Below are 72089 nucleotides of genomic sequence, written 5' to 3' on the forward strand. Positions count from 1 at the left end.
TTAGGCTTATGACTTGTAAATAAAGTACCTGGATTGTGTGTCTTTTACTTGGACTAGTTAGAGTGTTTAATTCCTTTTATTGGTGCTTTGACCCAGAGATTAAGTCTCATGGTCTACTGAAATGAAGTTAGATATTGAACTGTGTATTTCTGGTGATGCAATAACTTTGTTGATTTTCTTAGAGCATTGAGGTGTTTCAATATGTTTGAAAAAGAGGCACTGAATAGTATTTTTAACTATGTGCTACTGCAGTGTACACAGAACAGCCATGTTTGAAATTAGCTAAAGTGATAGGTTTGGGTCTTGCTTTACTAACAGTGTTGTTTGTAGCAGAAAAAGTTCTATAGAAGCACACTTCATGCTTAACCTAATAGTATTATCCAGAGATAATGACCAATTTCTTTAATATACTTATCCACTATTAATGGAATTCTTTATGGTTCAGGTGCGGGCACATTTATACATCTGGGTGAGATTGCAAATTTGACTTGGATATTACAAATGATGGTAAGCTGTTTTTCTATCGAAACTGGAATTATGTTCTGTAAAGCAGTTACTACTGACTAAAATTGAGCTCAGGATTTTTTTGGTCGAAGGTGCACTTGTTTCATGACAGGTAGAAAATAATGCTGTTAGACCGTTTTTACCTGTGTGTAAAAGAAAAATTTTAATGTTTAAGTTAAAGTGTCATTATATTATATAAAACTATTTATATAATGTGCATATATATGTGTGTGTATGTGTGTGTGTGTCTGTGTCTGTGTGTACGTGTGTGTGTGTGGTGTGTGTGCGTGTGTTCACGCAGGCGTGCATGTATGGATGGATGTAGTGTATACAGATCATCTAGTTACACTGACTTAGTTTCTGGATATGGGAAACAGGAATCCAAACTTTCACAAAATGATTAGTAAGTTTTTGTTTAATCAAATGGCTGGCAGAAACTTGAAATTTCTTTAATATATTAGTTTAAGTTCTATAGGAAGTTCTTTAAGGAAATAAAAAGTAACCATTCCAAGAAACTTCTTTTCTGTTTTTCCTATTATAGTGAGCTGCATAGTTCTCCTAAGCAAGGAGGTGGACTTCATCCTCCTTACCACTTTCACCCTTGCCTACCCCAGGGACTGTTGACAAGGTAACAGAATGGTTTACATTTATTAAAACATGATACCATGTGTTTATTGTGACGCGTTTTTGTCTGAACACTGCTGAAGAATAAAAAAAGAATTTTACTAGTTTTTCTACTAAGTATAGAATTAATGGCCATTCATGCAGGTGTTTGGAACCTAAATATTTGCACCTGAAAATAATAGAAACCATATTTCCTTAATAAAATTTAAGGAAAACATATTTTAAAATAATGAATAAATCTTATTTTAATGCAGACCTAATATCAGATTATCAGTGAGTAAGAATCCCGATTCTACGCAAAGAAATTGAATTGGTTCTGTTTTTTTCAAGAGATGAAATTGCTTCTTGTGGTTATGAAGGCAGGTATGGAGAACCTAAGTGAGTTCTATTTCTTAATGGGTTGATTTCTTTTATATATTTTTAGAAAGATTAATCCTCGCAAGTCAGTTCTACAATTTCCACATATGAAATATATATTACAAAAGGAAATATTTTAGTCTGAGTCTTTCATCTATACTACCATGTAAAGAATTTTAAATAACATAATAGTCCCTAGTGATCCTCCAGTGAAAACCAAAATAATAATAATAATGATATTAATAATAATAATAATAGGCATTGTCAAGTTTATCTTCCTTCAGGTATAAAATGGTAAGAAATTGAAAGCTACATTTTTATTTTTATTTTTATTTTTTTTATTTGAATGGCATTGGTGGGGCCTTATTTGTCAGTCTTTACAAATAAGAAAAACTCGCCTCACAACTCTTCATAACTGCAGTTCTGGGCAGTCCGTCTCTTCACGGACACAGTCACATACATTCAAGAAAACACACAGAAAATTAAGCTGAAATTCGATTTCCTTCTAAATTAAAAGTAAACCATTTTCTACCATTGCTGATGACCAATATTGGCATCTGTGTGGTGGGAAAATGAGGCAGGCAGCCGTTGGGGGTCAGTGCTTAAAGCTATTGATGAGGGTGGATCCACACACCTATGGGGATGCTGCCACAAGCAGCCAGCGACTAGAGATGTGACTCAACAGACAGTTTTCTGAGGGAGCAAAGCTTAAGTTACTGGGGGGTTGGCACTCTCTATGATCAGCGAAAAACCTATGAACTCTTAACTCCTTGGGGTCAGTGAGAAACACCAGGAAGAGAGAAAATTCACACACACACACACACACACACACACACACACACACACACATACACACAGAGTTGATGGTAGAAGGAACAGTGTTCCAGCCCATCATACACAAGCCTTAACAGATACACATAGTTGATGGATGCCCTAACCCTTGTGCTTTATTCTTTGTTCCATCACTTACATGTCCCAGCCAAATCTTTCAAGCAGCATTAAAATACAATGTAATTGTTTTAGTTTTCTTCTAGACAAAGACAGGAGCAATTATTTCATTATTTATCCTTAAAAAATATTCTTAAAAGAATTTGTAATTACATCCTTGATTTATATGAAAACAAGTCACTATACCATTTATTTCGCTTCTTAGTGTGTTTTTATTGAATTTCACCAGGTATATTAATGAACATAAGAGGAACGACCATGGAAAGGAGTATATCTCTTACATATTCACAGAAGATTATGATAAGCAGGAATACTGCGTATAAGACCTAGATTTCATTTGAAGAACCTGACTGAGGAAGTGAAAAGGAAAGGATGGGAAATAGGAAAACATTTGAAAATAAGACTGTTGACAGCCTGGAGAGGAAGGAGGAGATTGAAAATTTAAATTGTGCTACCTGAAAAAATGTATTTTCATGGATACAAATATGTCTTTGCCTATTTAAAAAAGTACTAGTTATTATGAGGTAGGATTTATCCATGTCAGTTATGGTACAATATGCTTCAGGAATTTAATTCCTGGGGACTTAAATTGAAAGTTAGTGGTATGGTTATTTAAAAACTCATTAAAAACAATTTAAAAAGAGATAATTTCTCACTGTGATTGTGTACTTTTCTCCATATCCATTGTTTATATAAATACTTATTACTTCTTACCATCTTGTAAATGATGTTTAGTTACTTATAATAGTTTTTCTTTATGTGAGCATAGTTATAAACACACATGATAGTATAAAATAAAACAAAGAATAGTGTACTCTATCTTACTTATCTGTATGTAAATACTCATTTGTTTTTGGGTGTGTGTGTGTGTGTGTGTGTGTGAATATATGTGTGTGTGTGTGTGTTTGTACTTTTAATGTGAGTGAGGCATATGCCTTGAGAGTGTGGTGGTTGCCGTGGCAACAGAAGCAAGCAGGTCTTTGTTACCTAAGGATGATGTCATTGCTGGATACAGAGGCTAGCTGTAAACCACTTCTGATGATAACATACCTCCCCCTTTCTTATCATAGAGAGAAGAAAAAAGGGAAAAAGGGGAAGCCGATGCTAAAAGGTAAATAGGGGCTTTAGACCTCTTAAACTGCTCCCTGCTGTCTAGGAGCATTATCAGTTTTGGGATGTAGCTGATTTTCACCATCCGGGCCCACTTGATAGTTGTGTAAAAGGAACTGTTTGACTTTTTGGTTAGAAAATTTTGAATTTGTCTTTGAAGGAATATCGAAACAAGATTAATGAGGCAGGGAGGAAATAGTATCTCCAGGAAAATGGGGTGAAGAGGCATTAAGAAGGGCAGTATCCTATTTCCATGTAGGGTTTTGAAAAACCCAGGAATTGGAGGCCTCATGCTGTTCCCTGCATTTCTGGGTGTCTGATTGCAGCTGATGGAATGTATTTCTTACTGCCCCAGATACGTTGACATAGAAACAGCATTCTTCCTGGAGAAACAGACAAGGACCACCTTCTTTAGCTGTCAGGACATCTAGTCCCTGTCTGTTCTGAAGCACAATTGCTGCCAAAGAATCGATCTTTTTCTGGATGATGAGCATGGTTTCATACATTCCTTGGAAACCGTTGTCAAGCTGGGATAAGAACTTCTGGTATAGGGTTAGGGAAGTCGTCGGCCCTGCTGTTCCAGTGCCAGCACCTGTAGCTACTCCTGCAGCAACCAGGAATAGCACAACCTGCAGTGCCCTCTTATGCTGGACAGGTATATGTCAAAAACTGGAATTGGTGGAGATTCTTTGCCATGTATTACTCCTAGTTCAGGGAAGGAACACCAGTGTGTAAACTCTTCCTGACCAGCTGGCAGGTAGGTGATGATATATACCAGTCCCACACAGAATTGACATGTTTTGGGCTGCAGGGCACTGCGGCAGAGATGGGGTATCAAGGATTGTGGTGCTATTGTAGCCTAGGGAACTGAGTTTTCCTTCAGAACATGTCCTGGATGTCCTAAAACTGTCACACCAATAAGAGGGATATAAAAAAGTATGGGGCAATGAAAGCATCGGAGTCAGGGCAGCTGATAAAAGCTGAGGTAAGGTTATTGGCCAGTATCACTAGAGAGGCTGTAATTGGCAATTGTGAATTAGTTTCAGGGGGGTACTGCGTAGCTAGCAGTCTTTAAAGTGACCAGGTTGGGTGCCATAAGGAGTTGGTACACCAAGGTCAGGGTCTGAATCAAAAGGCTAAATGACAAGTTAGTACCATTTGTGAGGGGGGATGTCAAGGACGTAAGGACTTTGGAGGACTGTTTGATTATTTCTCCTATTTTTCCGATATCTAGAGTTTGGGAAATTGGACAAAATTTCTCTGGATGTGGATAGTACTCACTGGAGACCCTGCTTGGTTTTTACATTAGAGCTTACCAACAACTCCTTTTTTCTACCTGGGATTCCATGGGTCTTGTATATAGAAGAACAGGGTCTTGCATTGCTGACAGAAGTGATTGGTCCTTGATCCTAACATATGTATCTGGAACGACCAATATGGGCAGCCCCCATATTTGTCTGGCCATTTTTTGCAATCATCTGGTCAAAGAGGAAGCAGACAAAGAACATAATATGTAGAAGGAATGACAGATATAGGGATGACAGCAATTTGGATTGGCTCCCAGTATGGAGTGGTTTCCTGATCCTATTGGGAAAGTCTGTTTGTTATCAGTGGGGATTCCTTGAACCTCGAATCTCTAGATGTAAGTGATACCATGGATGGAAACGATCAGATGAGAAGCCCAGGTCTAATACAGTGGAGTGGAGCACAGATGCTAGAGTGGTGTCTCATTCTTCTGGGATTGGGCACAAGGTGGGTGGTCTCAACATCTTGTGGAGCTTAAGAGAGCAGGGTCCATGAAGGGCCCTACCATTTAGGAGAGACAGCTAAGAGCTGCTGATCTGGAGGGGACAGAAGAACTTGGTCTCAAAGGTTGAGACAGGAGACAGCGTGTGGCCTTAGTCAGTGGTGGTCAGTAAAGTTCCATAGGAGAGAAAGGGGGAGACAAAGTAAGGGGTAAGTAAATGGTCTAGGAGAGGAGTGCATTTAGTTGAAAGACAAGGAGTTAGTACTGACATCCATACATGAGTTTGAAAGCTGAGACAAAGTTAAGTCACTTGGGGAGAGCTTGTAGCATAAAATGAGCCAGAGGTAGGAGTTTTGCCCAATCAAAGTTCCTGTGACAGTTTGACAAGAGTGGTTTATAGGGAGCAGTTAGTTCTTTCTACCTCACCTGAAGATTGAGGGTGGTATGGAATATGAAAATGCCAGGTGATGTCTAGGGCCTTAGACAGAATTTGAGAAATTTGGTAAATTAATTAGGGACCATTGTCTCACTGAAGGGAGGCTGAGACACCCAATTGGGGATGATCTCTTGGAAGAGGAGCTCAGAAACTGTCTGAACCCTTTTGTTAGTTGTGGGATATGCCACCACCCACCCTGAGAATGTGTCAATTAAAACTAGGAGGTAATTGGCACATTTGGCATGTTGGTAAAGACAAGTTGCCAGTCAGTTCCAGGAAGGGAACCTCTGGCCTGATGGGTAGAAAAAGGGGTGCTACAATACCAGAGGTTGAAGTCTGACACTTGACAGACTTTGAAAGAGGCAGTGATGGATTTAAGAAACTTAAGTCCTTAGGAGTAGGCTCCTGGTGGGTTTTACCAAAATAAGACAATGCCTTGCTGTTAGGATGAAAGATGTGGCCAAGATAGGACAGAATTTGATGAGTGTTAGGGAGTGAGAGTGGGGATGTGGCTTGCAGTGTAAGAATGTCCTGGGGAGGGTGAGACATGTGTAGGCCCCTAAGGGCTGCAGCTCTGGCTGCCTCCTCAGCTCCCTTGTTTCCCTTGGAGACAATAGAGTCATTCGTCAGGTGGGATCTGCAGTGGAAAAACCCAGTAGCTGTGTGGAGATGGGAGGCCTTTAGCACGGCCATAATTTGGTTTGCATAAGTTACTGATCCTCCTTTAGTCATAAGTACCCCATGCTCCTTCCAGTTATGGGCATGGGTCAGGATATATGGAAAGCATGTTTAAATCTGTGTAGATGTTGAGGGTATGTCCCTGTGCCAGTTGAAAGGCATGGGTAAGGACGACTACTTCAGCCTGTTGATTGGTGGTATGAGCAGGAAGGCCTGTGCCTCAGTGTCTGACACTATGGGGCAGCTGGCTCTTATGGCTCCTTCATGTAGAAAGGAGCTTCCATCTGTATAGAAGGTATAGATGGTCTGAGGCAAATTGCCCTCCTGTATGTGTGAAGGGTCAGGTAATAATTCCTCTAAGGTTTTAGTGCGGGGGTGAGATAAGGAGTGGTTAGTATTTGGTGGAGAAAGAAGATTGGAAAGGCAGGTGTGATTGAAAGGGTAGTGTGGAGTCTTCTATTAGTGCTACTTGAAGAGAAAGAACCTTGGAGGGAGGTAGATTCTGTAAACCTTTGAAAGGTAGGAGCTGTGACATGTTATAAGAGGGGAAGACCATTATAGGCAACCCAAATGTTAGGTTTTCTTATCCTTGAATAAGGAGTTCAGTAGCTGCTAAGGTACAAACACAAGGTGCCATCCCTGCATGGTTAGATCTAGTTTTTTTGACAGGTATGCTACAGGTAAAAAGGAGGGTCCCAGTTGGTGACCTACATTTCTAAATGTTGGTATCAGGAACTGCTTTTATGTCCAGCAATGATGTCATCTGGTCCCCTGAGTATCAGTTTTCAAGGCAACTGTCATCCATTTCCAGCATATATTTCATGTTACGGTTACACATTTCATGTTACGGTTACACCACATTTCACATAAAAGGCAGATCTTTTCTTCCCTCTTCCACTTCTCTCTCCTCTCTTCCCTTTTTTTCCTCTCTTTCTCTTCTACCTCTCTTCATCCCTTGGCCTTTGTCTCTACCATTCCAATAAACCTCTCCATGTGGAGCCCTGTTGGCCTGGTGTGGTTTGTCCAGACCTGAGCCATAGAGCCTCGCTGTAAAAGACAATGTAAAAGGTGGTATGTGTATGGGTACTTAAAAAGACAACCAAAAGCCATCAGTGGCTGAACAAAGAGGAAAGTGAAAGCAAATGGATTCATGGGAGTTCAATCAACCTGATAACATTTTACATTTTATGCCCAGGTTTGGTGCCATAGGAGAACAGCCTATAGTATAGTTGGTGACCTCCAAAGGAGCTGGGAGTTGGGTTGAATCTTGTGAAAAGATCAAATACAGAGAACTCATTCTGAACCGTACAGATCCCATAGGATCTTTATGCTAAGAAATATAATGTCAGTGCTGGAATATTGTTATTGGTTAAAACTTAGGCTTTAATACCAAAGTACTCATTTTGGTTCAAACTGAATTTGAACACCTGCAGCGTGAAATACCGAAGAGGGCACCATCCCATATTACCCCATGTACCAGCAGGTCACATGGCACCAATGGGTCATTTGTCCCTGGTGGGCTGTTCTCATCTTGACAGACTTTCTGGTCTGTAGATCCAGAAATCTCTTCACCCAATTTGCTAAGTTACCTTAGAAAGTCACTACCATGACAATCCACAGACTCGAGCATCCAAATTTATCAGCTGGCAGGGGTGGGGGTTTGGTTTGGGAGTGGGGCTGTACTTATCTCTGGAAATCAGTTGAGAAGCTGTGTAATGGCAAACACCACACAAACTTAGTTTAGAATCAACAGGTAATTCAATCACTGGGTACAACTACTAACATCATTATTAGTAAGCCATAGTAAATGAAATCCTTCAGTGGCTGATCCTGACTGATCGGAAATCTAAGTGGGCGGCTCCAGTTCATTATATCACCTACCCCAAGTTCTCCCACAATCCAACAATCCCAAGTCCCTTTTCTCATCCTCTCTTTCTCCCTCCAACCTGTAAGTCTAAGCTGGAAGTATATGTCCAGTGTTTGGTGCCCTGAAATCTTTATTCATTAAGGAAAAGACCTTGCCACAAACAGCCACCATATCAAAAACTAATCCTTATGAAATAAGTATGGTCATGGTTGATGTAGATACAACAGGTCATATGGTAAGGTGGAAAGAGAAAAGAAGATAAGTCTTGGATGCTTCTGATTAAGGTAGCCTTGACTACTCAGTGGTAGTAGCAATAGAGCCTGCCCAGGACAAGATAAGGGGTGAGAACATACACATGACCTTTTCCTCTGACTTTCACATGTGTTTCCACACAAAAGGGTGTGCATTCACACATAAATATATACACATCACACACATGCCACACACACCAGACACACACACACACACACACACACACACACACACACAGACACACACACACCCAGACCACATACATTTAAAAAGACAGATGTGCAAAAAAGACACCTAACCCATGGGTATATACCAGCCACACTTGTATATGTGTATATATGTAGGCGTGTGTGTACATATGTCTACTTGAATATTGTAAAATGTTTTTGAGTAATTTAGTAAATATGTAACTTATTTACATGTGTATATAGATGGCTGTCTGACACACAGTTAGATACACATAATAAATGCATAGGTTCTTTGTATATTTGGTTTTGTCATGGAGTATATTGGTTTCTCCATCATTGTTAATTGACAGTTTTGCTGGATAGAGTAGCCTGGATTTGTGTTCTCTTAGGGTCTGTATGACATCAGCCAAGGATCTTCTGGCTTAAATAGTCTCAGGTGAGAAGTATGGAGTAATTCTGATAGGTCTCCCTTTATATATTACTTGATATTTTCCCTTACTGATTTTAATATTCTTTCTTTGTTTTGTGCATTTGGTGTTTTGACTATTATGTGATGGGACAGATTTCCTTTCTGGTCAATCTATTTGGAGTTCTGTAAACTTTTTGTATGTTTATGGGCATGTCTTTCTTTTCTTTAGGGAAGTTTCCTTCTATAATTTTGTTGAAGATATTTACTGGATATTTATGTTGGAAATCTTAGCTCTCTTCTATACCTATTATCCTTAGGGTTGATCTTTTCATTGTGTCTTGGATTTATTTAATATTTTGGGTTAGGAGCTTTTTGCGTTTTACATTATCCTTGATGGTTGTGTCAGTGTTTTCTGTTATCTTCTGCCGATGAGATTCTCTCCTCTATCTCTTGATTTCAGATTGAAAATACTTGTGTTTCTGACACCTGATCTTCTTCCTTCTTTTTCCATCTCCAGGGCTGTCACCCTTTATGCTTTCTTTATTGTCTCTATTTACATTTTTAATTCCTGGATGACTTTGTTCAATTCCTTTACCTGTTAGTTTGTGCTTTCCTGTTGTTCTTCAGGAGATTTCTGTGTTTCCTTTTTAAAGGCTTCTATTCCTTACCTGTGCTGTGCTGTATTTCTTTAAGATAGGTATTTATGTCCTACAAAGAATAATAGACCGAAATCTCAAACACAAGGAGAAAAACTAACCCTAGAAAAAGCACAAAAGTAATCTTCTTGCAACATAACCAAAGGAAGAGAAATACACAAATATAATTCCACCTCTAACAACAAAAAATAACAGGAAACAACAATCCTATTTTTTAATATCTCTTAATATCAATGGACTCACTTCTCTAATAAAAAGACATGTAAAACAGAGTGGATACTTAAAGAGGACTCAGTATTTGCTGCAAACAGGAAACCCACATAAGTGACAATGACAGACATTACCTCAGAGTAAATTGCTGGAAAATAATTTTCCCAAGCAAATGGTCCAAAGAAAAAAGCTGGAGTAGCCATTCTCATATCGAATAAAATCAACTTTCAACTAAAAGTTTTCAGAAAAGATAAGGAAGGACACTTCATATTTCGAAGGAAAAGTCCAACAAGATGAACTCTCAGTCCTGAATATATATGCTCCAAATGCAAGGGCATTTGCATTCATAAAAGAAACCTTGCTAAAGCTCAAAGCACATATTGCATGTCACACAATAACAGTGGGAGACTTCAACACACACTTTCATCAATGGACAGCTCATAGAAACAGAAATTAAACAGAGACATAGAGAAACTAACCTAAGATATGAGCCAAATGGACTTAACAGATATTAATAGAACATTTCATCCTAAACAAAAGAATATACTTTCTTCTTACAACCTCATCGTACGTTCTCCAGTACTGACCATATAATTGATCACAAAACAGACCTCAACAGATATAAGATTGAAATAATTGCATGCATCCTATCAGATTACCATGGATTAAGGCTTGTTTTCAATAACAACAATAGTGACAGAAAGCTCACGTATACATGGAAGCTGAATAACACTCTACTCAATGATAATCGGTCATGGAACAAATAAAGAAATAAATTAAAGACTTTTTAGGATTTAATGAAAATAAAGGTACAACGTACCCAAACTTATGGAACACAATGAAAGCAATGCTAAGAGGAAAACTCACAGGTCAAAAAGAAATTGGAGAGAGCATACATTAGCACCTTGACAGAACACCTAAAACCTCTAGAACTAAAAGAAGCAAATGCACCCAAGAAGAGCAGAAGGCAGGAAATTGTATTAAACTCTGGGCTGAAATCAACCAAGTAGAAAGAAAAAAGGGAATATACAAAGAATCAACAAAAGTGGGAGCTGGTTTTTTGAGAAAATCAACAAGATAGATAATAAACCCTTAGCCTGACTAACCAGAGGGCACAGAGTATCCAAATTAACAAATCAGAAATGAAAAGTAAGACATAACAAGAGAATCTGAGGAAATTCAGAAAATGATCAGATCCTACTACAAAAGCTTATATTCAACAATACTGGAAAATCTGTATGGAATGGATAATTTTCTAGACAGATACCAGGTACGAAAGTTAAGTCAGGATCACACAAAGCATCTAAACAGTCCCATAACTACTAAAGAAATAGAAGCGGTTATTAAAAGTCTCCCAATCAAATAAAGCCCAGGACCAGGTCTGTTTAGTGCAGAATTCTATCAAACCTTCATAGAAGATGTCATAGCAATATGGTGCAAACTATTCCATAAAATAGAAAAAGAAGGAACACTACCCAATACCTTCTATGAAACCATAATTATGCTTGTTGCTATTAAATATTGGCTGCTCCCATCCAGAAAGAGCACACGAAACCATTACCAACACGGTTTCTTGTGGTGAGATTTAATAATTCCCTTCTTGAGTACAAGGGGAAGGGGCCAGAGAAAGAACAGAAAAGAGAGTGAGGGTGGAGGGAGTCTGCTTTTATTTGTACTGTGAGGTAAAGATGCCCAGGTGGAGGTGAGACTTGAGCCAAAACGTCTTCTGGGACTGTACGGTGTTAATGCTAAAGGCAACACTTGATACCTAATGCTTATACCTAAACCACACAAAAAAACAAGAAAGAAAGAGAACTTCAGAGCAATTTCCCTTATGAATATCAAAGCAAAAATACTCAATAAAATTCTTACAAACCAAATCCAAGTAACCATCAAAATGATAATCCATCATGATTAAGTAGATTTCATCCCAAGGATGCAGAGATGGTTCAATATATGGAAATCCATCAATGTAATTCTCTAGAGGGGCAGGCAGTTAAAGGTACCCTGATTCCTGCTGGAGATAGGTTGAATCCCCAGGACACTTAAAGGGGACTGCTGGTGCCTTCCCAATTTCCCAGGATAACAGGACCCCCCAAAGACCCCTTTCAGAGGTTTGAGACAGAGTAGTCATGTAGGGCAATGCTGCAAGCCACTTCAGCACAGGTCATGTAGGCTCAAGACAGATCAGAGGTGGAAGCAGGACCACACCTACAAATAAGTATATGAGGAGGTCTTCCCAAGCTCTCAGGACAAACCAATAGGAAGTACCTTCTGTCAGACAATGACCCATTCACAAAACTATTTAAGCACAATGAAAGGCGTGCAGAAATTATTCCATTGTCTATGAGCTTCTGTTATATGAGCTATTACTCTGCCACTTGGAGGTGAGATCTGCTCTTCAGAAATCATCCCTGCCAGAATCTCCCTTGCAATCCTCACTGGCTAGTCAGTCCCCTGCTGGATCAGCCCCGCCCAGGTAACGAAAGTGGCAGGCAGTGGGTGTAAGGAGAAGGACAGGCAGTTGGGGTGGCAAAAAAATGTTCCCCCTTCCTGCCTGAGATCTTTCTCCCTTTACCTGTACCCACACAACTAGCCAGCCTGGTCAGAGATCACTGTGGAGAGCACTCTGGCACCAGAGCCCTACAATGTAGTGCTGGAACAATGATCAACAAAACTGCAGTGTGGGAAGGTGAGTCACCTCCCCCAACTCTGGAGACTAGCAACCTTTCTTTTCCTGCTGAGTTTTCAGTCAGCCCCATCTCAAGCTTAGGTCAAGCTGAAGGGGCAACTGAAGGCTCCTGGCCAGAGCTACTCTCTGGAGTTGGCTGAAGGTCCCTCTAGCCCCTGTCTAAATCCTGACAGCCTGCAAAACAGCCTGCAATTGGTTATGGCAGACTCCCTATCTAACATGGGAAAACAGTAGACACTTAAAGCCACAGGGCACCTGCTAGTTCTTTAATATGCAGGAAGGCTTAATGTTTTGGACTTCTGTGGAATCCCCCAAGGCCGATAGGCCAAGGGAATGTTCCCATTGGACAAACCATTTCTCCTCTTTCCTGTAACAGACAGTACAATGACACATACAAAAACACAACATTAAAAAAAAATTCCTCAGTTCCTGCAACCCCCCCCCCGGCAGTGTTCTCGCAGCTTTCCACAGCCCAACACCCACCCTGTGGCAGTGTGGGGTAAGTGGGGTAAGTAGTCAAACTTCTAAGTCCTGTATCACCTAGGGGATGTGCACTGTGGCTGAGCTGATGCAGAAAACCCCCAAGGCTTCAAAGGAGACACTAAACAGTCTGTCTTCCCCTTGCTCCCCCCCCCCCAGGGCAGGACTCCATTAAAAAACAAAGGAGCTTCCACCTGCCTCTCCCCTTACTCCACCTTCCCCCATCCAACTAAGGAGATCTCTCCCTAGAGGTAGTGGTTAAAACAGCCAAGCAGATAAAGACCACATTAGGACAGAAGATATCACCTATAAAGACAATGGAATACCCAAGGAGACCCAGAACCCCCCCTCCAAATCACCCCCAATTCTAAGGGCCACTGTTGACAGCACACCTAAAAGCTCTAGAACAAAAAGAAATAAATAAACCCAAGAGGAGTAGAAGGCAGGAAATAATCAAAATCAGAGCTGAATACAACCAAGTACAAACAAAAATGAGTATACAAAGAATCAGCAAAACCAAGAGCTGGTTCTTTGAGAAAATCAACATGATAGATAAACCCTTAGACTAACCAGAGGTCACAGAGAGTGTATCCAAATTAACAAAATCTGAAATGAATAGGGAGGCATAACAGCAGCATCTATAGTAATTAAAAAAAATTACATCCTACTACAAGAGCCTATATTCAACAAAACTGGAAAATCTGGAGGAAATGGACAATTTTCTAGACAGATACCAGGTACCAAAGCTAAATCAGGAACCATTAAAACACCCCCATACTCCTAAAGAAATAGAAGCAGTTATTGTTATTAAGAGTCTCCCAACCAAAAAGAGCCCAGGTCCAGATGGATTCAGGTATGAATTCTACCAGAACTTCACAGAAGACCTCATACTAATACTGTTCAAACTATTCTACAGAATTGAAACAGATGGAACACAACTAAATTCCCTCTATGAATTAATAATTATATAATAAGGTTATACAATTAATCTTATACCTAAACCACACAAAGACCCAACAAAGAAAAAGAAGTTCAGACCAATTTCCCTTATGATTATTGATGCAAAAATACCCTTGAATATCTTAAAACAGAATTCAAGAACACATCCAAATGATCATCCATCATAATCAAGTAGGCTTCATTCCAGGAATGCAGGGATTGTTTAATATACAAAATCCATCAATGTAATCCACTATATAAACTAACCCAAAAATAAGAATGACATGGTCATTTGATTAGATGCTGAAAAAGCATTTGAAAAAGTTCAATACCCCTTCATAGTAAAAGTCCTGGAAAAATCAGGAATTCAAATCCCATATCTGTATATAGTAAAAGCAATATACAGCAAACCAGTAGCTAACATCAAACTAAATGGAGAGAAAATTGAAGCAACCCAACTAAAATCAGGAACTAAACAAGACTGCCCACTCTCTCCCTACTTATTCAATCTAATAGTCGAAGTCATAGTCAGAGCAATCAGATAGTGAAAAGAGGTCAAAGGGATACAAATTTGAAAAGAAGAAATCAAATTATCACTATTTGCAGATGATATGATAGTATACTTAAGTGACCCCAAAAGTTCGACCAGAGAACTACTTAACCTAACAAACAACTTCAGCAAAGTGCCGCGGTATGAAATTAAATCAAACAATTCAGTACCCTTCTTCTACTCAAAGGATAAACAGGCTGAGAAAAAAATTAAGGAAATGACACCCTTCACAATATTCCCAAGTAATATAAAATATCTTGGTGTGGCTTTAACCAAGCAAACGAAAGATCTGCATGCCAAGACCTTCAAGTCTCTTAAGAAAAAAATTGAGGAAGAACTGAGATGGAAAGGTCTTCCATGCTCATGGATTGGCAGGATTAATATAGTAAAGATGGCCATTTTGCAAAAGCAATCTATACATTCAACACAATCTAGACCAATATCCCTACTCAATTCTTTATAGAGATAAAAAGAGCAATTTGCAAAACCCAGGATAGCGAAAACTATACTCAACATTAAAAGAACTTCTGTGAGGATCACCATCCCTGACTTCAAGCAGTATTACAAAGGAATCGTCATAATAACTGTATGGGATTGGTACAGAGACAGACTGATAGATCAGTGGAATAGAAATGAAAACCCAGAAATAAACCCACACACCTATAGTCACTTGATCTTTGACAAAGGAGCTAAAACCATTCAATGGCAGAAAAATAACATTTTCAACAAATTGGAGGTCAGCATGTAGAAGAATGCAAATTGATCCATTCTTTTTACCATGTACAAAGCTTAAGTCCAAGTGGATCAAGGACCTCCACATCAAACCAGATACACTCAAACTAACAGAAGAAAAACTAGGGAAGCATCTGGAACACATGGGCACTGGGCAAAATTTCCTGAACAAAACACCAATGGCTCATGCTCTAATATCAAGAATCGACAAATGGGACCTCATAAAGCTGTAAAGCTTTTGTAAAGCTAAAGATACTATCAATAGGATGAAATGGCAACCAACAGATTGGGAAAACATCTTTACCAATCCTACATCTGATACAGAGCTAATATCTAAAATATACAAAGAATTCAGAAAGTTAGAATCCAGAGAGTGAAATAACCCTATTAAAAATGGGGTACACAGCTAAACAAATCATTCTCAGCTGAGGATTATCGAATGGCCAAAAAACAGCTAAAGAAATGTTTAACATCCTTAGTCATCAGGGAAATGCAAATCAAAACAACCCTGAGATTCTATGTCACACCATTCAGAAAAGCCAAAATAAAAAACTCAGTTGACAGCAGATGCTGGGGAGGATGTGGAGAAAGAGGAACACTCTTCCATTGCTGGTGGGATTGCAAACTGGAACAACCACTTTGGAAATCAGTCTGGAGTATCCTCAGAAAATTGGAGATTGCACTACCTGAGAACCCAGCTGTACCTCTCTTAGGCATATACCCAAAAGATGTTCCAACATACAACAAAGACACATGCTCCACTATGTTCATATCAGCCTTCCTTATAATAGCCAGAAGCTGGAATGAACCCATATGCCTTTCAAAAGAGGAATGGATTCAAAAAAGTGGTACATCTACTCAGTGGAGTACTACTCAGCTATCAAAAACAATGACTTCATGAAATTCATAGGCAAATGGAATGAACTAGGAAATATCATCCTGAATGAGGTTACTCAATCACAGGAAAACACACTTGGTATGCACTCATTGATAAGTGGATATTAGCCAAAATGCTCGAATTACCCAAGATGCAATCCACAGACCACAGGAAGCTCAAGAAGAAGGATGACCAAAATTCAGATGCTCCCACTCCTTAAAAGGGAATATATATATGTGTGTATGTATATATATGTATATGTGTATATGTATATATATGTATATATGTATGTATATGTATGTATACATATATATATGTATATATGTATATATATGTATACTAGATACAATTGATGAAGTAAAAAAATGCATCTTGAAAGGATCCGGATATAGATCTCTCCTGAGAGACACATCCAGAGGATGTCCAATACAGAAGTCAATGCTAGCAGCACTGATCTGAGAACAAGACCCTTGGAGGGAATTAGATGAAATATTGAAACAGTTGAAAGAGCATGCAACCCCATCAAAACAACAATGCCAACCAAACAGAGCTTCCAGGGCCTAAACCAGGACCGAAAGACTATACATGGCATAATCCAAGACTCCAACCGCATATATAGCAGAGAATAGACATGTTGGGGCACCAGGGGAAGGGGAAGCCTCTGGTCTTGCCAAGGTTGGACCACCAGTACAGGGGAATATGGGATGGGTAAAGTGGATGTATAGGGGGAATACCTGCATGGGGGAGGGGTATGGGAGGGAATGGGGGCTTATATACAGGAAATTGGGAAGGGGAATAACGTTTGAAATATAAGGAAAGAAATATATCTAATAAAAATTTTTTAAAAATTAAAATTTAGGAACCAAGAAGATGCCAATGCCAGTTCTAGCTATAATGGTTTAGGTCTTGAGATGGAGAAGGGGAGTTAACAAAAGTGAAGACACTGACCATCTTTTGATTTTCAGGCAAGTGGCCACAAATAACTTGAGCCTTCTATAGTTATACAATGACAATTGTGCTTATCCAAGCAGTGGTATCATTGCTTACATTATTAAAAGAAATCATAATATCCACATTTCAAAAGCTCTATCTTTACACAAATCCCCCAATAGTTCCCCTTCTTCCTTCTCCCATTCCTTGGATCAGTCACCACCTAAACTTATTTTGCATTAAAAAGCACAATTTCAGCAAGACAAAAGAGATGTCTGGCCAGGATTGTCCTGTAAACAGGAAGATATACGTGTCTGGTAGCAAACATGGTTACATAGTTATGCATAGTGAGAGGCCGAATTAAACATTTGTTGGTAAACTATCTCTAGTTATTATCTCCTATCATAATTCCCTTTTAATTGCAGACAGACAAGTTCATTTTACAATGCAGATCTTCTAGACATCTTTCTAATATATAGATCTTTGTAAGATGTAATCAATCTAAGAGCCAGTTTCAAGTCTCTATCAATCCAACATAATCTCTGCATTTTCCATGTCTCTACTGATCAGATAGAGCTTCTTAAAAACAGTTATGTAAGCAGGACCTACCTCTCTCCACAACTGACACAGACTTTCTCAGTGTGACTGGGTACTTCTCTAAAGATATGATTATAAGTCTCAAATTCCCAGGATTTATGGTAACATCTGGAGGATTGATAGATACAAAAAGAGGTGAAGAACATTTTATCCCTTGAAAGAGTTTTGAGAAAAATGTAGAATCATCCACAGTGACTTAGTCTCTGTGATTCCAGATGGCCTTGTCCATGACTGATGAAGTGCTACAGTTTTGATAATGACTATATGCAGTACAATGAAGGAAAGGAGAGCTTGTAGGGCATGCAAACTTGGTACTAAATATAAAGGCCACCAAATTTACCTTGTCAACTGAGAAGTGGTTTCCATGGACTTGCCATAGTAGAATCCTGCCACTGAAGCACTTATATGCTATTCCTTGCAGCAGCTACATGGCCACTGCCAGAAAGAGGTAGCACCTCTGCTAAATTATTTCTGATACATGCATGAGGATCTGAGTGCAGTCTCCAGAGAACATGTAAAAAGTCATGGGACTGTTTTCCAAGCTAATCATCCTGGTGCCTGTGAAATGGAGAAGAAAGAAACCCTGTGGCTTGACAGAGCCCCAGTGTAGCTATATTGGTAATTCCATGGTCAGCTTGAGACCATGTCACAAAATCAATACAGTAGAGAGTGACTGAGAATGATACCCAGTATTGACCTTTGACCTCCTTATTCACACCTGTGGACATGCAACTGCAGACACATGTGCCCCCACACAAACATGTACACACAAAGTACTGTGACCTTATAAGCAGACTCAAGCCTCTTTAGAAAGTTTCATGTCATTTTTTACCCTGCAACATCTCTCATACAGCACACTATTCCTTATTGTTTGCACTTTATCTTTTCTTAGTTTTAGATATATTATGCCCATTGTCTATCATAATGAATTTCATCTTTAAAAATAACCTCAGTATCATTATATTCATTCAGCCTCCTTGTCTTTAGGCAACAGAAATCATTTTTTTAAACTTATTTTTACAGGAGACTGGAGAGTTGACCGAGAAGTTAAGAACATGTATTACTTCTGAAGAAGACCCATGTTAGATTCAAAGAACAAGATGACTCATAATCACAGGTAATTTCAATTTCAGGGACCCAATACCCTTGCTTTTCTAGCCTCCACAGGCAACCCTATGCAGGCAAATATTCACACATAATTTAATAAAGACACACCCCAACACACACACGTTTACAATTTAAATTATTTTCTGGCCTTATTTTTTTTACTAGGACAAAGAGGGTAAAATTATTCATCTACTTCATATTTCTGAAGGGGAACAACATTTTGCCTTCTCGATAGGAGACAAACCCCTCCAGATTTAGAGGCATGTAAATCCAAATTGACAAAAGTGTCCATCATATAAACTAATGTGCCTTTTGAATTGTCTTTTACTTTTCCATAATGGGTATTGCTTACAATATGTTGCTGCAGATTTGGTTTTACCACAGGCTTCTATGATGCTCTGAGCTGCTTTGATTTTAATTTCTGCTCCTCTCTCAATTAGCTTCTAAACCTACATTGTTATTCTATCTTATCATTCATTTTATAACATCCATGCTCCATAAATTTGAAGAAGATAACAACAATTGCTCTTTAAAGTGTACTTCTTTTCCTTATAGTCACTCTATTGAAAAACATAGACTTTTGCCTTTAATTGTTGTTTTCTTTGATACAAGCTTTTCCCTTGAGTATAATAATACTGTTTTACTCTTTTAAATTTTCCAAGTAAGACAATAGAAAATTTGTGGGGGTGCTTTGTAAATGAATATGAGGATGATCCCTATTGTCTATATTTTGATGTCTTCTACATTTGAAAAATGAGTGCTGATTCAGCCACTAAATCTTGCACAGGCAACCACTGTGGAGAGTCCAGTGGAAGTATTCCAGGACTCCTGATGGATGTCAGATCCCCTTGGACTCATACACTTGACATTTTAAACTAGTATATTACCCTAAACCCAGGTTGTTGGGGTATTTTCTTTCATCCTCTACCTCATATGTCAGAAAGAACAAAGAATATCATATTGGAACAAGGTCACTTGATTCTATTTCACGATGTGACTAAGAAACCTGGAATCTCCTAGTCGTATTCCTGATTTGATTATAAAGGAGAACATTTTGTTTTATTTCTCTAGTTACATACAGTACATTTCAGTGTAGATGCCTATTCCTCTACCATGCAAGGAAAGGTCCCTATAAATCTAAGTGATACAAATACAAGTGCTATTGTCTGGTCACCCTGGTTACACAATTCCATTGTGGAAAAGTCTCTGGAATCTACATGCCCCATATTTAAGTTTTTTGATTCACCAATCTGAGTAATACATGTTCATGAGTCTGAACTTATTTTATCCAGAAGTTGTTTAGCTTATCTCTGCAAGACCAAGTTGCCTTCATATGAACTATGTATGTATTCTTTTTTTAATTCTCAATATTATGTTCTGTTGCTCTGTAATACTAGGCAGAAATTCCATGTATGTAATTTTTTTCTTGCTTCAGAAATGGGAGAATCGGAATACATGTATGTACAGGGATACAGGATGACAGAGTACAATTTATGGCATTCATTTCCTCCTTCCATTGTGTATGTCCCAAGGACCAAACCAAGGTTATCAGCCTTGGCAACAATTATCTTTACCTAATGAGGTATTTCACTCTTCCTAGTATATTTCATAATTTATTGTTGCAAGCCCAATTTCTACCCCATGCCAAAAAAAGGAATGTTTTCTTGCTGGAGTGTGCTATAATCTAAAGCATTTCTTTAGATTAAGTCATTGTCCTCTTTAATACCCTAGTATGATACATATATCATCTGTGGGCATGCAGAAACACATATACACACATAATTTCACTGACATACACTGTTGGTGCCCAATGCCCGCACTGACACGGTATCGAGAATCAGGCAAAAGCCTGCGGGATTAAAGAAACACACACACACACACACACACACACACACACACACACACACACGTTATTGATAGCCATTCTTTTGTAAAATTTTTAATGATATCACTTCAATACACAAGCTTAGAGATATACATCCACAAACTCTCACCTACAAACTATATAGGAAGGTTTTTTATCAATGTGATATAAAACTAGAGGTAACTTGGAAGAAGAAATCTTAACTGAGAAAAAATTCTTCATAAGATTGTCCTATGAAAATCCTGTGGGCACTTTCTTGATCAATAATTTTGTTGGAGGGCCCAGCTCCCTGTAGGTTGTTCCATTCCTGGGTTTATTGTTCTAGCTTTTATAAAAACACAGGCTGAGCAAGCCATAAATATAGACCAATAAACAATCTTCTTCCCATGTCACTCTAACATTTTCTGCCTGCTTAGTCACTGGGATATCTTCCCACCCTACATAATGCTGAAAGACCCTCAGAGAGAATTTTCCTTCGGGAAGGAGATCCCCAAGCCCAACGACCAGGCCGAGTCCACTCGGATGCAATTAGGAAGAGGGTTTATTGGAATCACAGGTACCTGCGGGCACACAGTCTCTTCGGAGGACTTGCGTGCCCAGCAGCTCCAGCATGGGGCTTTTGTAGGGTTTGGGGAACCAGAAGCGGGTGTACAGAAGCAGATGCATGGTTACAGGGACTTGATTGGTGGATTCAAATGAGGCGAGGATGCAGGGTTACGCAGCAAAAGAGTCCGGAATGTCAGGGGCTAGAGGCTTATCCCTTCCTGCCAGATGGCCTATGAGTCAGTTCCAATACCTCGGGCTGGTTCTGCATTCTTTCTTCCTTATCTTTGTGGTCTGTCAGTTTTAACGGCGGGGCAGGCCCCACAGGGCCTGGGCATACCTGGACCTGCCCAATCCTGTTTCAGTTCTGAGTCTGTGAATTTTGAAACTTACTCTTTTAACTTCATATTTTTAAACCTTAAATCTGTAAAATTTTCTTTTCATTCCCCTCTTCTTCTCCTAAGTAATTATAATCTTAGAATTTTGATATCAAGTCTCGTATTTGGTCTCACCAGTTGTCCTAAATGACTGGTACTGTTGTCTCAGAACCATCACCCGCACAGCACCCACTCTATTTTTAACAAAAGCAATTAACCTGTTTGTCACACAGGGTCCAAAACTGAAACCAAGAAAATTATTAGTAATAGCCCATTCATATAGCAGAGAGTAGGGTAGTGATCCAGGGAGACCGAGTGAACCAAGACTCAAACCAACCTTGTTGAGTGTCTCTATCTTTTATAGGAGTCAAACCTATTAACTAGTTTCTTTAACACACATGGACCTATAATCTGAAGCAGAAGCAAAACTAAGAAGGGTCCCATAAGGGAAGATATCAGAGTAGTCATCCAAGGAGATCTACTAAACGAACTCTCGAACCACCCCTGATGTGCTTCTCTGTCTCTCTGTCTTTTGTCTAACCTTTCTCTAAGTTTATTCATGGAGTCTTTAATTACTCTTGAATGGTCTACATAGAAGCAACACTCTTCTTTCAGTGTAGCACACAGACTCCTTTAAGGAATATCAGGTCTAATCTCCTCCTATTCTGAAGGACTACCTCTGAGAGGGAGGTTAGGTATTCTTGGAGGTCAGCTAAAAAGTCTTTCACTCTTTTTATATCTGAGTCAATGGCAGTTCTGAATTCTGTATAACCCTTTCATTGCAGGGCAATGGCAGATGTCCTTGTGCTGCCCTTGTAGCACCTAGATAGCCTTAAGTAATTCTCAACTCTTTTTTTTTGTCTTACTAAGTCTTTAGCATCAGGATTCCAATGTGGGCACTATCTAAACCTACACACCAAGTTCATGACTAGCTTTTAGAACTTGTAAACTTATACAGATTATGATCCCTGAGGCACAGTCCCAAGAAGTGTTAGGAGTACTAACATATGCAATGTTACATCATTTGTAATAGAAATCAAGCCTATCCTCACTCCTATCTTGATAGAACCCAGGGCAAACATGAAATTAAGTCTAGGGAGACTTTTAAAGGTCTGAGTTTCCCTCTATGTCCCAGCTCTAAGCCCCAACAGCTACTACACGGTTGGTGAGGGCTGAGAATTGATGGCCGTCAGGGTGGTCAGCAGCACCAGGTACGTTCCTTTCCAGTGAGGCTCGAGTGTCTGGGCTCCGTATCATTATATGTAGCTGTAGTCTCTGACCTGGAACTGATGAGATGTCTCGAGGTTCCCTGGGGTTTAGGCTGCTGCCAGCTGTGACCAGTCTTCTCTCCGTATCACCTGTAGGTCTTTTAGCCTGGCATATAAATCATTATTACTATGACATGTTGGTTCAGTAACATCATCTAATACAGTCAGGCGAGCTGAGGCCCCATATAAGATCTCAAAGGGGGTAAGGCTGAATCTGGAAGGGGTATTTCTTGCTCTGAAGAGAGCAAGAGGGAAGGAGTGCCACCCAGTCTGCGCCAGTCTCCATGATCAATTTAATTTGGTCAGGGTCTCTTTTAGAGTTTTATTTATTTACTCTATCTGTCCTGAGCTTTGAGGTCTGTAAATACAACATAATTTCTAATCGACTTCTAAATACTTGGCCACACCCTGCCTTACCTTGGCAATGAAAGTAGGGCCATTGTCTGACCAGATTACCTTGGGCACTCCAAACCTGGGGAAGATTTCTTCCAATATCTTCTTGATGACTACCGAGGCCGTCTCTTGCTTGGTGAGGAAAGCTTCTACCTATTCCTCGAAAGGTATCTAGAAGCACTAGGAGATACTTGTGATCATATTTTCCTAGTTTTATCTCAGTGAAGTTCACTTCGACTTTTTACTAAATTCTCTAGGTCTCTTTGTCCTGTTTGCTTGCTAAGCATTTACTTACTGACATACCTTATATTTTTTACTGTCTCTCTGGCTAAAATCTTAAAGTCTATTATATATAACTTAACTACTTGGACAAACTTTTTATCTCCTAAATGAGTCCCTTTCTGTATTTGGCAAAGTGAGTCTTTTCTTTGTTCTCTGGGGAGTATAGCTTTCCCCTCAAGTGTGCCTTTAAGCAACTTGGGCCTTTTCTTCTACTGTACGTTCTAAATGGGGCCATCCCTTTAGTCCAATCCCAGTTCCCCTTGGCTGTCTCTTGTAGGCCTGTAACCAGAATAGGCTCCTGTATAGCCATTTCCCAAGCCACATTATGTGCTTTGTTCCTGCCTCATGCCACTGAATCTCTTCCTTCCTGATATCCTGAGCAATGAATAGTACTCACAGTTGTTGGCTTCACCAGGGCATCCAAGAGATGGCAAAGGCATCTGTGGCACTGATGTGCTGGGGGGGTTGAGGTTCAGCCATCCCAGATGACATTGTGTTGTCCACCATGGCAGCACCCACTTATCTCTGACCTTCATGAAGAGAACTATTCCTGTCTGTAGACAAGGTAGCCTCGGCTTTCAGCAGGAGTCAATCAACCAGTCACAGAGGTCTTTCCTCCACCCATGGGCTTCTGCCAGTGCTTGACACTCATGTTGCAGTGGCTCCAGGTCAGGATTGGGCAGCAAGGTGACAAGATTGTGCCCAACCAGTGGAGAATCTAGTCCATTGCAGCTGACCAGTGGTCCCATCTTTTGGGACGTTCTATTCAAAGGCAAAACAGCAGCCACTCTATCACAGTTTAAGTCCTGGATTGGGTGATAATTGTCATTGCCCGGCTGGCAGGAACGGTGTGTTCCAGGCTGAATGGCACTAAGCCACACATCTCCCAGCATCAGGTACTGGTGTACTGAGACAGGTCTTAAGCCCCACGTACACAGTCTGCAGATATGCATACACATGGTCTCACCCTTCAGCCGATGCAAGCCATTTTGGAAAGCAAATTTCTCATGAGCAAGGGATGGAGGCAGTCATGGATGACCATGGACTAGTGGGTTACCCGGCCCACACCAAGGTCCACTGTTCTTCGGGCAGTCCCTAAGTATTGTTTGTTGTCAGTAGCCCCTTGTACTGAAGGTCTTTGGATACTGGCCCACTGGAGCATAGGAGCACAGAGCGTTGGACCCTCCGCCCCCCCCCCCCCCCGCATTCACACAACAACTGGGCAGGCTTTCCTTCTAGCTTTGTGCATAGCCAGCACTCTAGGACGAAGAGGCTTGCCTTCGGAGCCACTGGAGAGGCCCCACTTGTTCTTCCTGGGGCAGTCCCTGACCCAATGTCCTTTTTTTTTTTTTTGTATTAGGCACACCAATCTTTAGCCAGGAATTCTCTCCTGTTGCCAGGTACTGTCTTCCTAGGTTTTCTAACTACTGTGGCCAGTATATGTTCCTCTCTTTTCTTTTATCTCTCTTTAGCTTTTTAACTTCCTCTTCTTTTTTCTCTTTCTTTCGTTTTTCAGTCTCTCTGTCTGCATCTTCTTCTACAGCTATTAAGTGTTGTCCTCTTTTGTGCACAGACCCTGAACCACACATCAACTTATTTTTCTCTGCAACTTACAATAACTCTCTCAGTGACTTAGCTTAACCCTTCAAGTTTCTGTAGCCTTTTCTTCATATCTTTTCCTTATCTTAGCCAGATTGGTGGGGCATTTTCCAGCCCCTAGGAGACCCATGCTTGGAGCCTGGGGGCAGACCCGGAACACTCCCTACCTTCAGGGGTATTGAAGTCAACAGTCAGGAGTGAGGGCGTTCCATCCATGTCTGGAACATTCTTTCTGGCCTCTAGTAGGATTCTGTCTTTTCTCAGTGGTAAAGAAGATCTGTAACAGTTACTAACAAGCATCTCAAGTGGGATGGTGAGAAAACAAGAAGGGAATCTAGAGAATAGAGGTCCACTGAAGAGGACAAATAGCATTTAGTCACACAACTAAACCAGGAGGCCTTTTTTGGACAAAAGTACCATTGTAAAAATAAGCACAAGCTTTGTCTATGAGCAAGAGGCAGCCTATCTGTTACCAGCTGTCTCTCTGGACTTAGATTTTCCCTTAAGGAGTACCTCCCTTCATTGGCAGCTTGGTGGCTCTGCCTCTCAAGAGAACCAGCCTCCAAATGACACTAGGCTTCTAGTAAAAACTAATAACAAAAGGATGGAGAGATGGTTAGAACCTGGGTGCTAGATACTAAGCAGCTGACAAAAGAATTGTAACCAGTTCACCTGGGGCTTCCTGTCTCTTACATCTAATAAAGAGATTGTTAATACTATAGTACCAACCTTTAAAAAAAAAAAAAAACTATGGCTCTCTCCGTGTCTCTGAATACCAGGACTGCAGTAGTAGTCCTTCAACAAACTGTCTCAGTGGGCTAAAGGCCCATGGAAAAGAAAACATTAATCCTGACCTTGGCCACAGCCAAAGTCTGAATTCTAAATTTTGACTGGCAAAACAAAGTTTTTCACAGTTTGTTGTAGATTCTTTTTGAAACTATTTTAGGGGCTTCTTTGCCCCCCAACCTGGGGCATCTCTCCTTGGGGAGGAGGCTCAAGAGAGAAAGATAAAACTCCTCGCAGAAAACAATTTCTCTCAAGCAATTTTTAACTTTTAACTTAAGCACCAAGAGGACCAAGTAAAACTCTTTGACGAACAAAGCAAACAGTTTCATGATTTCAAACACCATCGTCAATCCAAATTCAAACACGAAACAAAAGCCAAAAAACCACTTGACAATATCACAGAAAACAAACCAGAGAAACAAGATCAAGACAAAGCATCCTATAACCAATTTCCACAGATGCCTGGTACCTTCAGTACCTGACCCAAACTGCAGCTTAACCTTAGCTGCTTCTGGGATACCAAACACAGAAACAGAACACAAACAATGGACACCAACATGTCCAGAAAACCACAGTCCGGTCACAAAGAAGATAAACACTTCCAACAGTCAAACAAGTAACAGACAGATGCGCTGCACGGCTTTGGTACCAAACTGAAACCAAAAAATCAGACGGAGTCAGCGAGGGTCTTGGATCCTCTACTCCAATAAAATTCAGACGGAGTCATCAAGGGTCTGGATCCCTCCGAAAACGGACGGAGGCGCCATGGATCCGGATCTCCCTCTCCTCCTACTACCCTTGGAACGTCTTCCAGGGCTTCGGGGGAGAAGTCCGAGCTCATCAGCCTCTTCTCTGGCCCGCCCAGATAGTCCCCAGATCTGAGCCTATTGATCGATCGTTCACGGGACAAGACCAAGACTCAACAGACAACAGACAAGACAAACACCGGCCGGCTTATCTCCCGGTGGGTGGTCAGTGATCTCTGGGCGGAGGATCACCAAATCCCGGACGAGCCCCCATATGAAAGACCCTCAGAGAGAATCTTCCTTCAGGAAGGAGATCCCCAAGTCCAACGACCAGGCGGAGTCCACTCAGATGCAATCAGCAAGAGGGTTTATTGGAAAACACAGGTACCTGCGGGCACACAGTCTCTTCGGAGGACTTGTGCGCCCAGCAGCTCCAGCATGGGGATCTTATAGGGTTTGGGGAACCAGAAGCGGGTGTACAGAAGCAGATGCATGGTTACAGGGACTTGATTGGTGGATTCAAATGAGGCGCAGATGCAGGGTTACGCAGCAAAAGAGTCCGGAATGTCAGGGGCTAGAGGCTTATCCCTTCCTGCCAGATGGCCTATGAGTCAGTTCCAATACCTCGGGCTGGTTCTGCATTCCTTCTTCCTTATCTTTGTGGTCTGTCAGTTTTAACGGCAGGGCAGGCCCCACAGGGCCTGGGCATGCCTGGACCTGCCCAATCCTGTTTCAGTTCTGAGTCTGTGAATTTTGAAACTTACTCTTTTATCTTCATATTTTTAAACCTTAAATCTGTATAATTTTCTTTTCAATGCAACTAGGATTTGTTTTAGTGATTTTGTGTTTTGGACTGATGGCTGCTAATGGGATCATAAAATAAGACTTAAGTTGAATCTTTCAACGTTCTTCAAAATGTGTAAAATAATTTTATTCTAATACCCTCATCTTTGAGACACAGGACATCATATATGAAAGGACAGAAAGATTCTGCCATAAATATAGGCATCCTGAAAGGTTAATTCTTTACAACCAATAAGTCCAGGTAAGAACTAGGTAGATATGATTGTACATTGTAAGGTTAGTTTATATAAGGAAGTAGCCATGTTTGAAGTGTCACATAATTGAGGCCCAGATAAAGTAGTAATTCAAAGAAAAAAGTGACAGAATGTATCACAGATAAAATACACCCAATTCACATGAGAACAGCTTAGGAATAAGAGAATGCACAAGAGTAGAAAAAGAGAGACAAAAATAAACAAAAGAAAGACAGAGAGAAGTAGAGTAAGAAAGAGAATTTGTGGTGTGTGGCATGTGTTTACAGAAGTTTTCTGGACATGTTTTTACAGATTCAGGTTCTGAGAGAACAACTATTCACTGGGGAAAACAGAAAAAGCTGGAGAATTAGAAGGATCCAGAAGATTGTAACACATTGTCCAAGTTAATGTGAGTCCAAGCAGAACATCTCATGAAGATGCCAAGAGAAACCATATTGAATCAGTCAGCTTGGAAGGTTGGATTACATGGAGGCTAGAAGCTCCTAATATTAGGTCTATAAATAGTAGAACAGAGGAAAAAAATACTCTGGCCTCAGCCTAAACGACGTATTTGCATAGCTTGGGTAAGACTCTTATCACTTTATCTAAGAAAAGAAAAGTGACATTCACTTAGAAAGACATACAGACAGACATACAGACAGACAGACACACACACACATACACAGAGACACACAAACACACAAACATACAAACACAGAGTGGTGTGGGGAGGGAGGGAAGAAGAGAGGGAGGGAAGAAGGGAGAATGTTTGCAGTCAACCATTGAACTCAGAACAAGGTTCCAAAGAGAGGAGTTACAGAAAGAACTGAAGTAGTTGAAGGGGTTTGCCACCCCATAAGAAGAACAATATCAACCAACCAAACCCCTGCCCTCGATCTTCCATGGACTAAACAACCATCCCAAGAACACACAAGGATGAGCCTATGGCTTCATCTGCATATGAAGCAGAGGATGTCCTTTTCAGGCACCAATGGGAGCAAATGCCCTTGGTCCTGTCAAGGCTTGATGCCCCAGTGTAGGGAACTGTCAGAATGGGTAGGTTGGAAGGAGTGAGTGGGTGACAAAGGAACTGCCCTCATAGAACAGGAGGCATGAGGGGAAATAATAGCTGGTTTCTAGAGGACAAATCAGGAAAGGGGATATTTAAAATGTGAATTAAAAAAATCCCCTCCCCCAATGAAAGAAAAAGAAAGAGAAATGGAGAAAGAAAAAGAAAAACAAATGGGGGTACATAACTAAACAGATGCCGCCTGGGTTCGTGGTGGCGTTATTCCCATGATAGACAAGCATCTTCTGGGAAACCAAAGTCTTTGGGTTCCAGTGGAGTATGGTTGCAAAGCTAAAACTTAAAGGAATTGACGGAAAGACACCACCAAGAGTGGAGCCTGCAGCTTAATTTGACTCAACACGGGAATCCTCACCCGGCCTGGACACAGACAGGATTGACAGATTGATAGGTCTTTCTCGATTCCGTGGGTGGTGGTTCATGGCTGTTCTTAGTTGGAGGAGCGATATGTCTGGTTAATTCCGATAAGGAAGAAGACTCTGGCATGCTAACTAGTTACGCGACCCCCTGAGCGGTCGGCGTCCCCCAACTTCTTAGAGGGACAAGTGGTGTTCAGCCACCTGAGATTGAGCAATAACAGGTCTGTGATGCCCTTAGATGTCCGTGGCTGCATTAGCGCCACACTGACTGGCTCAGCTTGTGCCTACCCTATGCAGGCAGGCGCGGGTAACCCATTGAACTGCATTGGTGATGGAGATCGGGGATTGCAATTATTCCTCTTGAACGAGGAATTCCCAGTAAGTGCCAATCATAAGCTTGCGTTGATTAAGTCCCTGCCCTTTGTACACACCACCCTTCGCTACTACCGATTGGATGGTTTAGTGAGGCCTGATCAGCCCATGGCCCTGTCGGAGGGCTGAGAAGAAGGTTGTACTTGACTATCTAGAGGAAGTAAAAGTCATAACCAGGTTTCTGTAGGTGAACTGGCGGAAGGATCATTAATGGAGAAGGCCGAGGGGGTGTCTGGTCCTTTCTTGGACCTGTGTGAGTCCCTCCTCTCACTGGGAGGCGTGTCCCCGGGTCCTGGTTGCATTCTTGGCCTGTGCTTTGGCAGCCAGCCAAGTGAGCTTTTCCGGGAAAGGCGGGGGTCGTTAAGGAGCGGTGCGGGGAGGGTGTCAGGTCTGGTCCTTCCGGGGACCTCCTCCATTCTCTCTCTCTCCCTTGCTCTTCTGCCTACATCCTTGCCTCCATGTGCCAGCCTCTGCCTCCACCACTGCTGCTTCTGCCGCCAGCACCTCCCTTGCCTGCTGGCCAGCCAAGGCCCTCGGCATACCGAGGTCATTGTGCCTCTTTCTGGACCGCCTCCGTGATCTCATCTCCTGTGCACTGGCGGGGGGGGGGGGGGGGCGGGCGGTACACGGTGGCCCGGACCTGCTCACTCTCCTCACAGCACCTACCGCCCCTCCGCCACATCTCTCCCGCTCTGAAGGTGCCAGGGTGTCTCTGTTGCATGCAGGGGGTCCCTGTGCCACGGGTGGGCTCTCGCAACCCGCCCAGCCTTTTGGGCCTCACGTGTCAGCCCCGCTCCTGTCTGGGTACCTAACTGTCCTGTTCCAGCAGGGAAGTTTAAAGACCCCGGTGGAGGGGTCGCCCTCCAGCCCGTTGGTCGTCCGTCCGCAGGAGGGCTTCCCGTTTCCTCCCTCCACCTGGTGCTCCCTGAGACTCAGCGGGCACTCTCCTGCCGCCAGCGCTTCCAGAGACAGCGGTCGGGGGGCCATGTCGCGGGCACCCTCTGGGTGCCCGTGGGGTCCCGGCCCGAGCGCCCGACTTGCCCGCCCATTGGCTGGCCGCCGCTGGGTGTTGGGTTCGCGGCGTACCATGTCCCGTGTGTCCCACATTTCCGTTCCGACCCTGTCTTTTTTTTTCTTTTCACATGTATCCTTTAATTTCCCGCTGGCCGGCCTGAGGTGGAGCCGCCTCCCAGTTGGCCCCTCTCTTCCAGTGCAGCAGGGGCGGGCGGGGGAGCTGGTGCTGTTGTTAGCACCCATAGGAGTCCGTTCACACCCCAGATACCGATAAGACTCTTAGCGGTGGATCACTTGGCTCGTGCGTCAATGAAGAATGCAGCTAGCTTCGAGAATTAATGTGAACTGCAGGACACATTGATCCTGGAAACTATGAACGTGAAAGACCCCCTCCCAGAAAGGGAATTGTACAAGTTCCCGTTCCTCCCGACCTCTCCACCCACGCGACTTTCTTCCCCCTCCACGCGTCCCGCTGTCGCTGTCCCCGCTCCTCCCAATGGGGGGGGGGGGTCGGCGGGCGCTCCGGCAGTGGGCGCGGGGTGCGGTGAGGGCGCCCGGGTGGGAAATGGGGTAGGGTTGGTGGGTGATGCCCCCCCTGTCGGTGACTGGCCAGTCAGACAGTCACACACAGACACACACACAGACACACACACACACACACACACACACACACACACACACAAATACATATTTAAGTATTTAAAATGATGTTTAAAGAAACCAGTCTTCCTGTTTAACAGAGGTTAAAAGGGAAGTTGGCTGACAGAACGTTTTTGTGGGTTTTTATTCTCTTTTTTACCAAATAGGAGGTAGATCTGTTGCCCCTTTTATTAAAAGCCAAAGTATTAAGTGGCGAGCCGATGTTTCAACTTTTACCATTCTGTTTCTTTCACGAAAACCAGGTAGTGTTGTTTCTTTGACTTTTCCTTTTTGAAACAAAATGGAAGGAGCTCGACCAGTTGGCCTAGTTTCCCTGTTCCTTTTCCCTCTTCCACTGTATGCTCAATGAAATAAAGTAAATAAATGAAGTTTCTAGTTATTTATTTGTTTGGGAGACCCGAACTCTCTCTCAAGAGATATTTCCATTTCCCCACCATCACCACCACCACGCACACACAGGAGGCCTACTGCCTGTATGTGGGGGAAGGGGAAGGGGTGGACAGGAGCTAGCTAAGAGGGGGTGGGGTGGGCTGGAGAATATGCATGTCCCTGAAGGTCTGTCAGGGAAATACTGCTTCTGCCCTAGCATGCTTTGCTTCAGTGCTGAGCCAGGCAGTGCCTCTTTAGGGGGGTGGGGCAAGTTTTCTGCCTGAAATCAGTGAGTGATGATTTCAGTGTGAATGTCTGATCCCTTGCTGTCCTTTCAGTGCTCTCGCTCAGGGCAAATGACTGAAGAAAACCTTAGACTCACACCCAGCTGTTTGGAAATGGTAATGGAATTGATAGCACACCCTCAGGGAAAGAGGAAGACTCCCTTTGCTCACTCTCAAATCCTAGCCTCACCCTGTTAAATCTGGATTTCTAAGTAAGGCTGAATCTGAACCATATTTACAGGATTTGGCATTTCTGATTCATGATTAATGTTTAGTTAAATAAAGCTTGTGAAGGGCTGGAGAGATGGCTCCGAGGTTAAGAGCACTCACTGCTCTGTTCTTCCAGAGGTCCTGAGTTTCATTCCACAGAAACCATATAGTGGCTCACAACCCTCTGCAAAGGGATATCCCGTGTACTCTACTGCCGTGTGTGTATATGAAAAGGGCTTTAGTGTACTCATATAAATGAAAATAAATAAATAAACCTTTAAAAGAATGAAACAAAATGAACCTTGCAAAGAAACTGAGCATCTTAAAATGCCAGGCACGTGTATCCACTCCTTTTATTTCATTTCGTGTGTGTAAAACATAACCACAGAGGTGGTTCCCCTTTTATTGACCTCGATAGCACAACTGGGACAGAAGTGCAAACTATCATCTACCTATCTCGGAGTGGAGTGGTTGGATACAGGGAGATTGAACATTTGCAGTTAGTAAAGTTGTGATGTTGGTTTTTTTTTTTCCTTTTCTTTTTGGATAGATATTGGGAGCTTTTTTTTTTTTAAAGTACAAATTTTGTTTTCTATGCAACATTCTGATCATAGTTTCCCATCGCAAAGCTCTTTCCAGATCCTTCCTCCCCATCCACCACCCCGTTGTACCCCAAGCCTGTCCTTATATGTCGTTGATGCATACCCAGGTGAATCTCCATTGGAGAAAGCATGATATTCCCATCTCCTATGACTGTCAATGGCAGATGACTTAAATGCCAGTGACTTCGGACTTGACTCCATTTTTCCCTTGGAGTACTGGGTTTGGATCTGTTGAACGAAGGCAGGCCCTGGGTTTTGAAACAAACAAACAAACAAACACCAAAAAATATTTAAAGCAGGGAACAACTGCCTGCACACAAAGAGACTGTTGACTCCTCTTAGGAGCTAGTACGATGTGAAACTTGTTTAATAAAGTAGAATCCACACAGCACAAAGGGAACACTTTAACAAATTATGAGGAAGACAGAGAGAGAGAGAGAGAGAGAGAGAGAGAGAGAGAGAGAGAGAGAGAGAGAGAGATCTGTTTATCTCCCTCCTCTAGTTTTTCAGACTAGAGATTTCATCTTCCTCTGTCTCTGGTGCTGGTGGCTTTACTGCTGTTTGGGGGGATTTGGATAGGGATAGGAAGAACAAAGTCTTGAGTGCTGATTTTAAAGCTCCCTCTTTCTCTCTCCCTCTGCCCCTCTCCTTCTCCTTCTCCCTCTCCCCCCCCCTCTCTACACACACACACACACACACACACACACACACACACACACTTCCTAGGATGAAAGAAAAAAATGAAAAGGAAGGCACCCACGGTGATGCCTGACTTTGATCTCTCTTTGGTCTCAGCACTGGAGAGGAAGATAGGAAGGCCTATGTAGATGCAATGTGAAGAAGGCCTATGTCAGATTAGTTAATGGCTAGGTAACTGTTACCTAACTAGTCTGCCATTTTGTTGCAGTTACTAATATTATAAGGACACTTTCTCATTGGTTGTTTCTGCTGTTACTGCCGGAATTCATTACATATTCTGGTAGGTTCTTCTGTGTGATAACACACTCAGAAAACAAACACTGTAGAAGTCAGTCTACTGCTTTCTTTGTTGTCTAGTTACCTGCAATAATCCTGGACCTGAACCGAACACCCAGCAGCATTTCCCAAAACCATCCATGTATAAGCTTTTATAAGCTGGACCACCAACATTAGAGCGACAGTGCAGACAGAGACTAGTTGGAACCGGACTTCCATTATGAGTTTTTGTTTGTGTTCTTGTTTTTTTTCTCCATTCCTGTCCCGTTCTGTCCTGTCCTGTTCTGTCTTGTCCGTCCTGTCTGTCTGTCTGTCTGTGTGTCTATCTGTCTCTCTGTCTTTCTGTCTGTAAATCCACACATGTAGATCTTTCCACGTCTTATATTTCAAAACAAATAATGCTTGTTGTGCTTCTCATTTCATTCAAGGGTACTACTCTCTAGATCAGAGGAGCCCCCTTACAATTCTCCACAGATAGTGATGACTGAGGTGTTCAGTGCCACTAATCAGGAATTATATGGTTGTTGCCATTATGCTCGATCTTACCCAGGGTAGGGTTTCGGGGCATGGTTGCCAAGATGGCAAACAACAGACAGTGATTGAAGAGAAGGAACAATAACCTACAATTTTCCTTCTCTGTCACTGTTTCTCTGTCACTCTCTGACTCTCTTCCCTCCTTCCCTCCCTCCACTCTCAGACCTGAATGAACCTTGCAACTAAAGTAAATGTGCAGTGAAAAGAAGTCAGGTGTGGTGCCGCATGTCTTTAATTGCATCACTTGAGTGGTGGAGGTGGTTAGAACCCTGTGAGCAGGCTGCAGACCTGATCCAGGTACTGATTTCTAGGGCTTATGTGCAAAGACCCCTGACTCAACTAAAGAAATGAAGAAGATTAAAGAAACAGATACAATTAACTTGGAATAAACCATACAAACTAAGGAAAAGGGAAGGCAGTATTGGGGTGGACTGGCTTACAGAGAAGGGGAAAACATTTATTTGCCAGTGCCTCCTCAGTTGAACACACACACACACACACACACACACACACACACACACACACACAGAGAGAGAGAGAGAGAGAGAGAGAGAGATAGATAGAGAGAGAGAGAGAGAGAGAGAGAGAGAGAGAGAGAGAGAGAGAAATATATCTGTTAATCTGTTTGTCTCCCTCCCCTAGTTTTTCAGACAGGGTTTCTCTATGACTTCCTCTGTAGACTGATGGCTCAGAGGGCAAAGCTGCTGGCTGTTAAAGGTCTAGGAAAAACATGAAGGCCTAGATGCAATGTGTAGGCCTGAGGGAACTGTTAAGGCCTAGATGCCCTGTGAAGGAGGCCTACATCATGTATACATATATACAAACATATTCATATATATGAATATGAATGTGAATGTGTATACACTCAGGTATCCTTTATTTTATTAGCTTATTTTGAATATAATTTCCATGCTAGTCAAAAAGAGGAAATTTTCTTTGGCACCGGATTCTTCTTTAACAATAAATGGATATAAATAATCACATATTCAGATGTTATGTCTAATATTGAGAAGATATTCCCAGATATGGTGTTAATCCATCATAGTCCATGTGTGAACACAAAACAGACTTAGTAAGAATTTTGCAAGTGGATTTTAAAAACTTATATAGGGTTATTAAGAGCAGTGGTAACATTTTTTAATTTGATATTTTATATATTTACATTGCAAATGTTATTCCCTTGCCCAGTTACCCACTCTCCCACAACCCACCCCCTGCTTCCATGAGGATGCTTTTCCTCCCATCCACCCACTCACACCTCAATAGCATACCATTGCCCTGCACTGGAGAAAGGAACATTCACAGGACCAAGGGCTTCTCCTCCTATTGATGCCAGACAATGCCATCCTCTGCTCCATATGCAACTGAAGCAATAGGCTTTTACATGAGAACTATTTGGTTAGTAGTTTAATCCCTGGGAGCACTGGTAAGTCTAGTTGGTTGATATTGTTGTTCTTCCTATGGGTTTGCAAACCATTTCAGCTCTTCCTTCACTCCTTCATTGGAGTCCCCATGGAGTTCGATGGTTGGCTTCAAGCATGCTTGTCTATATCAGTGAGGTTCTGGCAGAGTCTCTCAGGAGACATCCACATCAAGCTCCCATCAATAAGAAATTCTTGGCATCAGCAATACTGACTAGGTTTGGTGGCTGCATATGTGATAGATCCCCAGATGGGGCAGCATCTAGATGGCCTTTCCTTAAGTCTCTGGTCCACTCTGTGTCCCTATATTCCCCTCCCTCTTGAGTGTTTTGTTCCCCCTTCTAGAAAGGACTGAAGTGTACACATTTTGTTCTTCCTACTTCTTGAGCATCATATGGTCTATGAATTGTATCTTAGGTATTCAAAGCCTTGGACTAGTATATACTAACTGTGTTAATTCACTCAGGATGATATTTCCTAGTTTTATCCATTTGCTTAGGAATTTCATGAAGTCATTGTTTTAAAAGCTGAGTAGTACTTCATTGTGTAAATATGCCACATTTTCTGTATCCATTCCTCTGTTGAAGGGCATCTGGGTTCCAGCTTCTGGCTGGAGGGCCTTTGCACGAGAACTCTTCCAGTCTGATGTCTCTCTCTCTCAGACATGCTGAAATGTTTTTGTCCTGGGTGATTCTAGAATCCCACGAATCTGCATATTTTATGTAAAATTACAAAAGCATTTTAATTAAATTAAAATATAACAAAAGTTAAAACTATGGATAAACTCTCTTCAGCTTAATCTTTTCTTGGTTATTATCAGTATATAAGATACATACTGGGTGACAACAGCTAATTAAGAATTACCCTGCAGTCCCTTAACCATTTTCTATGTATCTGTGGTGTTGTGTGTTGTAAGAATGTTGGTGGATGTGAGTGTGTGGTGCATGCCTGTAACTGTGTGGCTTTACCCATCTGTGCATGTGCATTTTAACTCTCTGAATTATGCTGTTTCAAGGTTATGTTAAATGACTTTTTTTATAGATATGTACAGTATTAACATGACTTATATTCAAATCTTTGTTCTTTGTCCTTCATTTTCTTTTTGACTTTTTTTAGTTTTTCATATTTAAAAGCGGTTTTAAATATTTGCTTCATGCGTCTGTACATGTGTGCACAAATGAGTACAGATACTTGAAAAATGTAGGAGAGGGTACCCAATTTCCAGAGCTCGATTGACAAGTAGTAATGACCCACCAAGTATAGATACTGGACACTGAACTTAGGTACTCTATTAGAGACCAAGGAAAACCCATGAAGCTTTTCTATGGGTCCTGATTTTAATTTTTGTTAAGGGTTTAGTTCTGTGTGCCTTTCTTATTCACGAAAACAACTTTGTCGAATTTGATACAAACAATTTTGTTTAAATATTCATCTTTAATTAATTGGGATTCAAAAATTTGGACTGTATTTCCAATTGATTTTAGTAAGATGATATCATACTGATATATACTATTAGAAAATCCTGCATGAAATCGCCATGACTGAAAATAGGAATAGAGAAGGCTTAAAAAATTGTACTTCATTAAAGGTTGACATGTCCACCATTCCTCTCATTAAAGTAAGCTCATATGTGGGAAAAGATACTTCAAATCAATCAGTTGAGGATTTGCGTTACTCTTATACTATCAACTCAGCTCATTTACATTCTACCACTGTGAGCAAATTCCCTCCCCAGGTGACTGCCATGTGGTTATTATCATTGTCTTTTTGAATTTTGCTGTACATATGGCTAGTTTGAAAAATTTGGAACTTATTGAGGCTGGAATGGACTAAGAAAGAATCACCAGTGTTTCATTTGCTCAGTCCTTTTTTTTTTTCCCTTTGCAACACCTCGAACTGCCTTTATTTCAGTATGCATCCACATTTCAACATTTAGTGGTCCTGAACAGATTGGGGAGCTTGTCAATGAGCCAGGAGCCAGGCCCACCTATCTGCAAACGATCTGTGAACATAGTGACACAGAGCTCCTCCGGATCCCTGCACAGGGTCTGAGGAGCAACACTGAAACCCGAGTTGGCAGAGTCAGGGCCTTGTGTTCAAGCGGTCAGACTCCACTCCAGACCGGATGGGTGATCAGGGTGACTGAGAGCCCTGTTCAAACCTCTTCAACTTATAAAAACAAAGCAATTATGGGAAAAGGAAACAACACAGAACCATGTGCACCGAGGACTCTATCCATGGCCTTTCGCTAGGCATATATCCAAGGACTCTGAGCGGTGGCCCATCTAAGTCACCCTGTGGCTGCTCTGTCCACCTCTAGACCTGAGCTTAAAGCTCAAGAGCTGATGGTGGTGGCAGGGCCACGGACCCAGTGCTCCCTTCCCGGGCTGGTGGCAGGTGAACAAGTGTGGTCCAGAGCTAAGGGAGGGAGGCCAGGGTTTTGCAACCTCATCTGATGGCTTCTGGCCACAGCAAGTGTTTGGTGGTGATGGGCAACAAGGGACTTGAGGAGGGTAAAGCAGCACCCCTTGATAAAGGTGGGGAGACTGAAAGCTCTGAATTCCTCACCCGCGGCCAATTTCAGGGGAGGGGAGGTTACAATCTAAGCTTTGACCAAGTGTGGGAGTGGAGGAGTGGGGACCATGGCTTGGATGGGGCAATCACTTAGACTTAAGAAAGCATGGGTACAGCCAGAGCATCCCAAGCCTAGTGGTGGTCAGTCCCACGGCTGCTACCTGAAACCTCCCCATCTATTCTATGGGCCACAACACAGTTGTGGCAGTGGGCGGGGAGGGCAAAGACATACCCAGGCCAAGTGCCAGCAGCAGGTGAATGTGTGAGACGTGTCTGTCCACAGTTGCATTAGCTGTGCCCACAGCTCCCAAAGGAAACCGATTTCAACACACCTTATTGATCCCATAAGTTCAACCAGGCAGACAGCGGTTATACTCGACAGATGATGTTACACAGCACAACTTAGGTATTTCAAATGGACAAGAAGTTAGTATCAGAGCAGTGTCTCAGGATGAAGTCTAAGTGAGGCTTCCTCTCCAGTACTTTGAGGTCTACAGACGGATCTAGAAAATTCACTACTGTGGAAAATGAAGATTTGGGTTGGATGGGGAAGGGAGGCCCGGGCCTTGGTGACTAATGGCTGTAACTCTGTCCTTCTGGTGGCTGTGGCAGCGTCATGTTCTCTTGTGACATCATCAAGCGCCTCAGTTCCTGGAGGATGACTTTGATGCTGTGGGAATTCTGTCACTTTGCCAGCACTGCCATGGCTCGTGGATCCACCACTCCATTGGAACTGCTCACGCCGTTCATATTGACTCTTGTTACAAATCTCACAGACTGGGATGCTTCTGGATACTAGAGTGGCCCACACTCTATCTTAAGGCTGCATATTTGGTTTTTATAAATTGTTCGTGGAGGTCCAATTATCATGTCTGTCCATCTTGTGAGTGTCATGTCCGCATTGTCCTCCAGACCCTAGCTAACTGTGCTTTCGCCTACTCCTTTCTGGCCTTCTTCCAGCTCTTCCAACAGTCGGAAATCTCGAAGGACTTTTACTCCCGAGCCTGTGGTGGCTGCCATCTTGCGTCGCTATCGCTCGAAGTCAGTCCTTCCTTTCTTCCTCTACCCCTAGGTCCCTAGCTCCTTCCTTCTCTGTCTCTGTCTCTGTCTCTGTCTCTGTCTCTCTTTCTCTCTCTGTCTCTCTTTCTCTCTCTCTCTCTCTCTCTCTCTCTCTCTCTCTCTCTCTCTCTCTCTCTCTCTCTCTCTCTCTCTTTGTACCACAGGGTCTCATAAACCCCAGACTTTCCTGAAGATCACTATGTATCCAGTGATGACTTTGAATGTCTGAGATTCATCAATAAATTATAGATACGAACAACCACGCCTGATCTTGTACAGTTTTGGAACTCATCCAAGGGTGTCTTCCATACTGGCATGTAGCCTGTCAAATGAGCAACTTACCAAATCTCTTCCTGTTTCTTCCTTGTTCCCTTCCTTCCTTCCTTTGTTCCTCCCTTCCATGCTTTCTTCCTTCCTTTCTTTTATTTTCCTTCTGTTCTTTGTGTTCAGGCATTTTGTTTTCATTTTGATTTTGAAGTTAAAAGCTATTACTGAAGTTTTCACTTCTTGAAACCAGAAAGCATGAGCTGTAGTGCATTTAGATTTTCATATGTAGAAATCATTGTGTACCTATAGCAAAAACTATATACATTAAAGGTGACAGAAGAATTATTGTCTCAGAGTATTGGCTCTGTTCTTCAATTATTGTTAGAAACTTTTATTATTATTAATAGTCTACATAATCTAATATGTATACTATGAACATCTGCATTTTGAAAATGACAAAGGGGTATAAATTACATTTTCCATCCAGTAACACAGAAACAAGCATTTTTCTAATATTCTCATTCTAGAGGTAATATTTTATCTATCATGCAAATGTATTTTAGAGAAATTCATTAATGATTCTCCTCTTGCTTAACTGTAGGTGACATTATCAAAACTTCTGAGATAAAAGGAATTCCAATGTGATTGTACTTAATATCTTAAAGTTGAAATTGGTACAAAAAACAACACTAGGATGAATTTTTTTATAACTTCTGATTTCATTAAATAGGCATGAGATTAGACATGGCTTGTGTCATTCTTAGAAGTTCTTACAAGAAAGTAACAGGAGAATTCTTTTGGAGCTTCCATAATTCGTGTCATTATTTGAAGAAGATTCTTATCAGTTTTATCTGAGGTTACTGACTAGGTGAGGTGTTTCCAGGATGTTTCCATCTTATTACAAGAAGTCACAGAGAGCAAGGTGACAAACTTTATTCAAAAGCAAAGTGAGAAACACTGGTATTCAGTGTAGCTTTAACTTGTGGACCTCTCAAGAAGTAGGGATTGTTTACTTAGAGTTCAGTGTGGATATTTCTGTTTTGATTGGCTTTTTTTGATTAGGCAAGCCTTAATTAACTGTGAACATCAGTTTCCATAATGCATTTGATTTAATCAAATGCATATTCATTATCACTAGGTATATGACATTAAACAGGTTGTTTCCCTTGAAAGTTGTTCCAGAGGATTCAATACGACTTACTGAGTATATATTCTAAACTGTCTCAGGCCAGTTGACACAGATTTCTCCCTCCAGTATGTGGATATGCTCTTGAATACTTTTGAATGGAAGTTGATCATGAAAGAGAAGTTTATAAACAATGTTATGTGAATGGAGTCTTAGTCCATTGTTTAATACGTATACAGCTTCATGCAGGTGAGATGTGGTGAGCAACTTCATTGTTAGGTATATTTCTGGAAGGTAGATTTTTATGCAGCCTAAGTCAAGTGAAGTCCCAGGTTGAAGTGCTTTTCCCATACCGATATGCCTCATTCAAGGAATTTTAGTGCTTTTGCTTGTATCATTACTTAGGCTACAGTACAGCTCACTGTTTCTTTGATGTTTGCTCAGACTCAGCTCAGTCAGTGATGCATCTCAGTAGCTGCTGGACTTATTTGGCTCTTGCTCTTTGTCTTCCAATTTAATGGTAACTTCTTCAAGGATCAAACAATTTGGTCATTCTATGAATATTAATACAACTAGTCATAAGCATTATCAAAAGATATCCAAGTTTCCTATGCTGACATAAAATGGAATTCTCACTCCAGAGGCTTGCTGAGCTTCAATATGAACTTCTAACTGCATGATGAGTAAAGAACCTTCATCAATTGCCTATAAGAAATTCATTTAAATTTTGACAATTATGTTGGGCCAGCAAGAGGGAAAAATGACTTGCAGAACAAGCTTAACACCCTCATTTTAAACATAGGAATCCATAGATAATGACCCATTACAGAAATTGGCCATCTGGCCTATAAACATGCTGTGGAATCAGAAGACCTACGTGAACACACACACATGCAGCACACACACACACATGCAGCACACACACACACGCACAAACACACACACACACACACACACACACACACCCTAAAAAATAATAAACTAATGTTTTTTAAATTTTCTAATATTAATATGTCATGCCCTTTCTTTATTCTGACAACTGATTTATTTTACATATGTGGATTCATGGTTCACAAAATAGTATTCATGATCAATGGCAATTATAAAGATCAAGTGGACATTTTCATGAGTTCAAGGTTATAAATTTTTGATTTAATATTCCTCAGTACATGACCACCAAGAATTAGTGTGTGTGATATGGTGTGCGTGTGCGTGTGCATGTGCGTGTGTGTGTGTGTGTGTGTGTGTGTGTGTGTGTGTGTGTGTCGGTCTGTGTGTCTGTCTATGTCTTCATGCCTATGTGTTCAAGCAGTAGACAGAGAAATTAAATAGTATCCTCTTTTATAACTTTCTAAACAATTTTCTCAATTCAAAGCCTTTCACTTATACTGATGCTATCTTGCTGTGCACAAGCTCCAGAAATTCTTTCCCTGTCATCATAGCACTGGGGTTATAGCTGTATACAACCATGACTGTTTTAAAGTGCGGGCACAGAAATTTGAATTCTCTTCTTTCTGCAGCACATTCTTTCCCACACTAGGTTATCTCTTATCATCACTTCTGAGTAATTCTGAAGACTGCTGTTTTCACTCTCTGTAAACTTGGTAAATTATATTTACAGTCAAGATTTGTTATTTCTAAGGTCTGATAATAAAACCTACCCCATGTCAACTAAGAGCTTTTAGAATGTGGCCATTGCTATTTACTTTTCATAATTTCAAATGTCTCCTCCTAAATAGAAATCACTGTGTTTTGATAATCATAATTTAGAATGTTTCCAACTGATTTAAAATGTTACTTCAAATTGTTAATTCATTTCTTTCTTTTGTATCATGACATGATTGGGCTTCTTGGAAACAGTAAGTTCAAGCAGAAATAAAAGTTTAGACATACTGTATCTACACAGCTAAGGCTTAAGCAGCCAACAAGCATTTATCTAACTGACATGTTTACAAAGGTGTCCTGTGAAAAAATAAACTAAAAAGTCAGAAATTTTGCTAGTTCAAAACTCTGGGTACAAGTAGTTGAAATGACTGATCTTCTCTGTCAGACTGAGGATTTCCTCCCAGTGTCACCAATCAATGTTGTCTCTTTTCTCTTGATCCATCTGACTAATTCCAGATACCTGATCTAACTGAAGCGGTGATTTGAAATATTGCTGCATTCACTGGCCAGTTCAGTATAGAAAGAACTGGAAATGATATCTAAAAGGAGAAGACTCAAACTGAGCAAAGCATACTCTAGCTAATGCTGCAAGGTAACATGGTGATCAACATAGTTGGTCTCTGACAGACCTGTGTTTCATCTGTGGATGTCTAAAAGATATATCACTGTGAAAATCTACATATTCTTAGAGATGTAACATTCCTCCTCTGTTCACTGTGATGATAATATTAAATTGATCATGCAATAGTCGTAGTGGGAACTATGTCAAACTAATAATCATACATGATAGCAATTGTTATTTGGACTCTCTTCTTGACGCTGTTCTTTCACAGCAAGTCTGTTATCAATTACTATTCAAAATATAACTGAAAAGAATGCCTCTACTGAAAACAGTTGCTTATCTAAAACCTAAGAGAATACATATTCTATGAAACTCCACATGACTTTTCCTCTTCTTCTCCTTCTTCCTCTTCTTCTTCCTCCTCTCCTTCTTCTTCCTCTTCCTCTTCCTCTTCTTCTTCTCCTCCTCCTCCTTCTTCATTCTTCCTCTTCCTCTGCCTCCCTCCTCCCCTCCTCCTCTTCTTGCTCTCTCTCTCTGTCTCTCTCTCTCTCTGTCACACACACACACACACACACACACACACACACACACACTTGCCCTTTCTTAGAAGAGCTAGGGTAAGGCAAGCCTCAAACTCCTTATGTATGATAAAATCTTATGCTGAGTCCTGGGATGAACAGCTCAAGTCATTATATCTGGTTAAGTTATAAAAGAATGTATATCAGTGCCTAGTACATGCTAGGGATGCATTGCTCTGAAGTTTATCTCCAGCCCCCATCCACTTCCTAAAGCACAACATTTTCTAGCTTTAAATTGTTGAAACAGCATCTCATGAACATTATGTTGGTTTTAATTTTACTGTGTAATTGAAAATGACCTTGAATTTCTGTTCTTTGCGTCCCTACTTCTCGAATGCTGGAAGTACAGCTGTGTGCTGCCACACTGAGTTTTTTCTTTCTTCCTTGCCAGAAAAATAATAATGAACAATTCATCTAATGTACAAGACATGTGGAGGAGGAGCCGTGACTCAAGATATTTGAGACACACACACACACACACACACACACACACACACACACACACATTTATATCACATTTCTGTCTATTTGTTCAGTTTTCACAGGTAAAGACACTGTGTGTCATGTACAAAATCCCCATGCAAATTAATTTTAGCTAACAAACCAGTCAAGCATTTTGCTCCTTCCCTTTCTAATTTGTTTGGCATGCTAATCACTATACCACACCTCCTTGACAACTGTTTTGTCTTGCAAATTCACAGATGCACACTCAGTTGAATAGCAGTTGACCAGGAGAGATTTTGCTAAAGTGTGTTGTTTTGTTATATCCAGGTTCCTTTAATTAAAATTTCAGACCTATGATATATCCTTACTGAAAACTGCACTTTGTTTATACTGAAAATACTATCTTTTAGAAATATTAAGGGTTGATGTCGAAAAGATGGTTTAGTCAACAAAGGGCTTGCCACACTACATCAATACCTGAGTTTGAGCACCAGAAACCATGGGCTGCAGCTTGATTTTTATTACTAGGATAAAACATCATAACCAATTACAACTTAATACAGAAACACTTTGTCTTAAGATTAGATCATCATAAGGGAAAGTGAAGGCAGAAACTTGAAGATAGAAACCAAAGCTGCCATGAAGAAACACTGCTTAATTGTTTGTTATCCTTGGCATTCTCAGCATGATATCTTCTACAAACCAAAACAAACTGCCAAGGTGAGGCCCTACAATATTCCTAATTCCAATACTCATTCTTTACAAGGAAAAGGCCCAGGAACCAGTCTTTTGGGAACATTTTTGTCAGAAGCCATAGTAGGGGGTATGCTTCAGATTATAATCTGCAACAGTTTTGCTTTATAGGCATAGCCCAAGATAATTCATTTTAGGAAAGATTCCTGATATTAATATATGTTTCTTGTTATTATTAAACATATATAGCAATCATTAGGTACTAGCCCACCCCTTTTGAGCAGATAGCTTCAGATCTATGAAGATGTACTCTCCTGCAGTGATGCTATATAGACAAATAGATGACTTCTTAATTCTTAAGGATGATCCTACAAGAATTACTGAAATATCAGTGATTATTAAGCTCTCTTAATAGTAGTACTGCTAGTAGATCCCTTTCTGATAGTCAAAACTGCAATGAGAATTCTGTCAGTCTCCCATGTGTCACCAAGTAATTGATTCTTAGACAGTAACCATACTTTCTACTACTCAGAACACATTCCAAGAGATTGTCAAAACAATTAACTAAGGTCACGTAAAGGGAACTAACAATTTATTATAGGTAAAAGAAGATAAAATATCATCTGGGTTCATCTATACAAAACTTCACTAATAGCTTAGTTATGGTTTTCAACTCTCTATGAACCTGTGAAGATGTGACAGGTGGTGGATGTTTAACTAGATAATTACTCCTAATGGCTATGCATGTAAACACTCTCAGTTGTAAACTTCTATGTCATTTATGATTTGCTTTTATGTGTGAACGTATGATGAACTTTTTAACATGTGATCCTGTATTCTGAAAGTAGTATAAGTACTGAGGACAAAAAGATGTGAAAGAGAATTTTTCCCTTTTCCCATTCAGGATATTTCTGCTTTTCCCCTTAGATAGCTTTCATAAGAAATGTTTTACAACTTAGTAATAAATATTATAATCACGTCTCAAAGTACCCCCCTTTTCCTGTAACTTCTGATTAGCTGGTGGAAAGTTCTATCTGTGCAGTTCCTGCTGAGATAGCACAAAGTCTACTTACTTAATCCTTTGCTGTTTTAGGACGAGGTGTTAAGTGGCAGAAACTTGCAGTTTCTAGGCAGTTCAGCTACAGTAGCAAGGTAATTTAGTCTCAGATAAGTAAATTTTTTTATTATTACACAGCAACCCTAAATATGTCATAAGACAAAGTCTTATCCCTGTATCTTGTAAGGAAAAGTTGTATCCTCTCCCGATGCTCTTTCCTTTCTCTGCCTTATGAAAAACTGACAAGAAAGAAGACCCTGCCAAAGTTGGCACTGGGCACATTTTTTTCCAGTTGAAGATTCCTCTTCCCAAATGACCCTAGTTTGTTTCATGTTGACAAAAGAAAGTAGTCAAGCAGTATGCTATGTAAAAAGGAGGACGACTAAAAAAATTCTAATTCTACCAGTGAGAAAATAAGGACGTTAAGCAGAAATAGCTGTTGTGTGCTAGGAATAGTCAGTTTAACCAATTTTCAAGATACAGCTTCTGTTATGAAAACTTATCTCAAGAAGAAGATGTTTAAATGAGATAAAGAGCAACCTTAATAAGAGGATTAAAGGGGGACAGGGATGAGGTGGTAGGCTCTAATAGGGACTACTGTGACAGACAAGTAACTATAAACACCCCTGAACATACATTTGGGACACTACCACTGTAGAACCTTCCTAAGCTACACACACACACACACACACACACACACACACACACACACACAGACATTATATGAAAGGAAGATAGATGGAGTCATCAAAGATGAAGTTCTAAATAGATACCATATATCACCATGTAAAACGTTCGGCCAGGAATGCCTTGCATATTGTTAAATCATTGATGAAAGACGATACCATAGATCACCCCTCCCATCACAGGCCATTTTTCTGGGTATTATTTCCTATCTATAACATGATCATAAATGTATAGTGTAGAGGATAACATACAATGTCAAACATGGAGAAGTAGAGCCAGAGCCCAGATAAATGTTTCATTCTTATTGACTAGAGTTTATGATGCTGGAAGGGAAGAAATTTTAGATATAAGTCCTATAATCTATAACAGTCAGTTGGTTAAAAAAATGTACTCACTTAATAGTGGTATAAATGTGTGAATAAACAACCTCTTTTCTTTTACATTGTATTTGAGCCCCACTGTGTGAGATAGAATTCATATCTGACACTGATAAACTAGCCACAAACCTGAGAATATATACATGTATATATGCATGTATATATGTACATGTATAAATATGTATATATATATATGTATATACATGTGTGTGTATTTTCATATACATTTAGAGAAAAGTAATAATTTTATTATTCTAAAGGAACATAGCAATAAAATGAATGGCTCCTGCTAATATACTTTTGTTATAGTTGTAGATCAGTGCCATGTTCAGCCTTTGTAAGAGAAGCTTTCTTTCAGTTGAAGGGAACTAATATAGAGTTCAGATAGTGATGGAATTTTGAGCTCTCTATCATAAGTGAGATTTTTTTATCATACCCCTTACCTAAAATGTCAGGCATCTGTATGGAAGAGGAGGCAGAAAGAATGAAAGAGCCAGAGATAGGTGATGGCTTCAAAGAAACCGTATTTTCAAAACACAATCATACACATATGAAGTCATAGGAACTCTGACAGCTTGCAAAAGTTCTGAGAAAGCTCAAACCAGATTAAAAAGCTAGCACTGAGAAGGAAACATATATACAAAGTCTCATCCCCAGGCAAGAAGCTGTTGGTGATTGAAACTTGCTGACAAAGTGAAAACCGATTTACTCCAAAGGAGTATCATGGTATACCAACTTCACTCACTAGAAAGGAAAAAAAAACATGCCGTGGAGTGTTGGGCAGCACTTATTGCCTCTACAATTCTTTGTGTGTCGCTGTGTATACCTTGTCTTATTTTGTATGTTTGGGTATTATTTTGTCTTATTACTTTTGTGTTTATTTTTAGTTGATTTTTGGGTAGGCTTTATAATCTTAAGAAAGGGAAAGATAGAGTTCTAGAAAAAGCATAAACACGGATTTGTAGATAGGTTTGGGGTATTTATGTAGTTTTCAATGTGAAGAAAAAATATAACTGAAATATATTTTCTGTAATTTTATTTTTTAATTAAAGAAGTAAAACTTTAAATAGATAAATAACAAATGAGGCAGGAAAGAAATGAAGAAGACTTTGAATGGCAACCTCTAGTTTCTATAGTCACCTATACCAAAAGAAATCCACACTAAGTAAACACTAAATTTCTACAAATAACAGTAGATAATAAAAACACTACACTCACAAAAATAGAAAAAAAATTATGGTTTATCAAGTAACATGGAGAAATTATCATTGCATTGCAATAAAATTTACTTAAAAATATGATAGTTTGGGGTTGGGGATTTAGCTCAGTGGTAGAGCACTTGCCTAGGAAGCTCAAGGCCCTGTGTTTGGTACCCAGCCCCGAAAATGAAAAATAAAAAAAATAAAAAAAATATGATAGTTTAATCTTGTATGTTTTAGAAAAGTTGGAAGGCATAAAAGTTTTGACCTTTCAGGCTTTTTTCGGTTTTAGAAAAGAGTTTAATTTAAGAAACACGTCTATCTGTGGCATGGTCTTTATATTGAAAGCACAAATTCTTATTTTATTCTTTTCATGGCTATTTATACACATCACAGTGATTAATTTTGTTGTCAACTTGACAGGATCTAAAATCACCTAGGAGACAAACTTCAGGAAATATCTATAATGTGGGTTCTGAATTTCATTGATTAATGGGGAAAGACTCCACCTATGTATAGGCAACATCAGCATTCACCTCTTTCTGCTTGCTGACAATAGAGGGTGGGTTACTAGCTGTGTATTATTACTTCTCCTGTGCGCTGTATCATGAACTCTAATTTCAAATAAGCCATTTATTTGTTAAGTAGTCTTTTTCAGATATTTTGGCATAAGAACAGGCAGAGGAAAAAAAGATATTTCATGTGTAATTTATCATAATTATACAGGTAGGATGTTAGAAAGAAAAATGGTCCTTTGTCCTCATGTCCAATGAAGACATTGGCATGTTGGATCCTTAGATAATGCCAATTTGGTCCTAAGAAATATTCCTTGGCCCTAAGGTAAAAACTATCTTTAATCTATTTCTAGATTATATTTGATATTAAAAACTACATTGGACCCACAGATAAGTTTACATACATCTATTCCTTGTCCTTGGTTTTATCTTCTCTGTAAAGTATGGCATGGGTATGTCAGAATATATGTTTCCTCTTTAGAATCTTTAAATAGAAGAACCTAGCTTTATGATAACACATACTGCTCTTCTTTTTTTATCTTTATTAACTTGAGTACTTCTTATTTACCTTTCAATTGTTATTCCCCTTGCCGGTTTCTGGGTCCAAATCCCCCTAACCCCTCCCCGCCCCTTATATATGGGCTTCCCTCCCCATCCTCCCCCCAGTACCACCCTCCCCCCAACAATCACGTCCACTAGGTATTCATTCTTCACAGGACAAAGGGCTTCCCCTTCCACTGGTGCTCTTACAAGGCTATTCATTGCTACCTATGAGGTGGGATCCCAGGGTCAATTCATGTATAGTCTTAGGGTAATGGTTTAGTCACTGGAAGCTCTGGTTGGTTGGCATTGTTGTTCATATGGGGTCTCGAGCCCCTTCAAGCTCTTCCAGTCGTTTTTCTGATTCCTTCAACATGGGTCCTGTTCTCAGTTCAGTGGTTTGCTGCTGGCCTTAGCCTATGTATTTGCTGTATTCTGGCTGTGTCTCTCAGGAGAGATCTACATCCGGTTCCTGTCGGGTTGCACTTCTTTGTTTCATCCATCTTATCTAGTTTGGTGGCTGTATATGTATGGGCCACATGTAGGGCAGGCTCTGAATGGGTGTTCCTTCTGTCCCTGTTCTAAACTTTGCCTCCCTATTCCCTCCCAAGGCTATTCTTGTTCCCTTTTTAAAGAAGGAGTGAACACATACTGCTCTTATTTTGTGTATTTGTGTGTGTGTGTGTGTGTGTGTGTGTGTGTGTGTGTGTGTGTGTGTGCGTGTGTGTGTAATATACATGATAATGTCTGGGTATGTTTACTGACAGAGGGCAGAGGAAGACATAATGCATCTTTCTCTACCACTCTTTCTTTTTCCCATGATACAGGGATACTGTGTCCCAACTTTTACAGACATATTAATAAATCTTTTTCCATAGCTACTCAATTTGAACACATTATTGTACGGGAATTCCCTTATATAATTGATTGAGTAATAAAGATGAAAAGAAGCCAATCATTGAATGAGAAGGAGGAGGTGAATCTTCCAGGTTCTAGAAAGGAAAAGGGGACTAAGGAAGAAGAAACAGGCTTTAAACAGGGAGGCAAGAGGGAGAGGAGGCAGGATATAGACTGGGAACTGTTAGCCCTGGTAGCAGCCTCCCCCACAAGAATATTTCTAACATAGAATAATTGGTGAGTTTAGAAGGATAGATTTCACACCTAGTGGTTGTGTCATCTGTTTATTTTAAACAAAGAGTACTGGTGTTTTCCATTCTAAGTGACCTAGATGAGCATGAGGGAAAGAACCTAGCCAGGCAGCATTCAGCTAGGGTTTTGAATGGAAAGAAAAGTCCAAGCTCCAGAGAAGAGGAAACCACTGGAGAGCCCAAGCTGGCAAGAATGCGCCCGGAACTGGCTATGGGTGGTGAACTGGCAAGAGAGTGATCTTGGAGATCAGGAGAGGTAGAGCTGGCATTTGTGAGAGAGGCATTGCCTAGGAAAAACACACAGTCATGGATATCAGACTCTACCAGGATAGGAACAGACACCGCTAATGCCAATACATAGCTGACTTTAGCATGGGTTCATTTTTAAGCTACATGGCTACAATTACTCATAACCTCCAAAGCGTGTGAATAGTCCAATGGATATAGTAAGGTTTTTCAAAATTTGGCTTAACATGTGTATCTTGTTCCATCAGCTCTACTATAAAGAGTGTGTAAAAACAAATCTAGCTATAATCCCAGTAAGGAAAATATATATTATTTATTTGTTTTGATGAACATTCTTTTTTTTATGCCTTTTACATGTTTTGGTATGTCTTGACAGAAATTCATATTAAAAAATGTTCATACCACAACTTTTGGTCTCAATTTCTCTTCTAGTTTTCTTTATGTGCTATGAAAAACATTAGAACTAAAAGCAACTTGGGAAAGAAAGAGTATTTCTAGATTAGACATTTAGGGAAAGGTTGAAGTAGGTTCTTAAAACAGTAACAGTGGAGGATGGCTGCTTGGGGAGTCACTCTGGTTAGCTCAGGCTCATACTTCACTAACTTTGTAATACATCCTGAGTGAACCTTCAGTGGGATTGGTACCACCAATAATAGACTGAGTCTTTTAAATCAATTAGCAAAGCAGTCTCTTACAGACAGGATGTTGAAGACAGATTATTTCATTGAGATGTCTTTTTTTGGATGAATCTAGGTCATGTCAAAATGACAAGGCTAGGGAGGTCATATACTTCCTCTATGTACACAAATGCACACTATTAATAACTTTATTAATAACTATTACCCTACTTAGAAAATCTCATCATTAGCAATTTTCTGAGGAACCAACACAAGACAAGGGAATTATGGCATTGAACACACACACACACACACACACACACACACACACACACACACACGACTTGATAATAAAGAGACAAAGTTCTGATTTTTCTCTAGGAAGACACCACTGGATTATATAGAGCTGATTATTACATTTTATAAGCACAGTCAAATAAATTGGTTTTCCTGAAACTCGTAAAGTTACAGTCTGAACTTACTTATCAAATAGTTTACATACATGCTAGTTGTGTATCTGTGACAATTGGCTACTGAAAAATGTCTAGGTTTCTTTTGGAGATCCTATCTGACATCAGTGTTGTTAGTGAGCTAATGATCATTAAGCCAATTTCAGCAACTAACCCAAATATTATAATATTTGAGATTTCAGAGTATTCAGGATATGTACCAGAGACAAAAATAAGTTTAATTTATTTAATATTTGTATGAAACAAGTTTTAAAAAGTTTTATTTTTTTTACATTTATGGATACATATATATGGATGTGGACAGATGAGAGCAGTTGCTGAAAAAGTTCAAAAGTAGGCATTGGATTTTTCACAGTTGAAGTTGCAAACTGTTGCTATCCACTAAATGTGTTTGCTACAAACTGAACTAGAGTCCAGTGAAAAGCTGCAAGCACTGTCAACTACCAAGTGATCTCTCCACTTCTTATATAGTATACTTTCAATTATGACCTGAGGCATTATTAAATCTTTCACTGAAAATAGCATGAGCATTTTTCTTACAGAGGAATCTTTGCTTAAACTTGTTTTTGACAAAATGTGTAAGAAACACTATTCACATTTACAGTCCCCAAAATAGCCAAAAAGAAACAACAAAAGAAAGAGCTTAAACACCACGCATGTGCGCGCACGTAAACACAGACACACCCTGTTTCTCTCCCTTATACATTCAACCAATGTTGTGTTGAGACCATTGAGTGCAACCATTGATTGTAAAAGTTTAAATTCACAGAGGATGGAAGGAAGATGGAGGAAGACAAAGTTGATCCACATTCTGTGTGGCATTAAATAGCCCACAGATAGCTATGAATATCTTTTAAGGGATGGATAATTACAGGATAATTTGTCTTATCTAGTTCCAGAGGGAGAAGACTTCATCATGGCTAGGAAGTATCAAAGCAGGACGAAAACTGCAAGATCACATCTTGTAACAGAAATCCAGAGAAGACAGAGAGAACCAGACTAAGCTGCCTCAGGCTCCTGTCACCATAGCCAGAGCTGCTCTGACTGGCCTGCATTCCTCTCCTCCATGAGTCCGGTGTCCTAACTGGCCACTACAAACAAACCATGGATAAGTTGATTTAGTCGAATATATTGTCACAGCAATGATAAGAATAACGAATACCATCATCTCCCTGAAACGAGAAGTGCTGGCCACCTCAACAGATTCCTGACTTTTCACAAAGCATTCATTCACAAGAAAGAAGTGAGTCTCTGGTATCATCAAAAGACCAAAGCTGTTAAAACTCACTATTTGTGCAGTTTCCAGGGATGACAAGTTCAGGTTGAAAAGAGAGCATCAAAGGTAGTTATTCAAAAGCTCTTAATGTTGCACAAAGCCGTTTTCACTACAAAGCCTTAATTAAAAGTCGCCCCTTAATTATTTATGTGCCACCCAGTGCATTCCAATGATTTCCCTAGAAGTGGCAGCTAACCTTCTGCAGAGTAGGGAGCATTGCATACAGTGACTCTGTGACATTCATTCAGACTACTCCCTGGTTCTTCCTATCTGCCTTCAACTGCAGAGAAAGGTGAGAGCTCATGAGGACTCTGATGAGATTAAGAGCTAGGAAAGTGCTGGTATTTGGGGATACTCATTTAAGGCCCAGAGAAATGTAAAACTCTAAAGTTTTTGTTTGTTTGTATTGTTTTGTTTTTGTTTTTTGCTGTTTTAAAAGTCAGCTCACAGGAGAACAATCAGGCTGAGACTCGAACAGATTTTAAAGAACTAATAACAACCCTGATGAAAGAAAAGTGATCAAGTTATCTAATGCATCCTCCTGGTGAGCAGACTGACTCTGAGATTGCAGGAGCAACTGTCTGGCAAACTCCAACCCCGGGCAGGTGAAATAAGAACACTTGACAGAGAAGTATCGCAATCTGGGCCATCTCCATAGCCCCCAAAGCAAAGAGCAAGGATACATGGGATTCTTATATTCCTAGCTCTTGGAGGGTGGAAGCAGGAGGAGCAAAGTGCTCAAGGTCATCTTTGGCTACATCAGTGTGTTTGAGGCCAGACTGAGGTTGTAACACCTTATCTCAGAAAGCAAACATGCAAAGGAAAAATCCCAGAAAACAAACAAATGAGCCGCATAGGCACTCACAACACCTCCAGCATCCTGACATGACAGGAGAAATGAGCCGCATAGGCACTCACAACTCCTCCAGCATCCTGAAATCTTTCCACTTGGACATCTATGGTAGGAAAGCTACAGACCGTGAACTTTCACATTTTGATGAGCAGAGGGAAAAATTGAGGATGTATCCTGGTGGCCACGAAGCAGGTCAGCCAACATCTGTGCAGCTGCTGGTGGGAGGTGTTGGAAGAAGGCATTGTGGGAAGCTCTGTGACCAGTGAGACTTAGGATAGGAAAACATCCAGTCTGTTAACCTGAATTTTGGATTCACAAATACAGAGTCAAAAAACAAAGAAAGAAAGAAAAGAAAAGGAAAAAAGAAAAAAAGTGGTCAGGTTCAGGGCTTTTGGTCTTTCAGTGACTTGAGTGCGGTCCTTGATCCCTTTGGAGTTGAGTTGTGTTCAGGGTGAAAGATATGGATCTATTTTCATTTCTCTGTATGCTGCTATTCACACCATCTGTCTGCCAATATGCTGACTTTTTCCCCAGTGTGTAATTTTGTTTGCTTTGTCACAAACAAGGTGTTTTTACCTGTATGGAGTTACATCTGGATGTGAGTCTTCAATTCTATACATTGATCAATGTGTCTATTATTTCAATAATATGCTTTTTTTATTATTGTAAGCTTTTTAATATAACTTAAAATCTGGGAAAATAAAGTTTAAATCTGCTGTAATGACATGTATTCTGAGTTTTTCTACAGTTTACCATACAAAGTTATCCCTTCAACCATTTCCATGGACATAAATATCAATAATTTATCAATTAAATTCAAATACATTCATTTAGTCAATTTCAAGTTAGTCTACCAAATCAACTGCAAGACCTCAACTCAAATATGAGGGATGATTCTACTACAAAAATCATAACTTTTTACAACTTATGGCATCTATAATTTATTATTTGAGTATGTGCTTAGACAATATCCCCTGTAAACTTTGCTTGACTTAAAACTCATGAACAATATAATGTAGCAGTTTGATCAAGTTCTTCCACACAGCGCCATGCTCTGAGAACTAAGACTCAGACTCAAGATATATTTACAAATACCTTGAGGATCTTCTCTAACTAGATCACAATTTAGAATAACTGACTTATTTTAACTTACATTCTGTAACATGCCCACTTAACCATATTCAGGTACTAGGTGTCTCTCTCCTCACGTCTTCCAAGGTGTATCTCCTGCCGCATTCTATCTCAGAATTATGATTTCTCCTAGATTTCCCACTTCTTATTTACCACCTAAATAATAAGCCGTCAGATTTATTATTAACAAGTGCCATAGTCATATTGATATTAGATATTCTCTCAATAATCCCCCTTTTAAGTACAATAAATGTCTCTTTTTCTAATATAAATTGAATAAAATTATAAAAATTATAATAGTTATAAGGTGTGATATATATTTGCAATGTCAAGTCCATAGTATGTGGTAATTAAGAAAAATATCCTATTATCTATCCTGTCCTGGTGAGTTCAGAGTTCTGGATCTAAATCACATTTTATCCTAACTTGCATTAACAACCTAACACCATCTTTTTAGGTCTAATAAATCTTCTTAAATATAACAACTTAAGCTTTTATTGAGACTATGATTATCTTGTATTCAACCCCAACAGTCAACTAAGAAGAAATATTTCCTGATTAAGTAGGAAGTGCAGACAAACACTTTCAAAGTTTTAAAAATGGCAGACAGTTGGCTGTGGAGACCACTTCAAAGTATTCTAAGACATTGGAGCACTGTCTTCAGCTCTCTTGTTCAAAGTATCTGACAAACCTTATGTGAAGCAGGAATTACCAAGGATTTACTTACCCTGTATTGGCAAAGCTTGGCAATCAAGTTCCATGCATTTGTTTTCATTTTGATTTCTTTTCTTTTCTGGATGGCGTTCTGTCTGCTGATTAAGTTAGGGCACTTTCTTTGCCCAGGGGCTAGCTTGCCACAAATGAAGACAGCTCTAAATGGAGTTTCTTTGGAGCTCTTTATCATCTTCTTCTAAGTTTAATGAGGTACAGCTGGAACCTGATATGTTTTGAAAGACCCTCAGACCGAGGAGACTCTTGCTCCAATCCTGAGGACACCCAGCACCCCACAAACATGTGGGACTCAGTCTTGATGGAAAACCAAGAGGTTTACTTTGGGATACCAGTGCAATGGGGCTTGACACGGTCCTCACGCAGGAGGAATGTGAAGAGCCCAGACCAGCAGAAATATACAGCTTATATAATCATTTAAGGTTACACAGTTTAATTAGCTCAGCTAAGTTCATTATGAGAAAATTTTAAGATGGCAGCATTGAATCAGCACTCTGCTCATATTTTGACCTTATATTCTGGTTTGCTTACATTTTTATGTCAATCTTACTTTGTTAACATTATTCTTATTTTTGTATGCCTATGAAAGTGTTAGTATATGTATATTGATCTTATATACAAGACAGAATATAGTTTGTGGTGTTAGTGCTTCCCTTCCACCGTAGAAGAACTAGGAATCAATAAAAATGCCAGGTTTGGTGGCAAACATCTTACCTGTATGGTATACTGTTCTCAATGACAATTTCAATTAACAATTCGGCCTTCCTGATTTCGCACCAGAAACTAGATAAAGTCTGAATCACTAAATTCTTATACACACACCACCAAATGAAGAAGAATGAAACATAAATAATGAAAAAATAGTGACAGTGGTAAACTGCTAATTGTTGATGTGTGTTCTGTTGCTATGTATGATGTTAAATACTACCACAAAATCTGTTTGATCCCAGGGATGTGGAGATCCTCACATGCACCAACTGATGGTAATATAACGTTCCTCATTAGTTTAAAACTATTGTATGTATAAAGATGCCTACAGTCTGTAGCTGAGCTGAAGAGAGACAGGCAGAGCTGCAGTTCCTGGGCTTGAAGTCTGATGCAGAGACCATGAGGAGGAGATCAGAGAGAAGAAGAAAGAAGGAGATGCCATGAAGTAGATGGTTCATGAGAACATGGGCATGAGGGTTGCCATTTGGAGTAAGAGTAGCCTACCTGAATCATGGAAAGTTATATCTCAGAGTTATTGATAGGGTAGTAGACATAATAGAGAGCTGATATCTACCCAGCTTTAATGCTACTAAGTCGTACAATAAATATGAAGGTTTTGTGTCTTTTATTTGGGAACTAAATGATCTAAGGTGGTGTAGAAACCCCCAAATAATATTTATACTACAAGAAATAAGCGCGGTTGGGAATTTACCACTGGGTAGAGCACTTGCCTAGGAAGCACAAGGCCCTGGGTTCGGTCCCCAGCTCCAAAAAAAAAACCAAAAAAAAAAAAAAAATAAGCACATGTCTGCTAAAAACAATTACATAATATCCATTTCGATAATATCATCTCACCCTACTATGCAGTGTGATACACACATATAGTGAAATTTCCCAGTGACACTACAGCCAGGATCAACAGTTTTGAAACAAAAAAGAATCTATTTCTCCTGCTGAGTTTTTCATTCACACTGCAGTGTAATATAATCCACTTTGACTATTTGTAAACTTTGCTCTGCTAAAGCCATAATTTTGGTAGTAAGAATTATTTGCAGAAATTCAATGTTTGATTTAAAAGTCAGAAAATAGTTTCCATAGACAAGGACTTTTATGTACAAAATGAATGTAACAGAATTTTTCCAGCCCTCTGAGACAACTAGTGTATATTGAGCACAGAATTGCTCAGTTGAATTAAAATGATTTTCATTCTTGAAAGAGCTAAATAATTTATGTTACTTTCATTGTCTTTTGAGCTAATGATTTTCTTAGCAGAATATTTTATTTCTAAAGAACTTGAGGAATGAAAACCTCATTCCAAATTTTCAGTGGAACATGCACACACACACACACACACACACACACACACACACACACACACATCTGTGTATTCATGATTGCCTTTTTGATAAGAATACTTATCAAATATGTTTATAAGGTTGTAGATAATTGGATCAGCATCTATGAGCACTTACTGCTATTGCAGAGAACTGCAGTTGGCTTAGAGCACATATATCAGGCTGATTACAACTGCCTGTTTCAGGTACAAAGGATGTTATGCCTCTTCTTGGGTTCCAGGATATGTGTGATGAACTCATACAGGCACAGAAACACAGACACAAACACATGCATGCAAACTTTAACAAAAAATCTAATTAAAAAATGTATTCATAGTGCAGTAGAGATTGCTCAGTGCTTCTGCCAAGCCTGCGGACCTGATAGTGCCCATGGTTTATCCCCATGAGCAACATGGAGGAATAGTAGAACTGAGTACAAGTTGTCCTCTGACCTCCAACAAACATGGTTTGGTTCAAGTGCATCCACACACATACAAATAAACAAATATAAGTATTACTTAAATTTTAATTTATACAAGCTAAAATTTGTAGAATATTTTAACACAAATGTTATTTTTTTAATGAGTACTATTTCTAGAATATTCAAGTTCATGAACAGCTATAAGCATGCCAATCCCTACTATGTCTAAGTGGTTGTGAAGAAATCTGTAACTCGTGGTAACTATCTTAAGCTTGATAGTGTTCTATTCATATCTTATATTCTATATAAGAGGTAGTAGATTATTTGGTAAAGTGAATATCTGTCTAGACTGAGAACTTGAGTTTGATGCTACAAGAAAACATGTTAAAAACTTATGAATAGCGGACTCTCCCCCACCCCCCACAATTAGGTTTTTTTGAGCTGTCCTAGAGATCTCACTTGCTTCCAGGTCAGCTGTCTCACAAATGACTATAACTACATTCCCAGGGAAATTGGATATTCTCTTCTAGTCTCAGATAGCACCATCTCACATATATATTAATTAAATTATGAAAGTACAAAATTGCTCTCTCCTCCAGCCAAGCAAGATGCCCAAAGGAAAGAAGGCCAAGGGGAAGAAGGTGGCCCCAGCCCTCACCGTGGTCAAGAAACAGGAGGCCAAAAACTTGGTCAATCCTTTGTTTGAGAAAAGGCCTAAGAACTTCGGCATTGGACAGGACATCCAGCCCAAAAGAGATCTCACATGCTTCGTCAGTGGCTCTGCTACCTCAGGCTACAGCAAGAGGCATCCTCTATCAGCAGCTCAAAATATCTCCTGCCATCAACCAGTTCACCCAGGCCCTGGACAGGCAAACAGTGACTCAGCTGCTTAAGCTTGCCCACAAGTACAGGCCAGAGACAAAGCAGGAGAAGAAGCAAAGGCTGCTGGCCTATGCTGAGAAGAAAGCTGCTGGTAAAGGGGACATCTCAAATAAGAGACCACTTGTCCTAGGAGCAGGGGTCAATACAGTCACCACCTTGGTGGAGAACAAGAAGGCTCAGCTGGTGGTGATTGCCCAGGATGTAGACCCCATTGATCTGGTGGTTTTCCTGCCAGCCCTTTTTTGAAAGATCGGGGTGCCCTACTGCATCATCAAAGGAAAAGCCAGTCTGGGGCGCCTGGTCCACAGGAAGACATGCACCACTATTGTCTTCACACAGGTTAACTCAGAAGACAAGGGTGCTCTGGCTAAGCTGGTGGAAGCTATTAGGACCAATTATAATGACAGATATGACAAGATCCGCTGCCACTGGGGAGGCAACATCCTGGGTCCTAAGTCTGTGACTCGCATTGCCAAATTGGAAAAGGCAAAGGCTAAGGAACTCGACACTAAACTGGGTTAAATGTACACTTAAGTTTTCTGTACTTAAATATAATTACAAAACTTTTTAAAAGTACAAAATTAAATACAGATGTGGTGATACATTCTTGCAAGCTCAGAGGGGAAGAAATCTGTGATCTATGTCTCAGTGGTCACTCAAGCATATTTGGTTAATTCGATGTGGAAGATGAGACACTGCCTCAAGAATTTTTTGCTAGATGATTTGACTTACATATATCTTCGGTCTTGGTTTAAATTAGTATATCAATGTGGTAGAATTCAGTTATCCAAATGGATGCCCTTCCCATTGCTGCCATGATCCTTCCTTTCTGTAGCTATGGTACAGGTGACATTTGTTCTTCACTAAAGTGCCGTCTGTGCAAACCTGAGAATCAGTAGAGAAACTAGTGCAGATTTATACCATTAGAGAAAATATTTCTAAATATATCATGAACAGGAAAAGATCCATTTTTTCAAATCATTAATTCTCATGAATAAAGAGAATGTTAGCATGGCTGATTTATGGAGAAATCTTTCCCCAACTGAACAGAAGTGTATGTGTGCCTAAAGTTTTCTTTCCACAGAGATGTGTGATGAATTTGCTGTTCTGCATCACCAGAAACTGAGGAATTCTATTTTTTTTTAGACTGGCATCAAGGTTTATTTTTATTTTTTTAAAGATTTATTTGTTTATTTTATAAGTACTCTGCTGCTGTCTTCAGACATACCAGAAGAGGGAATCATATCAGATTACAGATGGCTGTGAGCCACCATGTGATTGCTGGGAATTGAACTCAGGACCTCTGGAAGAGCAGTCAGTGCTCTTAACCACTAAGCCATCTCTCCAGCCCTTATTTTTTTTTAATACAAAATGACAAAACCTTTTTAATAGCCAACCCATCTTAAAAATAAAACAGGACATTATTTTACTGGGTTTCTTTTTTTTCTTCCATCTTTATTAACTTGAGTATTTCTTATTTACATTTTGATTGTTATTCCCCTTCCCCGTTTCTGGGCCAACGTCTCCCTAACCCCACCTCTCCCCTTCTATATGGGTGTTCCCCCCCCATCCGCCACCGAGTACCACCCTCCCTCTAACAATCACCTTAACTTGGGGTTCAGTCTTGGCAGGAACAAGGGCTTCCCCTTCCACTGGTGCTCTTACTAGGCTATTTATTGCTACCTATGAGGATGAAGCCAAGGGTCAGTCAAGGTATAGTCTTTGGGTAGTGGCTTAGTCCCTAGAAGCTCTGGTTGATTGGCATTGTTGTTTACATGGGGTCTCGAGCCCCTTCAAGCTCTTCAGGTCCTTTCTCTGATTCCTTCAAATGGGGTACCGTCTCTCAGTTCAGTGGTTTGCTGCTGTCATTCGCCTATGTATTTGCTGTATTGTGGCTGTGTCTCTCAGGAGAGATCTACATCCAGTTCCTGTCGGCCTCCACTTCTTTGCGTCATCCATCTTATCTAATTGGGTGGCTGTATATGTATGGGCCACATATGGGGAAGGCTCTGAATGGGTGTTCCTTCTGCCTCTGTTCTAATCTTTGCCTTCCTATTCTCTCCCAAGGGTATCCTTGTTCCCCTTTTACAGAAGAAGTGAAGCATTTGCATTTAGGTCATCCTTCTTGAGTTTCATGTGTTCTGTGCATCTAGGGTAATTCAAGCATTTGGGCTAATATCCACTTATCAATCATTGCATACCATGTGTCTTTTTCTGTGACTGGGTTACCTCACTCAGGATGATATTTTCCACTTCCATCCATTTGCCTATGAATTTCATAAAATCATTGTTTTTGATAGGTGAGTAATATTCCATTGTGTAGATGTACCACATTTTCTGTATCCATTCCTCTGTTGAAGGGCATCTGGGTTCTTTCCAGTTTCTGGCTATTATAAATAAGGCTGCTATGAACATAGTGGAGCATAGCATAGTTTTTGTTATACATTGGGGCATCATTGAGGTATACCTGGGTCCTCAGGTAGTTCGATGTCCAATTTTCAGAGGAATCTTCAGAATGATTTCCAGAATTGTTGTACCAGTCTGCAATCCCACCAACAATGGAGGGGTTTTCCTCTTTCTCCACATCTTCGCCAGCATTTCCTGTCACCTGAGTTTTTGATCGTAGTCATTCTGACTGGTGTGAGGTAAAATCTCAGGGTTGTTTTGATTTGCATTTCCCTTATGACTAAAGATGTTGAACATTTCTTTAGGTGTTTCTCAGGCATTTGGCATTCCTCAGCTGTGAATTCTTTGTTTACCTCTGAACCCCATTTTTTTTCTTTTTTTCTTTTTTTCGGAGCTGAGGACTGAACCCAGGGCCTTGCAGTTACTAGGCAAGTGCTCTACCACTGAGCTAAATCCTCAACCTCTGAACCCCATCTTTTAATAGGGTTATTTGTTTCCCTGCAGTCTAACTTCTTGAGTTCTTTGTATATTTTGGATATAAGCCCTCTATCAGTTGTAGGATTGGTAAAGATCTTTTCCCAATCTGTTGGTTGCTGCTTTGTCCTAAAAACAATGTCCTTTGCCTGACAGAAACTTTGCAGTTTTATGAGATCCCATTTGTCAATTCTTGATCTTAGAGCAGAAGCCATTGGTATATTGTTCAGGAAATTTTCTCCAGTGCCCATGTATTCGAGATGCTTTCCCCTTTTTCTTCTATTAGTTTGAGTGTATCTGGTTTGATGTGGAGGTCCTTGATCCACTTGGACTTAACCTTTGTACAGGCTTATAAGTATGGATCTTTCTGCATTCTTGTACATGCTGACCTCCAGTTCAACCATCATCATTTGCTGAAAATGCTATCTTTTTTCCATTGGATGGTTTAGGCTCCCTTGTCAAAAATCAAGTTACCATAGGTGTGTGAATTCATTTCTGGGTCATCGATTCTATTCCACTGGTCTATCCATCTGTCTCTCTACTGATATAATCCAGTTTTGGTTTTTTTTGTTTTTTGTTTTTTGGGTTTTTTTGTTTTTGTTTTTTTGTTTTTTTCTTTTTTTGTTTTTTGGTTTTTGTTTTTTATTTTTTTGTTTTTTGTTTTTTTTTGGATCTGAGGACTGAACCCAGGGCCTTGGGCTTGCTAGGCGAACACTCTACCACTGAGCTAAATCCTCAACTCCATCATGCAGTTTTTTATCACTATTGCTCTGTAATACTGTTTGAGTTCAGGGATAGTGATTCCCTCGGAAGTCCTTTTATTGTTGAGGATAGTTTTAGCTATCTTGGGTTTTTTGTTATTCCAGATGAATTTGCAAATTGTTCTGTCTAACCCTCTGAAGAATTGAATTGGTATTTTGATTGGGATTGCATTGAATCTGTAGATCACTTTTGGTAAAATGGCCATTTTTACTATATTAATCCTGCCAATCCATGAGCTTGGGAGATCTTTCCATCTTCTGAGATCTTCTTCAATTTCTTTCTTCAGATACTTGAAATTCTTATCACACAGGTCTTTCTCTTGCTTGGTTAAAGTCACACCGAAGTATTTTATAATATTTGTGACTACTATGAAGGGTGTCGTTTCCCTAATTAATTTCTCGGCTTGTTTCTCTTTTGTTTAGAGGAAGGCTACTGATTTATTTGAGTTAATTTTATACTCAGCCACTTTGCTGAAATTTTTTATCAGCTTTAGCAGTTCTCTGGTGGAACTTTTGGAATCACTTAAGTATACAAACATATTGTCTGCAAATTGTGATATTTTGACTTCTTCCTTTCCAATCCGTATACCTTTGATCTTCTTTTGTTGTCTGATTGCTCTGGCTAGGATTTCGAGAACTATATTGAATATGTAGGGAGAGAGTGGGCAGCCTTGTCTAGTCCCTGATTTTAGTGGGATTGCTTCAAGTTTCTCTCCATTAAGTTTAATGTTAGCTACTAGTTTGCTGTAATGGCTTTTACTAATTTTAGGTATGGGCCTTGAATTCCTATTCTTTTCAGGACTTTTATCATGAAGGGGTGTTGAATTCTGTCAAATGCTTTCTCAGCATCTAATGAAATGATCGTGTGGTTTCCTCCTTTCAGTTTGTTTATATAAAGGATTACATTGTTGGTTTTCTGTATATTAAACCATCCCTGCATGCCTGGGATGAAGCCTACTTGATCATGGTGGATGATCGTTTTGATGTGCTCTTGGATTCAGTTTGCCAGAATTTTATTGAGTATTTTAGCGTCGATATTCATAAGGGAAATTGGTCTGAAGTTCTCTTTCTTCGTTGGTTCTTTGTGTGGTTTGGGCATAAGAGTAACTGTGGCTTCATAGAAGGAATTCAGTAGCACTCTATCTGTTTCAATTTTGTGGAGTAGTTTGGATAGTATTGGTATGAGGTCTTCTATGAAGGTCTGATAGAATTTTGCACTGAACCCATCTGGACCTGGGCTGTTTTTGGTTGGGAGACCTTTATTGACTGCTTCTATTTCTTTTGGAGTTATGGGGTTGTTTAAATGGTTTATCTTTTCCTGATTTAACTTCAGTACCTGTTATCTGTCTAGGAAATTGTCCATTTCCTGCAGATTTTCAAGTTTTGTTGAACATAGGCTTTTGTAGTAGGATCTGATGATTTTTGAATTTCCTCTGATTCTGTAGTTATGTCTCCGTTTTCATTTCTGATTTTGTTAATTTGGACACACTCTCTGTGTCCTCTCGTTAATCTAGCTAAGGGTTTATCTATCTTGTTGATTTTCTCCAAGAACCAACTTTTGGTTCTGTTGATTTTCTGTATGGTCCTTTTTGTTTCTACTTGGTTTATTTCAGCTCTGAGTTTGATTATTTCCTGCCTTCTACTTCTCCTGGGTGTATTTGCTTCTTTTTATTCTAGAGCTTTTAGGTGTGCTTTCAAGCTGCTGATATATGCTCTCTCCTGTTCCTTCCTGCAGGCACTCAGAGCTATGAGTATTCCTCTTAGCACAGGTTTCATTGTGTCCCATAAGTTTGGGTATGCTGTACTTTCATTTTCATTAAATTCTAAGAAGTCTTTGATTTCTTTCTTTATTTCTCCCTTGACCAGGTTATCATTGAATAGATCATTGTTCAACTTGCATGTATATGTGGGCGTTCTTCCCTTATTGTTATTGAAGACTGGCTTTATCCCGTGGTGGTCTGATAGGATGCATGGTATTATTTCTATATTTCTGTATCTGTTGGGGCCTGTTTTATGACCAATTATATGGTCAATTTTGGATAAAGTACCAATTTTGGAGGCAGTGAGAAGAAGGTATATCCTTTGGTGTTAGGATAGAATGTTCTGTAAATATCTGTTAAGTCGATTTGGTTCATGACTTCTCTTAGTCTGTCTATGTCTCTGTTTAATTTCTGTTTCCATGATCTGTCCATTTATGAGACAGATTTATGGGGTGTTAAAATCTCCTACTATTATTGTGTGGGGTACAATGTGTGCTTTGAGCTTTAGTAAGGTTCCTTTTATGTACATAAGCGCCCTTGTATTTGGAGAATTTAGGATTGAGAGTTCATCTTGGTGGATTTTTCCTTTGATGAATATGAAGTGTTCTTCCTTATCTTTTTTGGTGACTTTCAGTTGAAAATCGATTTTATTCGATATTAGAATGGCTACTCCAGCTTGCTTCTTCAGACCATTTGCTTGGAAATTTGTTTTCCAGCCTTTCACTCTGAGGTAGTGTCTGTCTTTGTCTCTGAGGTGTGTTTCCTGTAGGCAGCAGAATGCAGGGTCCTCGTTGAGTATCCAGTTTGTTAATCTATGTCTTTTTATTGGGGAGTTGAGACCGTTGATCTTGAGAGATAATAAGAAATAGTGATTATTGCTTCCTGTTATTTTCATATTTCGATGTGAGATTATGTTTGTGTGCTTTTCTTCTCTTTGTTTTGTTGCCAAGACGATTAGTTTCTTGCTTTTCCTAGGGTGTAGCTTGCCTCCTTATGTTGGGCTTTACCATTTATTATCCTTTGTAGGGCTGGATTTGGAGAAAGATATTGTGTAAATTTGGTTTTCTCATGGAATATCTTGGTTTCTCCATCTATGTTAATTGAGAATTTTGCCGGATAGAGTAACCTGGGCTGGCATTTGTGTTTTCATAGGGTCTGTATGACATCTGTCCAGGATCTTCTGGCTTTCATAGTCTCTGGTGAGAAATCTGGTGTGATTCTGATAGGTCTGCCTTTATATGTTACTTGACCTTTTTCCCTTACTGCTTTTATTATTCTTTCTTTATTTTCTGTATTTGGTGTTTTGACTATTATGTGACAGGAGGATTTTCTTTTCTGGTCCAATCTATTTGGAGTTCTGTAGGCTTCTTATATGTTTATGGGCATCTGTTTCTATAGGTAAGGGAGGTTTTCTTCTATGATTTTGTTGAAGATATTTGCTGATCCTTTGATCTGGGAGTCTTCACTCTCTTCTATACCTATTATCCTTTGGTTTGATCTTCTTGTTGAGTCCTGGATTTCCTGTATGTTTTGGACCAGTAGATTTTTCTGTTTTACATTATCTTTGACTGTTGTGTTGATGATTTCTATGAAATCTTCTTCTCCTGAGATTCTCTCTTCTATTTCTTGTATTCTGTTGGTGATGCTATGGCTCCTTGTCTCTTCCTTTGGTTTTCTATATCCAGGGTTTTTCCCTTTTTGCTTTCTTTATTGCTTCTATTTCCATTTTTAATTCCTTCACCTGTTTGATTGTGTTTTCCTGGAATTCTTTTGGGGATTTTGTGATTCCTCTCTATAGGCGTCTACTTGTTTATTTATGTTTACCTGTGTTTCTCTAAGGGAGTTCTTTATGTCTTTCTTGAAGTCCTCCAGCATCATGATCAAATGTGATTTTAAATCTAGATCTTGCTTTTCTGGTGTGTTTGGATATTCAGTGTTTGCTTTGGTGGGAGAATTGGGCTCTGATGATGCCATGTAGTCTTGGTTTCTGTTGCTTGGGTTCCTGAGCTTGCCTCTCACCATCAGGTTGTCTCTGGAGATACCTTGTTCTCCTATTTCTGACAGTGGCTAGACTGTCCTAAGGGCCTGTGTGTCAGGAGTGCTGTAGACCTGTTTTCTTTCAGCCAGTTATGGGAACAGAGTGTTCTGCTTTCGGGCCTGTAGTCTTTCCTGTCTACTGGTCTTTCAGCTGTTCCTGTGGGCCTATGGCCAGAGTTCACCAGGCAGGTCGCTTGGAGCAGAAAAGTTGGTCTTACCTGTGGTCCTGCAGATTGGTTGCTTTTGAGCTCTCCGTGAGAGTGGCAACCAGTACGGCCTGCACTGCCTTTTCCAGGAGGCCCCCTGCACTGGGGTCCCAGATGGCATTTAGGTGTTTTTCTCTGGAGTAAGAAATGTGGGCAGAATGCACAGACTTCTGGCCTCCCAGGAGTGTCTGCCCCTCTGAAGGTTTAGCTTTCCCTCCCACGGGATTTGGGTGCAGAGAACTGTTGGCCGGGTCCCTTCAGGTCCAGGTGGTGTCTGGCCTGCAGGGGACCTGCCACTCGAGTGCGAGAGGCATATTTTTTTTGAAGTGTGAATGGCAAAATAAAATCGACAAGTTGAAAATAAAATGTCAGAAATAAAAATCAATAATGTTTCATAACCATATGAACACATTATATGGGATATAATGTAAATTATTGAGATTTAGCAACCTACATAGGTAACACATCTGGAAAAAATAAGAATAGAAGATTTGACCCAAATATCAAGACTTCATAATTTTGTCTTGCTAAGTAAAGCTTATAATACTTATGATTAATGACTAATGACTTAATCCATATCTAAGGAAGAAGATGAGGCAGATGACCAGCCTGCTCCCTCTCATATCCCACAAATTTCCCAGGAATACTGCCCTAGCCAGTGATACCGGAAGATTGCTCTAACCAGGGACACAGGATGCTTGCACTATCCAAGTTCAAAGGAGCCCCTCCCCTTCATTGAGAGACAGCACTTCTTGTCTTCCAGGAGGCCTGCTCTAACCCATGTCACAGAGCTCTCCAAGGAGGCCATCTCTAGTCACAGACACCCAGCCCAGTTAACACCAGAGGTGACCAGGTGGCAAGCAACAGAAGCCAATGTAATTTGACAACAATGAAACCCAGCTCTCCCACCACAGCAAGCCTTAAATACCCTAACATAGGTGAAAAGCAATATACTGACATAAAATTCCATTCCATTATATTGATAGAGGCCTTCAAGAAGAATACAAATAATATCCTTAAAGAAATATAGGAAACACAGGCATAGAGGTAGAAAATGCCTACCAATGAAACAGTCCTCTGCTGCTGGGGGGATTGAAAACTGGTACAAACTCTCTGGCAATCAATCTGGTGATTCCTGAGAAAACTGGAAATGGTTCTTCCTGAAGAGCCAGCTATACTACTCCTGTATATATACCCAAAAGATGCTACACCATATTTCATGGACATGTACTCCATTATGTTACAGCCTATGTTTACCTTATTTATAATAGTCAGAACCTGGAAGCTTACAGATGTCCCTCAACTGAAGAATATGTACAGAAAATGTGACTCATTTGCATAATGGAACACTATTCAGCTAATAAAAACAAGGATATCATGAATTTGCAGGCAAATGGATGGAACTAGAAAATATCATCCTGATTAAGGTAACCCAGACCAAAAAGAACATGGGTATATACTCACTGATAAGTGAAAATTAAACAAAAAGTACAGAATATCCAGGATATGACCCATAGACACTAAAAGTTTAAGGAAAAAAAAAGGGAGGTGGAAGGGGACAGGATCAGGTTTGGGGAGAGGGGAGAAAGAGAAAATCCCAGAGGACCAGGAGAATAAATGAAAATATCCAGTTTCTGGCAGTTGAAGGTTGGGAGTGGGTGCTTCTAGAAAGTTCCAGAGACCTGGGATATGAGAGACTCCTGGGACTAAATGTGAGTGATCTTAGTCAAAATATGCAACAGTGTGGAGAGGGAACTCAAAGAGTAAACCTCCAGTAGATAGAGTGGGTCCCAAGTGAAGGGAAGTGGTTACCAACCCACAGTCAAAATTTCTGATCCAGTATTGTTCCTATCTAAAAGAATTACAAGGACAAAAATTTAGAAGAGACTGAAGGAAAGGCTGTAAAGTGATCAGCCCAAGTTGGAGTCCATCTTGTATTGGGGTTGGGGGGCAGCAAGGCCTGAGACAATTACTGATCTTACACACAGGAGTCTAGCATGGCTGACCTCTGAAAGGCATTACCAGAAGCTGACTGAGACAGATTCAGACACCCAACCATTGGACAGAAGTCAGGGACTGCTATGGAGGTATTAAGGGAAGGAGTGAAGGAGCTGAAGGGGAGGGCAACCCCATAGGAAGAACAGTAGGTCAACTAACCCAGACCCTTGGGAACACTCAGGGACTGAGCCACCAACCAGGAGCATACACAAGCTGGACAATGGCTTTCAGCACATACATAATATTGTCTAATCTTGTCTTAGTGAGAGAGGATGCACCTAATTCTGGAGAGACTTGAGGGCCCAGGGAAAGGAGATATCTGGGAGGTGGGGAGCACACTCTTTGAGGCAAGGGAGAGGGAGAATGTGATGAGTAACTGGGGAAGGTGGGATTGGGAGGAGAGGGTAATAAATGGATTGTAAATAAATGAAATATTAAATAAAGATGAATGTGATTTGCTGTTTGATGTGTATGAAAAACAATCCATGTGTTTCTTGTTATCAATTAAGTTTTATTGTTTAATATGTGTACAATGCTGTTAGGAGGTACAGGATGATATTTCTATACATGTTCAAACTGTGTAATTAAATAACTATCCAATTTTATTATCTGACAGTATAAGGAAGTGGAATAAGATGGCTTTCCTGGTAAAGGCATTTACCACTAACCTGATTACCTGAGATTGATCTCTGGACCTGAGAGGAATGAATGCTGCAAGTTGTCCTCTGATCTCTATATTCTCATGGTTGCATTTGTGTACCTACCTCCACAAAACACAATAAACAGATGAGATGTTTAAGATGGAGATCATACTTCTGTGTTATAAAGCAAAATTTCCTAAAACATTGCTTGGTATATGACAATCTCTGATCCTTGGCAATACCTCTCCTTTAGGAATGTCTTCTGCTATATCTCCACACAGGAAAGGCAAAAGTATGTGATGAAGATGTGAAAAAATAAATCAAATCTGTCTCTGTGACTCGGCTGCTCTCTAATTCTCAACATGGTATAGAACAGCTCTTCTCATTTCATAATGTATTTAATTCATGTTGAAATTATGCTAGTAAAATTTGAGATATACAAATACTGAGGGATGATAATGTATTCATTAATATTAATTGCCATGTATGACAGGATCTAGAGTCACTTAGGAAACAAATCCCAGACAATGACTCTAAGGGAGAATTATGACTGTCCTAACTAAGGTGAGAATACTCTGAATGTGGACTGCACGATTCAATGGGCTGCAGTCATGAATAGAATAAAAAGGAGAAAGTTGAGCCGAGCACAGCATTCATTTCTCTGCTTGTAATGCAATGTTAAGATGAGTTTCACACAGTTTGTAGTCATGTCCTCCCTGTTAAATAGATAATGTATTCAAAGTGAGAGGCAAAATAAACCGTTTATTCATCAAGTTTTATAAGAGGCTATGATTTGGGAAGAATACCCCAGACTCAAATAATATGCAAAAGGAAAGAGTGTTTATTTTGTAGATAACCTGCCAGCAGGGAGGGGGATATACCACTCATCAGGATGGAAGAGAAAGGTATGGAAATTTCAGGGTCAATTTTAAGTCTGTTAGGGTAGGAATGGGTGACTTTTATCTTTCATTCCTATTACTGATTAGCTCTATCTCCAGGAGTATGGCTGCCTTTGTGATTGGTTAAAGCACTGAGGGATTTGGGGACTTTTGCTACTTAATTATACTTGTCTCAGGCTAGCTGGTGGGTCAGCTTTTACAGCTTCTGATTGGTTGCCCACGAGGTTGGCTCAGACTAGGTGATAAGGCATCTTCCTGATTGGCTGCCAGCAAGTGGTATTTTTTCCTGGAATTGACTGTTTTCAGTCTTTTCCAGTTCTTGGAAACATAAATTTAGGGCTATTCTCCAAAACTGTTGGTTTTCAGCCTGTCATGGAGTAAGCCTGAGTCTGGTTCACACAGTCCTCTCAGCTTCTTTCATCGGATATTTTCTTACATCAATAAAAAAATAACCAATATTGGTAGTAATTAGGTTTACTCATTTCTACATTGAGAATGTCTTAAAGGTTAACATGAAGATGGACAAGAGTTCAACTACTAATGCTGGGCTGGAATGAGGGAAGAGAAAAGGTGATAATGAAAAAGATCCAGAAATGTTGATAAAGAGAATTAATTTTATATTCCTGGGTTTTGCCTTTTTATCTGCAGCTTGAGATGTCTCCTACTAGAGAACATGTAGACTTCAGCCTAGTATTCCTATAGACCTAATATTTCACTATAGAAGAAACTTGTTTAAAAACTGAGAGATGACATGGTAAAGTGTACTGTGAAAATGTAAGAACCTGAGTTCTTATCTTTATCATCCATATGAAAAATCTAAACTTGTGGTGTTGTTTTTCTATTTTACGAGAGACAGGGTTGAGAAGACACACAAACGGGATTTCTGAATCTTGCTGGTTAGCCAGTATTGGAGATTTAGTTAAGCTCCAGAATCTCCCCCGAGAGACAAATTCAAAACAATAAGGTAGACAGCTGGAAAGATAACCCAGGTGAAAGGTCAGTTATTAGACTGACAGATGACAGAAGAGAACCAACTCATGCTAGTTGTTCCCAGACTTTCACATGTGCTTTGTAGAATTTGAACGTGCGAGAACAAGCACACACACACACACACACACACACACACACACACACACACACACACACTTACTCACAAAAGTCTACACAGACAAGATATGAACAGAATTTCAAAAATTAATAGAACCTTCAAAGTATTGAAAAACATAAGCTGGAGAAATAATTGAAGAAGAAAACTGACATGAACCTTTGTCCTCTGCAAGTATACATTTGGTACATTGAACCTGCATACAGAAGTGTGTATGCCTGTACACAATATACATACACACAAACACTCTCAAATAAACGCACCACAATCCATTCTTGACTATACTAGTGTCACTATGCATCTATTATCCCATTGGCTCTCCTCCTGCTTACTCTTCTGTGTCATAGCTGGCAAGGACTAAACCTACCTACCTCCTCTGCATTTCTTTCCTTACCAATCCTTTTTACTCTCATTTTCCACTTGTCTTCTCTTTTCACCTTTTGTTCTGCCGTTTGCAGAAACATACTGAATGTTTTCTTATACAAACTTAAAGGAAAACTCTTATTACTCTATTGAGCTTTCTGCCACATTTCAAATTCTAGCAATGAGATTCTTTGAGGATTTGTAAACTTTTTATTGTCATATTTATATTTGAAGTACATTATTACTTATTTATTCATGTGTCACTTTTTTGCTGGATGAATTTGAAGTAGGATGAAATAAAAGTCATATATAATAAAGCTAATGCAACTGGAATGTATTTTAAAATTTCAGAATCAGATATATCTAATGACAAATAAAGAATGTCTAGGAATCCACATATAGTTACCATTGCTCCCTGGAACTCACATGTTGTTACATTCAAGTTTCTCATCATAGAAAATACAGCAGTCAATCAAGCAAAAATGATTGCATTCTAGTCTGGAAGTGTATTGAATATAAGTTTGTTATATAAAAACACTGATAGGGAGTATTGCAGATGATAATAACACAATGATAACCTATTTTTGACTTAATGTGTAATTGGTTCCC

The 72089-nt window shown here is 40.0% G+C and overlaps 1 long non-coding RNA gene and 4 pseudogenes across 1 annotated transcript; 4 read left to right on the plus strand and 1 right to left on the minus strand.

The window, feature by feature from the left end:
- Window positions 1–3446: 3446 nt before the first annotated feature.
- Window positions 3447–28327, plus strand: LOC120100645 (uncharacterized). The gene is made up of 5 exons (XR_015670227.1): window positions 3447–3544; window positions 17116–17221; window positions 18807–18900; window positions 20326–20472; window positions 28098–28327. It is a non-coding gene; the product is annotated as an uncharacterized LOC120100645 (long non-coding RNA).
- A 584-nt stretch (window positions 28328–28911) lies between these two features.
- Window positions 28912–29813, plus strand: LOC147995935 (18S ribosomal RNA; annotated as a pseudogene; the record flags this gene model as incomplete).
- A 1078-nt stretch (window positions 29814–30891) lies between these two features.
- On the plus strand, window positions 30892–31036 carry LOC147995936 (5.8S ribosomal RNA; annotated as a pseudogene).
- A 7783-nt stretch (window positions 31037–38819) lies between these two features.
- Window positions 38820–39288, minus strand: LOC148006623 (ubiquitin-conjugating enzyme E2 variant 1-like; annotated as a pseudogene).
- A 14369-nt stretch (window positions 39289–53657) lies between these two features.
- On the plus strand, window positions 53658–59448 carry LOC147995937 (large ribosomal subunit protein eL8 pseudogene; annotated as a pseudogene).
- Window positions 59449–72089: the final 12641 nt, after the last annotated feature.

This window comes from Rattus norvegicus, chromosome 2 (genome assembly GCF_021556685.1).
Source record: "Rattus norvegicus strain SHRSP/BbbUtx chromosome 2, alternate assembly SHRSP_T2T, whole genome shotgun sequence".
Lineage (NCBI taxonomy): Eukaryota > Metazoa > Chordata > Mammalia > Rodentia > Muridae > Rattus > Rattus norvegicus.